The following is a 72,089-nucleotide window of genomic DNA, read 5'->3' on the forward strand; positions in this document are numbered from 1 at the left end:
AAATGACAGCTTTTGTGTAGCAACCACGTTATAATTATAATTAGGCACAAGCCTGTTGACAGACGCATAGCTTACTCTTATACTTATTTAGGCAAATACAAAACAGTAGCGTACTTACTTTTGACTGTGATAATAATCCGATGCACAAGTTTTCTTTCCGGTGAGAAGTTTTGCTACAATTTCATCATATTTCGGCCTAGGCCATACAACACTCTTGATATTTTTCTCTACGGTTTTACATAAATTAATTGTAAACTTTTGTTCATTAGACATGCCAATCTGTGCCTGTGCCATTTTGTCTAACACTGAACATGTCAGAATGAGAAACTACAGTATAATTTATTATTTAACAGTAAATGTGATTTTACATTATGCACATGTAAGGAGAAATCTGCCCTGAAAACATCTCACTCAATGACCAGCAGGTAAAGGTCATTGAGGGAGGATTTAGATCTTATAATCGATATGAAAAGGGTCATACATACTACCGATACCAATTAATAAGCCTTACTGTAATGACAGTCAATCTTACAAAATTTAACAAATTGCCGGAGTATTATCAGGCAATATCTTAAATTGGCCATTGATTTTCTAGGCATTATACAAAATACCTTAATGCTTAGGCAATTTACATAATGACAAACAACTTTAGTCATTTTGTAAAATGCCTTAAATTTTAGACACTATACAAAATGCCTGTAACATAATTACATCAATTAAAGATACAACTAGGTAAAGTTTATACAAACCTTAATCGCCTTTATGATGATAAAAATGTAGTTTTTTTGTGACATTACAACGTATGTTTCGACAAAGCCTTGACTGCAGAAAAATGTATCAAAATTAAACGATTGTCGCTTTAGCTATTACATTGATAATATGTGTCACAGTAATCTAGAGACATTTCTGCATCACAGTGTCATGTATATCATCAAAACCTGACTTTAATGGGTTTGTTATTAACAAACTTCCCTTCGTCTGTTACATGTGTGATTTGCTACCGTCGAGAGGAAGAGAATGAGGAAAACAAGAGACAAATAGGTAAACTATATGTCAAGTATACATAAATAAAAAGCATAAGAAGATGCCCATAGAAAGCAACCGAGGAAAGTAATAGCAAACTAGATACAAATAACCAACAACTTGTATAACGGAACGCGATGGATTTTCAAGATTGCCATACAGCACATAGTTGTGACAGTAAATAAAAAATTATACCAGGAACCTTTTGGAGCCAAACATGCCGGTAACATACACGTTATGACTACGTCTGTAAAAAGTAGTAATGGAATATGCAGCAAACTAGCATCGGCTTCACCATTGCTTCCTACCAGAGATACAGATATGCAGCTGTAGGTATCGCTTTGTCTCTACTTTGCTATCATCTACAATTATAGAAGTTGATGAAGCTGCTCATGTATTTTCATTCATATTGATACTTTATATAGATTTTTTTTTCGATCTCATTCAAGTACTTTTAGCTGTTTTAATTGTTTAGTGTTATAACTTCAACATGTAATACATGGCCTTAGTATCAATAGATAATAGGTATTTTCTAATACAATTTATTATAAATTACGTATGTGACGAATATAAATGTTCTATATTGTTGAAATATTAACATCCCGTTCTTTCTATAAATATTTTTACGTTTCAAAACTGAACTGTATGACGTTACACAGCCTTTATGATCCCTCATTATATTAAGTTTATACAGCCACATGTAACTAGAAATATCATAGACATTCCATAGTGTTAGTCAGTCTTACTGCCGTTGTATTTCAAATCTTCGGACAAGCCATTAGTTTTGTTATTATACAAGAGTGATTACTTTTTGAAAATATCGCTTTATCTGTTAACCGTCAGTCGGTATTACTTAGTGAATTCAGTAAACGGTTAATCGCATTTTATGGCCTCTTTATAAATGGCGGTAAAAAATATATTCAGATACATATAGTTTGTGGAAAATAGAAACTTACTACATTGTGAATATTTAAAGTGACATTTCATACTTTGAACTTTGTAAAAATTAATAACTATTCGTACAACATACAAGCTATTAATAGAATGTTACTGGAAATGTTTTCATATTGACTAAAACGATGCTTTTTTGGCATTTCCAAACCAAAATGGAAATACCCAAAGGCCAGAATTCACACTGGTCAGGTTTCCGAATGTTAACACATACAAAACGCCATCACATGGAAGTGTATTTGAACTACCAGTTACTTTGTCGCGTATTATCAATACTTTAAAAAATGTATATATTTTAAGTTTTCATTTAAGTTTTGCTGCATTTGTTTTATCGTCTTGCTCTTTTCATTATAGTCGAGCGTGATATAAACACAAATGAACATCACGTATAAGTCGTATTAGATATAATCAAGTATTTTTCTAAAAAGAAAATGATAGATAGTAGTAGATGTATTTAACTTTGAACTTTAGTTTAGTTCTTTTTCAAATAATTCAATGACTTACAAGTTTGATATATGAAAAGGAATTAGTTTTAGTTTATTTCGTACACATTTATATAACATTTATTCGAACAATACAGTTTGATTGTTCGGGTGTTCGTCTGAAGAGTCTGATATGTCCCTTTAATACTAGAGACTGTTATCTCGCTACAATATGCTCTACGTTTTGATTATAATATATCTTAATTTCCCTGGAACAGACGATAAATAACATAAAGTGACTGCAAATGTCAACCAATTTGTATCTTCCCGCAATGTCTGATATCTAATGCATTAAATTGATACAGAACCAAATAATTGGCAAGTACAGACAATATAGAGGTAGTGATTATTTTATTTGCATGGATTCCTGTAGTGCAATTAAATTGTGTCTGGTTTCTGAATGTGTTAACCTGGTACATGGAAACGTTCTCCGTAATCAACGTATTACCTTTCATGTACAAAAAAAAAAATCTGCTTTTAAATTATAACTTAGTATATAACTGAATTTTGGAATACAGTATGACATCGTAGACTTAACTATGCATACTTTCCTATATCAATTAAATTTCTTTTACCCGAATCGCTTAAAGAATATGTAAACAACCGTCCGAACTGTTTCCTGTTTTAATTTGATATTTTCAACATAATGTAACCTGTATATCAGTTTAGAAACTTATAAAACATTCCATGCATTTTGTTAAGACTTAACGCTGGGGTATCTGTAAAAACTATGCATTGTATACAAATGAAACTAACAGCTATAGATAGTTTTCGTTGACAAAAAGTAATACTATATAAACCGCATTATTTAACATCCCCTGGCAATTCCAACAGGGCTGAAGATGGACAACGGAGAAAAAAGGCAGAAAGGTATCTGAACAACTTCACATGATTCTCTTGATTTACTTACTCATGTAATAGTTTCTTTCATTATTTTCAGTATGTGTTTATTCATTGTCTATTCCGAGTAAATAAAAACTTCACCGAAACGATATGACGCTACCAAAAAGAAATAAACTTTCATTTGCACGTGTATTGCATTGATGGAAAACGTAATTGCTTGTAAATATCTGTATTAATATATACAAAAAAACATTATTATAGTACAGTTGAACTTCAATGGCTCGAACTCGGATCTTTCGTACAACCGGGATCGCTCGAACTCTTCGCCCGGTCCCGAATTTATTCCTTCTTTATTCTATATAGTTCTACCTCGGATCGCTCGAACTTCGAAAATTCGAAGTCTCGAACTCATTTGGTGGTCCCCTCGGCTTAACTACAGTAATAATTACACCTATTCAGTCGAACAGACAATTTTTCGCCGGAATGGCTTGTGTTTACGAAGTATTTCACATCTCTGCCTGACATTCGCCAAGCTTCCCTTTTAACCGGCACATGCGTAATTTTCACACGCTTATGTAATAATCGTCGGTATACGACAAACAAATTAAACAAAGTGACTTTCGATCACTGTAATGCTTTAATGGGCTTTGATTTATACGAATAAAATTATTTAAAATAATTGAGCAATGTCTGTCTTTACTTTTTCTGCATAAAAACGGGAGATCCGATGCCAACTTTCATACTGCTTTAGTACGGTTGAACAACTTATGGTAGTCAAGGACCTGGAAACGGGGGGATAGCTCAGTCGGCTACTGGAAATCAATATATTTGATAATATTTGTACTGGACTATGATTCATAAAGGTTTGCTATTCATGTCTTTCTATTTGAAGCTGTCTTCATCAAATTCTTATAATTATATTAGTGTTTTGTCTGTGTTTCTTTTTCGTATCTATGTCATGTTTGAAAATAAATCATAAAGCACATTTCAGCGTTCGTTTTTTTTATCATCGTATCATAAACACATTTAGGTACAATATGACAATGTATTACGATGTAAGGTTTGTAACACATCATGCCATCAAATTCCCAAATTCAAAATGACCGCCATTTGAATGGCTCGAACAACGGAAAACTCGAACTAATTTCCACGGGACTCTCGAGTTCGAGCCATCGAAGTTCGACTGTAGTTATATTGCAAATTATGCATTCCTGAAAATAGAGTTGACTTAGGCATAAAACCTTCGTACAATTAGTTATGTGGTCTTATTAAATCGAACCATCTTATAACTTGCTTCATTTCATTGTAGAATATATTTTGCGGGGCAGTAAATTCCATAAATCATGAAAATAAAATCTTGATTTACAATATCTATGTCGTTTCTCAGCGCAAAGTCTATTTCCTTGTGACAATTCAGACACTTTATTTTATACATGTCTACACACAAGACTTTATTGCGTACATAATGTGAAAGTGCCAAAAACAATTTTAAAAAGGCATAATGTAAACATGTGTCAATATGATAATCATAACAGATTTATGTCTATATATGTTGTCTTTAGAAACTGAACTATACTATAATTGTATAATCGATACTACAATAACATGAGATGCGCCCATGTCAATAAAAGATTTCTTCAGGGAAAACATCTCTTTTAATTGCATTATAAAGTTCAGATACAAAATTTACAAAGTATATTGTCACGGATGGCATTTGGCTGGCATTTGGCAGGCATTTACTAATATCAAATAAAAATAAAAACTTGATTCTTGTTCTATCAAATACCGGTACTTATCATATACTAGTCACTCTTAAACATCCACACTATATGTTGTCATGATTGAAGTTAGATAAAATGAATGTAACTATCCATTTCAGTACGCCTTTGGAATCTCTTAATAAGCTTTATCGTTTTCTCGGAGATATCACGATACCATTTGCACAAATTTAATTTCAATAAACATGACTTCATGACTTAAGTAGAATCGTAAATGTTTTATCCGCAATATACCTAATACATTGATGTGGGTGGTGCGTTATCAGAATCGATGTTGCTTTCTCTATTTAATATGTATCCTTGTTACGATCCTTATTGTTTGGCATATTATATCTAATTAAAACGAAGGTTTTCCTTTCTGCTATCCCCAAAAATACATTGCTTTCATATGCATCCCATTAGGTCTGGTGCAAGAACAGATGTCGTTCCGATATCTAGCTTTCTTTTAACAATAACCTAACCATTCGACAGACATGTTATTATTTTCCATTGCACCTATCATTTATGTATCTTAAAGGTCAAACATGAATACAAAAATTGAATATAATAGCCAAGATTTCATTTTCTTTTCTATAAAGTAACTGCAGTATTGCATGTCACCATCTTGTTATTATACCATTATTAGTGTCAGAGGAAAGACTTAATCTAAATAAGTGAGACAGTTTTGACATTTGTCCACATCTAAATTTATCACCCGCAAGAATTTCATTTATTTTTGTTGGCCAATCTGTCTGCACTTTGTCACGGGAAAATTCTGATCAATGAACGAATACAGCCAACATTTTAAACTTTGCTGTTGTTATCACTTACTAGTTTAACATTTTTTTCCCCAAAAATGTAGTAAATAAAAAACAATTTTCACAGAAAACATATTATGTCATTTGTTGAAGATATTGTTGCAAGTGCCCCACTGTGTTTCTTTGTTTGCTTGTTTTGTCTTCTTTGTCTTTATAAATGACCTTTTCTGCGTAGTTTCACATAATTATATTGCATTGACGTATGATTCCATAGGCAGATGGTTGCATTGTTCGAACACAACTGCACCTATTGCTCATTTATCATCGTTTTGTTTAAATATTATACCATAATTGGTAACTTCGCCGACGACTGGAAATAAATTAATTAATTTGCCAAGTAATGTGTTTATTTGTCCATTATAAAAACGATATTACTTATTGTAAGCCAACGATATAGCTCGAAATTATTACAAACGTATCTATGAAAATGTTCAGACTGAGAAAATTGAAATACCTGTTTTTACGCCACTTAAATATTAACTGGGGAGCGTAATATGTCAGTTGTTGTTTGTACAGCAACCAAATAGAGAATTAATGTGCAAACACTGTTCTTTATCTGATGTATTGGCCCGTTGTGCAGCTCTTACACAAGTATGAAACATGAATATAAAAGCTTTGTGCCATGAAAAATAAATGTTAAAATTGTATATAAAATCAATCATTTACAAGAATCTTTGTTGATTTGTTTGATTTGATACAAATTCAAGATAACAGATGACTCAATGATTTTGTGGTAACGCGCTTGTCTGTCTGCGATAAAAACGAAACATTTTGACTGGTCTCAGTTCCATACAAACATTAGAAAAGATGACGAATACGTTCGTATTGTAACAAAATAATCGTTTTGCTTGTGTTGTGTATAGCTCCGTTTTATCTGATATCAATTATGTAACAGTTATCCTAACCAGTGTTCCTGGACTCTGTACAAGATCAATTAGAGGCGGGGGCGAAATGACTTCAAACACAATATATTTTATTATATCGTCACGGAGAATATACTAATACGCCTCGACCCGCCCGCTTAGCTCAGTAAGTAGAGCGTCGGTCTACGGATCGCGGGGTCGTGAGTTCGATCCTCGGGCTGGGCGTATGTTCTCCGTGACTATTTGATAAACGACATTGTTTCTGAAATCATTAGTCCTCCACCTCTGATTCATGTGGGGAAGTTGGCAGTTACTTGCGGAACACAGGTTTATACTGGTACAGAATCCAGGAACACTGATTAGGTTAATTGCCCGCCGTTACATGACTGAAATACTGTTGAAAAACGGCGTTAAACCCAAAACAAAAAAACAAACAAACAAACAAACTAGTACGCCTCGCCCGGGGATCGAATTCATGACACGTGGTGGACACATCTTTTTACGCATTTGTAAAAACAAGGATGAATATTCACGTAAAGCCATGCTCCAAAAACGCAGCCCTCCCAAAAGCACAACTGGTGAACAAGACTAACATACATAGACAAGTACTCGAACAGGAAAAAATACAAACAGCAAACACACGAAGGCATAGCAAACAAATGAAGGGTCACAGTGGGGCACCGCATTGGAACGGTCAGTAAGCTTAAACCGGTCTATAGTGCACACCTAATCTCACTCTAACCTCCATCATGTTCCAAAGTAACAGGAGAGTGTAAATAAAAGTAATTCCCTCCAGGTGAATCCCTAACACACACGCAACAGAGGGGTTGACAGGTAAAACACAAAAATGTTCTAGTAAATTTATATAAAAAGCATACCATAAGTGTCTAAAACGCATGTACTAAATGCCTTTGCAGAAGACAGAGCATCAAAAGAAACATCCTTAAGGGCCGACCTGAACAGGCCAGAAGACAGATATGAAAACAGCTCAGTCCCGGTGGGATTTAAAAACGGCGTATCATTGAGTCCTCTGGCTCATCCGTCGGACATAATCAAAAAGGAAAATGTAGCTTTCATCTGTGGAAGTGTTGAATAATAAAAAAAGCCAAGCCCCGGCGCTAATCATAGATTTAAAATCAATATATATGTTTGAAAGTACATAGTAAATATAACAACCCTTTGATGTCATACCTTCCAATCAAAATGAATTCAGAATAGTTTCAAGAATGCATATGTGAAAATTGTCATTTTGTAACAATTACTTTATGATACATCGTAATATACGGTTTAATGGACTATTCATGACATCAGGAACATTAGGAAACTCATATTACAAGCTTCATTTCTGGTCACTTAAATCTAACGACAAACCTGTGGTAAAACAACTGTCTTTCTCACAGATGTCGTTGTATTCATTTCCTACAAAAATTTGATTTGAAACTTCAGATGAAGTTAGTTTAAACAGAAGCGTCTGAACTAGGAGGAATGTTAAAAAATACTATGAGAGGTTATCTCATTTCTTCGCATATTGTCAGAAATCATTGAAATATAATATAATGGAGATAACGGAATACTTAATTGAATTTTCAAAATTATTTTTCTTTAGAGAATTAGTGAGTAAAATATAGTCCGAATGGCAACACAATGTGGCCAAATTTTGCTTCTTTTCCTATCTAATATATGCTCAGACATTACTAACACCTACTCATTTTTCAAAAAAGACATTTTTCCAAATTGGATTAATATCTATATAAAATGTTAGCGTTTAGGCGATAACGTAAAATTAAAATGTGACATAACTGATATTTTATATTGGTCATTGCTTGGAAATCAGTGTTGAACTGAGATAAGCGATGGCATATTGTATTTTGAATCGAAAATCAACAAAAATAACAATTGCTGTACTGTATAAGGTTAAAGGGACAATGTCCTGGAGAAAACCAACATTTTGTCACTTGAATGGGGGTTTAAAAGAAGCCAGAAGAGTTAAACACTCTCATTTTGAAAATTAAAGAGCTCCAATATATGCCGTCGGTGCATATAGTTAAATCTCCTGTGTCATAAGTTTTATGAGAATAGTTTATGGACAGTTTTGTATATTCATATGAAGGTGTAGAAATTGCATTTAGTGGTGAGAAACATTGAACCAATTGTAATCACGAAATGTAATGATTAATTTTGTTTGATACGACAGCGACATAAGGACACAGGCCGTTTGAATGACAGTAACGTTGCCTGTAAACGACGAAAAATAATGTTCATGTTTTGATACTTGTAATTTTAGTATTCACATTCAGTATTCTATAATCAATTGTATTTTTTAAACTTTAGCAAAATAGGACCAGACATACATAATTCAGAGCACTTTTCCGAGTATGTTGTGAACGCCCATCGTACATGCAGATACAAATATCTAGTGCTTGCACACAAGAAACCTTAATACTGATCAACATTTCAACATAAATCATAATATACGTATAGGAAACTCAGTGCATTGCGTCCTTCCAATATATTATAGTGCATGTAATAGTAAGCCGTTAAATATAATTTATTTCGTAAAGCTTATGGTTGCTGGGGAGAAACACACTGAGCAGCTTTATAAGACTGACAAATTTACCAAAGCTACAATACACACTAGGCCCCTTTCAAAGTGAATGTAATTTGTATTTTCGTGAAAAACTAGTGCTAAATATAAACAATAAAAGAATTGGGGATCATATAAAATGAGCAATACTTTGGTCAAACCAATATAATGTGAAATCAGTTGCAAACTGAAGCTTACATGGCATACAAATGACGTAAAATGAAGTAAAATTGCACAAATAGTACAATGTATTTAAATATTATTGTAATAACAAACTTACATTTGATGATTTTGCATATTATTTGTTGTCTTTACAAATAAGACTATATTTGTGGAATATCCTATAACAAGGTGTATTATTATGTCAACAAAAATATTTCGCACAGGATACATCTCTATGCATTATAAATGTTTGACCCGATATAAGTCAGCTCTTAATCTTGTCATAATTATAAGATTTTATCTAGTATTTAGAGAATTGCTGCTCTGTGGCATTCACCAATATCAAATACAATTTCAAGTCAGACTCACAAGGTTTACTCAACAATCCCTTTAAGCTAAAAAAAAAAACGATTTAATGATTTTGTTTTGACATATTTTGCAGACATTTAATTTAAAAGATTCAGAATGCAGCCTTCTCTTATTATTTGTATAAACTTTACACTAGAAACTGGAAAATATGGATATAATTTATATAATTTTCCACTTTGTAAAGATTTTATACACTTGATATATTATACGCCACAGTTATGCGACGGCCAATACTTAATATTAAAATGTCGCATAAACTCTCAAGAGATGTCCCAAATATATATTATTTGAGAAAGTCGTGCTCGAATTCCAATTGAATAAATTTACCAAACGTGGCTTAATAAATCTTATTATAGAGACAACTTCTACTAACTAGCACAGATAAATGCTTCTGCATATGCAAATGGCTTTTATAATTGGACATAATACCATTCGACATCGAGAAAGTGTACACTGTGTATTAATTTTCCGACGTAATGATCCTAGATGATTTTATCGGGAACGTTTTATAAACCAACGTCAAATAAATACAAACATCGACTAATATGAATGTTTTTCCTTCTCAATACTCGATTTATTATATAAGTCAATTAGTTTCCGAGTGAGCAACATCACTGAATAATATTCAGAATGTGAATTGGTTTACCTAGTGTTATCGTTTTTTTTTTGTTTCTTGATGATGTTCCAAATATCCCTTCCCCACAGACACCCGGTTACTCATGCCACAGCTAAAAGTAAAAAAAAATGTTTTTGCCTTGTGTGCAAGTACCAGATAACCGTAATGTGACAGAAAATGGGGGCGCAAGACTGATAGTCATGTTGACACACATCTACTTCATACCTAAAATAAACTTCAAGTCGCTGTCTGACATTTTTATTGGTCGCGCCAACATGTGTTTGATATTGATTTATAAAGTTGTTTAATTGAAAGAGAACACAGTTTCGATCTATGACTATGTTCCATTTACAAATGAGTGTTTAACAAAAGAACCTGTTCTTATACCTTATACACTTTGCAAAAATTACATAAGGCAATGCAAGACATCATATCTCGAAAAGTTATCTTGGAAGGGTTACAAAGCCTAATTTTGTAAGCAGATGAACGGTTTCATTGCAATACAAAGCACATAAGATTACAGAAGAATGCTCAGTCCAAACAGTATAATGCTACAAGGCCAGATAAAAACTTTTTCAATAAAACATATGTGAGATTATGAAGGGTAAACGTACGCACGATATTAGCCAAATGTAATGTGAATGTTATTTCAAGCGATTCCTCGTTGTATGCACATAGGTCTTATGCATATTTCAGCCGTTATGATATCGAATGCGTAAGTAATACATTTTACAGGGAATATATATATATAACTAGGAAAAAATATAACAGATGTTTTATAAACCATTCGTAATGTCATGAAATGTCTGTAAACCGAAAACGTGCAGTTGATGACAATTAGATGTGAAACCTGATATAACAAGTACTATTTGGTTTCAGTTGTATCGTTGTGAAAAGGTTGGGAAGCTCCTTTGCATGGTTTATCTTCATTTTGTAGCAAACTGCGTGTACTCTCCCATTGCTAAATTGACCAGACAGTCAACAAGTGCTAGGTGTCTATCATTTTTATGTTCCACGCGAAAAGATATCTGACATAGTACTGCATAAACAGAGAAACTCTAAAACAATTTCCATGAAAATATTAACGCTCACAGATTCTGTATAACCGAGTGCTTTTTACAAAAGATATGTACTTCTATACGTGTTAAATGAAAGCTGCATATAGAATAACAGGTAGTCTATAAGAAGGTCACATTGAAGCATAGATGTAACGAAGCAGGCTCGGTTTGATAATCTATTTGTAAATAGAAATGACGATTACTGTGCAACACGCCCTACTCGGCTTAGCAGCGAATTAAGCGGAAATAGTCATTAAATGCACTCCATGATGAATGTCAAATTTAATAGGTATGTTTTATTTCTGCAGGCTTAAAAATATTCATCTATCAGGGCACGACGTGGTAGCATTTTACAGTTACTGACACGTAAGGCTTTATTATCATGGATAGAATACAAAACTGCATGTTCTCCTTTCAGACATTCTTAATTTCATCTTTTTAATACAATTTTGAATGAATTTTAATGGTTTCCGCATGCTTTGAAAATATCAATAACGAATTTTTTCTTTAGACAACTACTTACGTAATCATAATGTTGCCGTCTAAAAAGTACTTCTTTACTTGCATTATATACGTTAAAATTTATACGAAACCTTAATTTAGTTTTTAAAACAGGTCAAACAAGTATCAAAGACGTCAATGAACTAAGCACTTAACAACACTGTATGTTTAATATTTTACATGCATATATAGAAAAAAAAACTGTTATAACATCTCACTTTCTTGTCTAGGCCACATTATTGTGTGCCGTCATATTGTTATACAGGAATATTTTATTAGTTTGTGCATGACGAAGAAATTGCAATAAAAGACATTGATGTTGACAACAGCAGGCTTAATTTATTTTTGTATAGTAACCGTTGTTTATACCATACACAGTGTATTTCTCTTCAACTGAAGAATACCTCACACACAAACTATAAACGTTATAAAGCAATGACATTAAAACAATCTTACATTTCTTGAAGATTAATGTTATTTGACTGTGTTGAAATGCAAAACACTTTGATCAAATATATTTAATACCTAACCTATCAATTGTAACAGTTATGCAGCTACTAACGTACAGTGGTAAATTTCCTAGCTTAACAGTATGTTATTTATACTGACGAGATATGAAAACGCAACAAACATATGCCTGAATATATTTTTCACTACAAAAAGCACCACCTTAATATGTTCAGCACAGACATCTCGATACTCTATACCCATTGTGTTCAAATTTAAAATCATCACAACAGACCGTAAAATTATCATATCTCGTCAGTGTACACACTAGTGTTTTACCTTACATGTAACATAAGACTATGTCATACAACGACTTGTTAGCTGGTATAAATGTGCCATTTTTACGTTATTGCTAACTTAAACAAATGCCATGAAATTGTAAATGATAGGTATTTTCCTAGTTCTTATTTATGTCAAGACATGCCTTGAAAAGTATAGTTTTTGCCCTTTGTATTTGCTGGTGTACAATATGTAACTTGGAAAAATTGTGCAAGCTAGTATACTGCACATCTTCATGCTTACTTCTACGCTAAAATCAAATGTTTCTTTCCTTTAGTCATTCAAATGCTCAAGCTCTATGAAAATGTACAGTATCGCATTTTGTTGAAAGTTATTTTAGCAGGATACATTATAATGCCTTTATTACTTCTGATATGACGAATGAAATGTATATCGTCATTTCAACCAATGGAGGGCATAAAAATATCAATAAAAAGACAAAATACTTTCTTTCCACGCAAATTTTCGTTTACCCCATTAAAGGAAGTATTATTTGGAATATTTATGAAGATAATTACTGCTTCTGTGGGTTTCTAAAATCAAGCGCAAGATATTAATACATTTTCATCCAAATGGAATCTTCAGTAAAAAGCAGAAACCAAACTAGAATTATAGAATTTTGTAAGAGAGACAGGATCGACAGTATATGGCTATCCAATAAATGCAGGTTTGCTGTCACTTGCCAGAGAGTATCTACTACTAATAGTTGGTGTCTTTTTCGGATGTAAGGTAAAACTAGACGTATACAATCGTTTTATTAAACATTTGGATAGCAGTTTTTATAGTAAGTAATCATAATATTTTGACATACATTTTGTATACAATTTTATCGATAATAAAAACTTATCATACACTACATTGATTTGAAAATCTATTTCAATAATTTCAATAATAGAACTCTGCCATTATTTTTATAGTTTTGCAAGCGAAGATTTTCTTAATTTCTTAATTTTCCATTATTTACTAATGAGACAATGTTAATAATGTTTTTGCACCATTTTAAAGACTTTCCGGGTGATAAAAGGAACTAAATGTAAATATCTATGATAACGGGAGTAGTTTAAAATTTGTCGTAAAAGTACAGATTTTGCTGAGGCATTCTATTGTAAATTTTAGAAACATATTTGAGACTTCAATTATTATTTTATATGTGAATGAATTGTTATAAATCCTTCCGGAATGATACTTAATTAAACAACAACAGTTCTATTACAATGTTTGAAAATTTGAAAGAAATGTATTTTTTCATTTAGATTGTGATTTGTCCTATTTTTCATATGGGGAAATTCATTTCTGGCCATAAAATTAGCATTGTTGCATCTTTCTTAAAAATTTAAAGACCCTTCTGCTAACATCGGAGACGATAAAAATGATATATATTACTGTTTATATCAGAATGTTCCTTTATAAAGCCACAATTCAGGAAACCCATGTAAAGGATATGGTAAATCAAACAATAGATCAAATATCAAGGAAGACATAAAACTGTTCAAAATTCCGTATTAAAGATACGGACCTCAGGATTTTCGATAAAAACGATCTGTCTTTAAAATTTAAGTTTGGTCACATTATGAACATTAGAACGTGATATTTGTGTGTCTAATCTGTCTTAAAAGACAAAAAAACATGACCGAGTTGCATCTTTCTTAAAAATTTAAAGACCCTTCTGCTAACATCGGAGACGATAAAAATGATATATATTACTGTTTATATCAGAATGTTCCTTTATAAAGCCACAATTCAGGAAACCCATGTAAAGGATATGGTAAATCAAACAATAGATCAAATATCAAGGAAGACATAAAACTGTTCAAAATTCCGTATTAAAGATACGGACCTCAGGATTTTCGATAAAAACGATCTGTCTTTAAAATTTAAGTTTGGTCACATTATGAACATTAGAACGTGATATTTGTGTGTCTAATCTGTCTTAAAAGACAAAAAAACATGACCGAGTCGGGAATCGAAAATAGGCCGCCACGGCAATAAAACTTGTGCTGCATTCTTGATCAAAACATCACGAAAGAATACGTAATCAACGCTCGTCAAATATAAACCTTTGTAATTTGGCAGTTTATCTCCAGTGTCCAGTTACAAACGCTTTTCAATTTTGATTGAAAATGGTAAAAAATACTCATTCTTATTATGCTTTTCCATAACATATATTCTGTCAGTAAGTTTTTAAGTCTTTGTATGAAATATAGCAATAATTTTCTGATTTTTTATGTTGTCGCATGATCATGAGGTCAGTGCCTTTACAAATATTCGATTGACAAAGTAATACAAATTTAGTTTAAGAAAACAAGTATGATTTTATCTAGTAATTTTTATTTCATTGTCTTTTTTGTTTTGTTTTGTTTTGTTTTGTTGTTCAGCCTTTTTATAAAAGACATTTTCATATAACATGATCATACATAGTGAACATGGCAGTATTCTTTCCAGTTAACAATTAAATGTAAACAGATATCCTAACTAAAGTATAAGAATATAATCATAAAAAATGTACATTAAACTTAATTCTGCATATTGTTGACTCTAAGACAAATTATATAGAGTAAGAGTTAACTGTAATTTGCAACCTTACTGGATAAAGCTCTTATTTCAAAGTACTTATTCACCAGCCAAGTTAAAGACGCATACAATAATTTAATAACTCATCACTACTTATATTAAATAATTCTTAATTATAGAAAAAATTATGTACATAAACACTCTATAAATATCTTTTTATTTTCGCGAAAAGAAACTAGAACTCTATCGGAAAACATGCTCACACTAGACGTTCTTAAAATGTATTACTTGAATGATATTGTCGTTAATTTAAAACGAATGGGTAAAGCTAAGTGATGGCTTATATGAAGTGGGAATTACCTCAATATTTTTCAAATTAATATAATGTTAATTTTTTTAAGCATGAACCTACACGGAATTGAAGACTAGTGGTATGTATTTATTGGATGTATTTCAAGTGACAAACTGATTAGGAACATTTTTAAAATAATTTATTTGTATTTTAACAATTGCAAATATATATATAGTAATGACAGTGACCATTTAAAACATGCAAAATGATAAACTTAGTATTTTAATTGTATACTAGACCCGTATTTCATAACTGGAAATATTAGCGGAAACCGCATTTACTTTGTCAACGTAAATTAAGTTATAATTTTTGTGTATAAGAAGTACTGTGCATTCGGTTTATATAAATAATTACATAGTATAAATATGTAAAAACTCTAAAACAGGAACTTTTGTAACAAACCACTGTTATTTATAACATATATTTATGAGTACAGCTCTAAAGACACAAGTAATTTATATATTACATAGTAATGTTAACTATATCTTAGAATTTTCTACATTGGAAGTAATTTAAAATATGTAATGATAAAATATTTTGAAGAAAGAATGGATTTGGATAACTTTAAGAAAAAGCTGAATATTCTTGACCAACATATTTAAATCTATTTCAGAAAAAATGTATTTCATCATTGACAGCAAAAGAATCTAAAATTCAAGTTATTAGCTTTTGTTAGGCAACGCTTAAAGAACAAACTCAATGTGGCACCTTACATCCCGAAGGCTAAATAAACATCGATTAAAACTTTTCTGCAGAAATATTTACGGTCTGTTTCATCTTCTAAAACTTAAGCTCTTCAGGCGGGTAATGATTTGCTTGGAAAGTGGATTGATGGTGTGCTTGCATTAATTGTACTCAGATGCATTGATTTTCCGTTGTTAGATCATTCCACACATAAATCACTCTAATAGAATCTATAGAGACATCAACAATTTGAGAATATATTAATTAAATTAACCACGTTCTATCTCTAACAGATCTGGTTAATGGACTCTTTGTTGCGTTATGATATGAAGACGATTCTTATCATCAAATATCATAGAATATAGTTGGTTCGTGTGTTCTCCCGGTACTAGCATTCAATGATATTTTACATGGACTCAATGTTGTAATTTTTTGGCCGTTTGGAATCATGCAGTAATTTATAACAAAACGAGGGTATGTGAGGTGTGTTCCATGTATTAGAATATCTCATGATGAAACTCAATCAAACCTAGTCGATGCTTTTTATTCTTCCAAAGTAGCTTCTCATCTATATAATTCAGATTGCTTTTTAATTCCGAAACCATTCGTGCATTCGTGCAAAATGAAGCAGTTAATGCAACAAAATACGCTGTCTAATACGAAAGTTACTGAGGCAAACATCAGTTAGTTGTCTGGCAGTTTATTTCAAAGATTCAGAATAGGTGATTGCTAATTCTGAATGTTTTTTAACCTTGAATAAAAGTTTTATGCATCTCTTTGAGAAAGGTTAACCTGGACACACTCATTGGGACAACCACAGACAATCCAAGTCAAGTATCAATTTGATAGGTTTCACTGTATGCCTCTAAACGACTTTTCATACGAATTTATTCAGAGTTTTAATTTATCTGAACAAGATTGTCCAACTTTTACAATATACGCCCGTTTTGACTTTTTAAATACTATATTTATTGAGCAGAATAGTTGTCAATTCTGTCATTCAAATTCAACTAATTCAAGGGCCCTAACTCATGAGCAGCAAAGACTTTCCATCTGGTTATCGAAATTGTCCGAGATATAAACCTGAAAAAAACTCACGTCCCTAGCATCTCATTAAAATTCGTCGAAGGAAAATGGAAAAGCAATATCATTGCTGAAATATTTAGAAAATGTTCGAATTTCCATAATATTACATGATTTAGTGACTAAGTGCAGATAAATAGCCAGGAGAATAATTTATTATTGTCGTTTTCTTTAAAACTGACACCTTGCATTTGCTCAAATATAATTAACAATCTCCTAGGTTGAAATTTATAATGGGAAGCATTTAAAATACAGTTGCAAACTCATAAGTCATTCATATTTTATTGCCAACTTTCTCTTGAATGGCACAATGTCAATACATGTATAAGTTCACAAGTTCTTAGGAAGCGGTTCAAATGCAGGAACAATATGACATTTTAACAGATAATCCTTTTTACAGTTAATAGGGGCTCAATTTCTCCTCAGTCTGTGTTTGTAGATGACAAAATAAATACTTATATTGGTAGACTGTCTCAGGAAATCGTACGCTCTTTCACTACTTGAGATCATAAAGCTTCTTGAGGATATAATGAATGGAAGAGACGAAAAAAAAAAATAGCAGCATAGGACGTCGACATTTTTTACAGATTGATAGATCTTCTGTTAGTTTTACGCGACTTAGACATGTTGTTGACAAACAGGTTGTCACTAAAGTGTATTATTTTTTACGCATAATTTTTTTTCAAACATAATTAAATCTCCAAACTATCTGAAAGTTAACTGTTGGCCCGCATCTAAACGTAAATTTCCATCTCAATTGAGTAAATAAGCCATATGTTCTATTTGAATCTAGGTGTTCAATTAAGAAGAGCAATTATTCTCACTTTTTGCTTTTTTATTTTAAATAATATTTTTTTTTTTTTTTTATTTTCAACTTTAAGACGGATTATTTTACTCTAATACTGGCAGTCGCCTGTAATACTGATATGTTAGTTTTCGTCCTTTCCTTAACACAATGAAATAAAATTATAACCCATTGAACAAAATAAAACTTGGTATTTGATTATCCTGTTAACATTCTTAAAATATATAAAAAAAAATTAAATGATGTTTGAAATCAAAAAATAGTATGTAGTATAGTACTAACAACTGCAAAATCCAACACGTAATACATGTGTCCATCAAAACTTAGACGATATTCTATATACTGAGTAGGCAAGGCAGTCCAAAATTCTTTCAAACCAATATCATTTGACCATACATTCATGTCATCTAAACGTGGTTGCATCAATGTATTTTGCTTTTATATCATCAGTTTGAACAATATGTATCATCAAAATCATTGAGATATTTTGCACATACATTTTACTTTTTTTTTTTTCTGACTTGTGTGAAAATAAACAACATATGCCAATATGCTATATCCACAATGAAAACAATTAAGGTAGTTTGCAAGGTCAGTATGTTGAAGCATTTAATTGAATTTGATCCAGGACTGACTTCTTTTTATTTCAGTTATAAGAAATTTCAAAACATCAGCATGAAAAGGGTGTGTTTTTGACTTTTACACGCGTTTTCAAGCGAAATAGAATATGTTGCCTAATAACCCAGATTAAAGAAGCCACAAAATGCTGTGTGGAGCAGTGACAATAGCAATTGTAATTTTCGTAACTGTTTTGTCTCCTGGAAGTGCATATACAAAATCAGCAAGACACAAATTAACAGACGAGCTTCATTATAATATAACCACGAGGGCTACAGAAATAATAATTCATTACGAAGGTATGACACAAGTTTTAGACAAGGAACCTGGAGGTAATGTAACAGACAATATGTCTGGAAAAGAAACAAAAGATCGGACTGCCAGGACAGATGATTCTGACAAGCTTAATGTTACAACTACTGAATCGCTATTTCACAGTGACGGAAACAGTGACCCTTATCTCTATGGAAACATGTTGCAGCTTTCTGACATGCATCAGAACAATAACTCAAGTCAGGAAAATATGACAACCTCAAATATCAACGATACATTTACAAACGAAACATTAACTACGCAAGAGACAAATACACATGAAAGTGAAACTTTGTTTCCTGGAAAGGTGCAGAATCAAAGTAAACACAGTATTCCATATCACACAAGTAATGGTGACGATCTAGTTCGGACGTTGATGTTAGAACGGAAGAAGATACACTTACAGCATCATTTGCAATTAGGTAATATTTCAGATGCCTAGTAAGTCATGCATCACTGCTTATGAAAAGTTAAAACCAATTGATTTTGTTTTAAACACTGTCGTGATAACACCAAAACTGATATTCCTGTCATTTTGATTTAGAATAATCAGCAGGTATTTAAGCCTTCCACATTCTACTGTATGATTATCTTGAATTTAATAAACAAAGACATAATTTGGCAGTCTTTATTAGCAAGGGACATGCAGCGATTTTATTGTGACATACCTTTGTGTAATTTTCTCGCTTAGAATAACCACATGAAACACGTATATAAATGCATTAAGTGTGATTTCAATTGTCTTCATAATAGTTTTCAAATACGGTATTTCTTAGTTTAGCAATGTTTTATTTACATTTCACCATGTTTATTTTGATACGGAATACCTAAATTTTAATTGTGGTTATTTTCAGTGACAATGGAGGACAAACCTTTGGACGCAATGTTGATAAAGGTATAATTTAGATATTTTACAACAATTTCGATGTTTTAGAATATTATGGTAAACTTTCAAAGCATAGGACATAAAAGATGGAGTATACAGTTCGTAAAATGCCGTTGACGTCCTAATGTAATAGTAGAAGTGCCGCCTGCAGCCCCAGCCTGGTATAATGATTTAGGAAACGTTTAAGACAAGCACACAAGCACTTGCGGATCTTTCTGTGATATTTGATCAAAATTTCAATTAAACCATTAAATAAATAAATATAAAGAAGACTTGCACATTTTGCAATTTTTTCCATCAGAACATCCCAACAAGTTTCACTTTTATAGTATTGTCTGTCGTGACACGTATGATATAAACTGTGAATTTTATTTTATATTTCAAAGAATATTGACATAAAAATAATTGCTGCCGTTCCCTTTATGTATCTATGAACAATATATCTGTCAGATAATATCAGCATTTTGATACTTATGGCTTTTTACGACATATCTTAAGCTATGGAAGCGGCACAAGTTGCAGTATTTTTCCATAATAATTTAATAATGACTTATTCCGGCCGCAGGCCAGTATTGAATTCGCCGTTTGACTAAAACAACTAAGTCTATTCTTACTTTGCTATTAGTTCCGTTCTTTGTTTCTAAAGGATCTTAAATGAAACAAACGCCATCGTTTTCTTAATAGATTTTTAGCTGAGATGTGGCTAGTATGATTCTAGTGTTTTGCATATATGATAAAATACTGTATTTGAAATTATTTTGTGCTCAGACCTTTAATAGTAACTATTACCTAATTTAGAAGACTGCAACATATCTCGAACAGAAAAGCTCTTCTAATTAAAACAGGTATGACACTTGTGTTCTAATGGATTGGAAAATCTATAGTAATACAAGTATTTAATAGTATGAATTGTAGAGTAAACCGAAATTATGTCAGATGTTTCTCCCAATAGAACTGCAATAATAAAGATATAATGATGTACATTGCACTAAATCACTACTTCTTTAAATAATTCAAAGAATTGTTCAAAACTTTTACATCCATGTTATATTTAGAAACAAAAGCACTATTGAAAAGGAGAGTTTTTTTTTGTTTTCCAATCATTTTCTCGCCAACAGTCATTTCCCAAAGGACATGTTACGTGAATAATTAGTAAATCCAAGAAAGATTACATTTGTTCCTGACCAGCAAAGTCGATTAAAATTTATTCATATCTCAGAATTTTCTGTGAAATAGGATGGCTGATTTCTGCCCTTTCGTTATTTCGTTCTGTCTCAACGACAACGACCAACGTCTTTAGGGAGACCCGCCGAACGACGCCTCGTCGAACGTCGCCTTGGCCAAACATTATAATTTTATATGATTTATATCAATAATATTTTTGTTTAAGTACAAGAATTCTGACAGACATTCATATCTGACTTTTAAAAGAAAACATGTTACGTAAATGTTGATTGTGTTATGTATTTTGAGGTTATGAAACGATTTTAATAGATTATAATGTATCATTTAATCATGTATGCATTGTGTCGTGTAAAGGTTCTGTTAAACATCATTCTTCCGTTGACATTGAAATTATTTAGAGTATATATCAACAAACGCAGACGGGTATTTTTACATTATGCATAACCAATGTAAAGTAGATACTAAAATGGAAAATAGGTTACAGCAGTGGTTGGAAGTTTGCCATTTTTAAACAAAATTGTAATTTGCCCTTAATTAAAGAATTATATCAAGCTAAATGTATTTATTTATTGCCGTATGGAAAAATAATATTTACGTGCACTTGTAGATTTTTTTACATATTTCATTTATTCATTCATTCTAAATATCTTTTAAACAGGGGTCGGCTTACGTTCCGTTAAATATTTTTATTGTGACAAACCAACTTCAAGTATAAGTTACAGTTAGAAAGAAAGATAAAGAGGGAAACCACAAGTTGGTATAAATGCAATTAAACAAAATTTATAAGGTTCCGGGTAATAACTGATTCATTTTACTCATCAGCCTGGGGCTTTAAGGCAGCATTAACCGTCATCAATTACTGACCTTTAAATCATGACCAAACACCGTTAAGTTACATGTATCATCAAGGCAATGATGCTTTAGTGTTTAGTTTAGTGTTTCTTCTTCATGTTTCTTTATGCCCCCACCCCACCCCCTTCAAAGAAGGACGGGGTATATTGTTTATGCAGATGTCGGTCCGTCCGTCCGTCCGTCCGTAAACCAATGCGGCGGCATTTCGTGTTCTACTAGCTCTTTCTAAAACACATGTCAATGACTTTTGATGAACATAAATAGAAGGAATAAATAAAAGCGATTAGATATGTAATTTATAGGTTATCAATATATTTATTCATTTTTCTAACAACTATTTGCCTGCGAAGAAAAATACACAAAAATAAAGCAACATGACAAAGTGCAAAAGTTTTAAAGAAAATTTATTTATACTGGAGTTATTTGACGAGCAACTGTTTATAAATACTACCTTTATCCGATTCAAAATTTACTATTTTTTGTAAAATCACTTAGCAAATTCCTTAGCATAATCATGTTTTATCAATGGTTTTAGAATCACTTATATTACACTTTATGAGACGTAGCACACTTGAATATGAAAATATTTCAGTAACAAATATGTGTTATCAGTGTTCGTGTACATATCGGTACATGTATTCCTTTACAGCTATATTTGTTTATATGAACCATCAATAATTGGTTTAGGTATGGTTGGTGCAGCTTTATATGCAAATGAAACTACAAATAATTGATACATTTTAAAAGCAACAACATATAATAAATGCCTTAATTCCTATCCGTGTAGGTATGATTGGTGCAGCCATATTAGTGTACTAAGTATATATATGATGTATTTTGATCTTTCGATAATTATTGTCCTTACACCTGTCGATGTATGTTTTTTGATGCAGCTGTATTTGTATACACTGTTCATGTCACCTTTTCGTGTATATATAGTTGGTTCAACATTATTTGTATACGATATTACTAGCAGTTAATTTCGTTTTAGAATCAACGATATATAATAAGTGTCCTGATACCTATAGGTGTAGGTATGATAGGCGCAGCTATGATTGTGTGTACTGTGTTGACCCTGCGAAAGGTTGCTAGGAAACGAGCTGTTACCTCTCCACTAGATGATGGCGCCGAAGTTGAAAGACCTATTACGCCATGTATTTCTAGCGTAAGCTAAATATAGTATATATATTTTTTAACTTTGATAGGAACTACTTTCTTCGATAGGAACTTCTTTCTTATTATTCCAGTGTTGTGCAATATTACAAGAAACGTTTTTTTATGTTTTGCGATGAGTTTCGATTTTCAAACTCATACATCAATATATTATAGAATCAGGTCATTAAACAAAACCGGAGTTTAAAACAAATAAGAAATAATTGAACTTGTCCGAAGTGGTGTCAATCTTAAATATCACTTATGCATATATAGAACAGTAGAGTATTCAAGTTGTTTACATATATTTGTATTTCAGATAAGTACTGAGACGACAGACAAAGTGTTTCTATTACTTGGAGACGACGATATTTGAAAACTAAACTGTTTGGGTGGATCATAGCCTGATGCATATGTGAACAGACACAAGTACATCATGACGACTGTAATACTTTACATGACGCACAGAAATATTTGTCAGTAATTTAATAGTTGGACAAAATTGCATATATTGCTTTTAAATGCACGATATTGCAATAATGCACTATTTATATTTGGTATACAAAAGTTGTTTAAAGACGTTTATATTTATACAGACTTCATGTTACCAGCTGAGGTTAAAAGTGTTTAGCCTCGCGTTTGTAATTCTTATGTACACGCACAGATTTTATATTTCATATATATACGCATGGTAGAAAAAAGTGAAAGCCACAGGCCGCCTAACATGTCATGAATAAAAATGTTGTAGGCTCAGTTTGATTAAGCCGGTTCATGGATGGTAGAGAGATTGCAATCTACCGCCCATGCCATGTAGCCCCGGGTTGAGCAGAACACAAGATTTACACCTGTTATAAGTAGCAAAATATAAGTTACACCCGCATATCTATTCATACGGCGGTGTACATTGAACCTTCAATGATACACAAGGTGCAGTTCCGTGAAAAAGCGGCATATGGTTCCGAGTAAAATTAATTGGCTTAGGGAATTTTATTTACATGGTGTTGTCTAACTTGTTGAAGATGGGGTAAGTGCGAGGTTGGCATGCCCTAAACGCGTTTAAACCCCCAGTTTCCTTTATATAGGTTACTGACCGTTCCAAGGCGGTGCCCCTGTTTTCAACTGGTTGTTTTGTCTGTCTTGTATTGTCTGTTACGTATATTTTCTTGTATGTTGTGAGTGTTTTTCCTCCTTGTCACTCCTCCTATTGCCCCTCTTTTCCCTTGCATTTTCGCTTCTTTTTGCATCCCCTCCCCCTTTACTTTGAGTAAGCTTTCGTGGCTCCACTTTGTTTTGGCAGCCGGAATCCTAAGACGGTACACGATTGTTTTTTCTTCTTGTGTGGGTGCGTTTGTATGCTTCTGAGTCTATAACGGTGCCCTACTGTTTTCTTATGTGTTGCTTGTACGTTTTTCTATGTTATTCAATTAGTCGTAGTTGTATATTTGTCTTTGGTACACGAGTGTCTGCGCTATTGTGGTTTACGTTGTAGTGTGACTGTTATTAAGGATTGTGACATTCCCTTTGTATATTCGGCCTTGTTCAACTTCCCCTTCGGGTTCCTCAACCCCGCACCCCACCCCTCCCCACCCCCCGCCGCCGGGCCCAATTTTGCCCCTTACCATTTCCTTCTCCTCCATCTGTATTTAGCATAAATAGATATGTACTTGTTGGATGTTTGAAGCAACCCGTCTGAAATATTTTTCCATTACAGCTTCTTTTTGGTGTGGGCCTACTATGCAAATGCGTGGCTCTGTGGCTATGTTTTAATGCTCTGTGCTTCCGACAATTCTACCCTTACCCATTATCTTTTGGTATCAGTAGAATTTATATTTCTATGTATACGCACGATTTCGAGGCATCCAGTTGGTTGTTATTAGTAGAAATAAACTTTGTTATCAGTAAAAGAAAATTTCCAACAGTCACAAGACTGCCATAAATTTCTTTTTTATAAGTGGAATTAAGCGCCATGCATTTCTTTGTTATCAGTAGGGTAGATATTTTGTATCTACAGACTGCCAACAATTTCTCTGTTATTAGTATACTGTAGGATAAATACTTCGTAATATACGCAAGACTGTCATGCATTGTGTTGTTGTTGTTGTTGTAAGTAGGATATATAATTGCTATTTATACCCATGACATATATTTCATTGTTTTAGTAGAAATTAGGTGCAATTTAATACCCGAAAATGACAGAATATTCGACGATCGAAATTTTAAATATCTTTTGAATTCCTCTCCGTTAGCCAATTCGAAACTGAGATAAATCTTTTTTGGTTTTCTGTACTAAAATTGTTCATTCAATAAATGATACATTATTGTAAAATGCGCTGATGGAATGGCTTAATGGTCAACAGTTAAAACTATTTGCCAAGATCCTTAGGTAACATTCATTTGTAACTGATTTAAAGCCGTAGAATGTATTGTATTACTAAATGTATTTATTTTTGAAAATTAGCATCTAATCCGCAGTTTTACATGTTTCTATATTTATTATACCTTAAAACATTTTACACTCATTTTTCTAATGATCTGTTTTCTCGATATGTGACTGAGCATGATTTATAAACGGTCAGGACTGGAAATTGTTTGGATTATACAAGGAGGAAAGGGTTTGTAGAATATCATTAAAATTTTGTACAGTTATACTTATTTTACATAACTTATAAAGTCTTATTTTGAAATGTTATGGTTATTATAATTATAATGACTTAATACATGTTCAATAAATACCATGTTTTTATTTATACCAGCGTGCTGTTTTCAAATATGTTTATAAGATTGAAATACTACTCTTGGGAATTTGTAGGAAATTGACAATTCATTGTAAAAGATGAGATAGGTTTTAATAAAAAACCTTTGGGTTCCGTGTTACCATTTAAACTAGGAAAGCAGAAGTTACGATTATTAAGAAAAAAGTTGTTAAAGGCCTAGATTTTGGCAGTGGGCCAAGGGATTCCTGTCCTTATCAGTACAGTTGGGGGCTAATGACTATCACAGTATGGTTCCAATAAACAAGGGTCATTGTTTATTGGACAGTCAGTCTACCTTACAAGTGTATCTGTTAGTGAGAAGGGGAAACTGTGTATTTTCTTTAATAAATATGTGATCACTTTGAAAGTTATACCTAACTTGTGGCATTTTTTGTAAACGAAATAATAACAACATAATAAGAATATCATTTTAGGAAAATAACAAGATTTTTATTTTTCAAGTTCTGTTTGGAGATTTGTGATATTTTAGAAAAATATGACTTTCTCTCATCTAAAAGTTTTGTTTTAATGCTTGCAGAATATTGTAAATAACATTTGTCTAAGATTGAAAACGGAATGTGCATTTCACACTTAAGGAAACTTATTATTGAAATTGAAAATTCAGTATAGATGGAACACAATAATTTGATTTTACCCAGTAATATTCTATTCCAATAATGGTGATTGCATGTATATGAGAAAATCAATAGCCCATTCTTTTCGCAAGTATTCTATATAAATATAATGGAAGGATCACCTTCATCAATATGACCTTTTTCATAATAATTATGATGTTGGAAAATATTGTTTGTCAACACAAATAACTCGTTGAGTTTTCACCAAAACCCATGTTTTATTATCATTAGTATTTTTGATATGATATCTTTTATTATTTTATTTGTAATATTATGTAATAATTATAATAATTATTATTATTATCATTATCTATATAACATTAGAATACATGTAATAATAATATTAATCATAATAATATTTTTATTATCATTATTATTCAACATTCATGGAAGGAAAATTAATTTCTTTCAACTCCACTGCACACATCTCCATGGTCTAGTTGGGAACCCTGCCCTGCTGTGCTTATTGCCCTCTAATCAGCTACTGTTACATAATTACTGATAAAGCAGCAGATAAGATGCGAGTTGTTTATTGGATTGTGGGGAGGGGGCGGGAGTACAATTATATAGTAGTGGATCTATGCCTATAAAACGTGATTCGCCAACTTACAACGGACACTTGAAAGGCACTAAATATTTTGTATAATGAAGCAACTCATGCAATTACTAAATCATACGTAGTTTTCACAGAAAAGCATGATCTAAAAGCTTTCTACTCTTCAAGCTAACATAGATATCGAAACATCCGATATTCTTTTGAATAAAGTAGTTATGATAAGGACATCTAAAAGTAATATTTATTATCCAGGGTTATGATCAAAGAAATTTGTTTCTTCTAATGTTACTACGTAATTTAACACATCCATTAGTTTATTACTCAGCTGACATATAAACTTTTTTTCCTGAGAAGTCCTCACTGTACCCAGGGTATCCGGAAATACTCTAATATTTCCTTGGTATGAGTTAATCATTTCAATGGACAGCAATTCTCTACTGATTTTACTTTAATATAAGAATGAACAGATTATCAATAAACGACACACACGACTGTTTACAAGGACATGTTTTTAGGATTTATCAATTTAAACACATTAACATCAAACACAGTTTTCACATGTATTGTTTAACCAGTATGAATTAGTGATTAAAACGCACAAATTTGGCAGCATTTTTTAATGGTAAGCATCGGTCGGGTAATGTGAAATCTCATAAAAAAGGAGAAATATCAAACAGGGAATGCCATGTTCCAGAAACGCAGCCTCCCCAAAACGAAACCCACAGCACGCAGATGTGCACATTATAAATACACACACACGCATACAAAGCAAACACACGAGGACAAAACGAACAAATAACAGAACACAGTGGGGCACTGTTACTGTCATAAGTTACTATTAAATTGATAAATAACAACATTTACCGTAATGTATGCTTCAATAGGTAACTAGAAGTAACACACATAAAAAGATTACCGAAAATACGTAAGTACTACGTTACTACAATAATATCAAAAATTTGAGTAAGAGACGCAAAATAAAAACACTTTCTAAAGCTGAAAGACGGGTTCTTAGATGTCAACTTTATGTCTGACTAGTGCAATTCATATTTCTGACATCAAAACATCTTCATTTTATATGTGCAAAATTACCTGATTCAAGGGATATGGTATTACTTTATTACAATGTTAAAATTTTTTAAAAAATATTACAATAATCACGCAAAGTCCCAGCAAGAAATTCAATCAGTTTTATACAAATAAAACTTTCAAATTGCACTTCAAAGGATGCAAAATGACATGACGCGAATATGTTAATCCTGCTATTTGTTTTTATTATTCTGACATGAGGCGAGAAATATCCGGGAACAAACAGTGTTTCCTATTAGAAATGCAATCTTTACGTGCCGCATGTCAATTTAATTGAAACGCAGCGCTGATGGAATACAGAAAATCCTGTAATCTTAAACCTTTACAAAAGGGATTATTTCATTTGGCTGATTATGTATTAAAGCCATCTAGACGGACATACATCGTATTAGCAAGCAACTGAAATTACAGGAAATATGGGGAAGCATATGAAAGGATGAAAAATTTTTTTGTGTTTCTGATCGAAAGCCAGTTCATAACCTGTATAAATGAGCTTTGCTCATCAGAGATACAATCAAAATACAGTTCGTTGTGCATTTATGGCTTCTGTTAGTCAACAAAAGTTAATATGGTGCTATAAACCAAAATAAAATATGATTGCAGAATTCCGGTCTACACTGTAAGTAGCTACTTAAATTTACAAAATTTGCTGATTATAGCATTACCCATCAGTTTAATAGTATTTGCCCTGTGTTATTTTATGACCAATTTTCCGTTCGACTGTCTTTTACGATTTATTCAGCAAATATTGAAGTTTAGAGTTGTAGGCAAGATAGCGTTTTGTTAGTAGTAATGTCCAAATTCAGAAAATTAATAAGTTAAAGGTAGTCGGCTCTCGCCTGATACGGATTTCCTAGACAGCGAGTATCCCGTATGCTGTCACCAACAAGCAATGTAGATAATAATTTTACCATATAATAATGATTTCTAACAGTGTACGTCAAAATTGCTTCGGTTCGGAATCCATATCTATACAAATAGGATAGCGACTGTTTATAATCGCGGAATAATATAGGTAGTGTAAAAAGAGGGAATATATAAAAACAGTAAGGAGGAAAACAATAGTGACTATTTACAAACAGTTTTACGTTGTAAGTGGATATGGTGTAGAAATTGTTGTGTACTTACGGTGGATTCTGAAAACAATTGCTGGATGAGGTGTCAGAAGATAATTGAGGAAACGTGTGTACTTTCATCTGTGCATAAGGGAATTGAAACTGTGTGGTTTGGAAAATTGGTAGAAGATGTCTGGGATACTAAGAACACTACAACGGTACATGACCAAACGCAGAATGACGTTCAAAAGCTTGTGCGTGGGCGTGTTCTCCAGTGCTTTTGACCTTTTAAACCCTAAAGCAAAATCAGTAATTTTCAAACAGAAGTAATCATTTAAAGTGAATAATACATGTATAAGATATAGAAAGTAAGAAATTACATTGTCACATATTAAAATGTGATCAACACAATTACGGTAGCTGGACCCCAGGGACTTTGACCTTTAGGGCTGAAGTTCGTATAACCTAAAGATTCTTGCTCCTACTAAAGTAAAACCACAGCTGAAATTTGGTGACAATAGGGGCAGTACCGTAGAATTATAGCTATATTGAGAGCCTTAATCTGTTGCAAGGTCCGATTGTGGCGATGACGACAGAGCCGGTGCTTGTTATTCAAATATTCGAGATAAAATGGTAAAACAATGCCCATCTCATCTCCGAGTTTCGATTTACTATCATGATTTTTAAATACAGAGTATGTACTGACTCGAACTATATATAATTATGAGGAAAATTAGTTGCACTAGCAGTTTTCGTTTATAAACTCCCCAAGCATTATTACGTCGACATGTTATTAAATTGAGTCTTTTAATGTTTATGTAACATCACGCCAGAAATAACAATAATGAGAGTATTGTACTAAACAAAAATTTAATTGGAATGGTAGCATGACAGAGATCTTTAGTATGTTTACAGAGAACTTTGAAAGACAACAAAGATCATCAGGTAAACAAACCTTCACTTACAGAAGAGTCATAAACGGCGTTTGACTGAATAAGACAAATCTGACAGTGTAGCTGTAATGTTATCACGTTTAGCTTGGATAGTGTTGTCAGCGGTCCGTCTTTTCATAATGCTACTGTTCAATATAACCGAGACTGAAAGTATGTGAATATGACTTAATTTTGAAAACTGTCTCGTCCACTTTCAAAGACAGGGAACTGATACAAATAGGTAGTCTTTCTAGGCCACTTTTAAAATAATTATATCCATTTTGGACAGATAATTTTCTTCCTCTAGCGTCTTTCCGATCTTATTGATAGATCTAGTCTGTTACATTTCAGTGACCAATGTCGAAACACAAAGAATAATACATACACCGTGGAATTTCATTGCGAGATTGTATTCAACTTTCATTTAGAAAGAGCTTCTTAGGCCAAACTGCGATAGTTTAGCTGGTTACTACTTGCCAATTGCTTTTTGTACAGAAAACAAAAGTAAAAAATCCTCCATGATATTCAAAACTTCGGTATTTTTTGTTATAACTTTCAAAGCAAAATCCTATCGCGATTTCGACCCGTCAGGAAGGGCTGGGATTATTGTCTAACAACATTTCGTTTACATTTGCCTCTTGACACACATTTCCTGAAAAATAGAAGTAATGTTAAAACCAACGTATTCGTTGCTGCTTTAAGCTGATCTTGTCGTCCATTGACATAAATTTAATTTGGTATTCAACATGTCCTACGATAATTTTAGAGTTGACTGGAATAGAATATGATTTATATTGTCTATATATACTGAATACACTTTCTTGTGACTCAATAGGTGCATTTATATCTTCTCAAATATGAGTTCTTTCTTACCATTTTATCACCGTCATTCTCCACAATTGTGTCCACGTTTTCTCTACCCCCGGGACTTCTAATACGTACGGTGAAACCTGTCTATTAACAGCTTGGACATATTGTGGCAGCAGAATAACAGTTTATCTTAATTTCCCTAGAACAGAATATAAATAACGTAAAATGTCTGCTGATGACAACCAATTTGTCTATAATTTATCAAACGTTCAAATCGATAAAGAATCCCACAATCGGCCAATACATATTGTATACATCATACTTATTCCATTTGTACCCCAACAATGCGGAGTGGTTTCTTAGCATATATTTGATTTATTCAGACGGTGTGTGAAACCGTTTAATATGAATAACAATACGTATATGCACCAAACCAAACTGAACAGTATGGCTGTTGAACGTCAGACGGTAAAGAAATAATCGCATTATGGAAGAACGAGTGTTAGTTAATAGTTTTAATATTGATTGATTTAGTATTGATTTAGTAAAACGAAATATCGGAGTATGAGCAAAACATACATTAGAAAATTGTTGACAGACACATACTACTACGGTTGTCGTTAATGTTTAAACTGCTACATGTTTTCGGCTAAAAATGTTGATCTGAAATTGGTCTCTGACAGCCAGACAAACTATGGTAATAATAATTTTCTTTTCATAATTATCTTTTCCTACTCAATACATGAATGTTCAGTTTTGACAAAAACTACACTTCAGTGATACTAACTATACAATTGATGAAAATCATGTGAAGAGATCTGATATAGTTCTGCAATATTAGAATAAACTGTTTCTTACAGCCAACATATCAATCTTCAAAACTGATGCAGTAATATTTCTCCCAGGGACATAGCGATCAACAACTTAATATATAGGACTTCCAACTTTTGTATCAGCAAAATGTCCAAATCAATCCGATTTGAGAGACAGGTACAGAAGTTGAAGTACTGGATCATATTCGTGATGTTTCTATTTAAGTCCATTTTTAAGAAAAGAGGGAAATGTGAATTCAAAAATGTTCCAATACATTGAACATACATGAACTATTTGTGATACTATTATAAATCAATATCAAGTTGAAAATGTAATAACATTGATTAATACCAGTTAAATGTTTTCTTGCACAAGATATTCACAGAATACAATTTAGTTACACCAGTTGCGCAATGAACAACACCGATGTGATACGGCTGTTATTTGCTATACAACTTAGAATACTAGAAGTGAATGTGTAAAATGAATTTTTGTTTTGGAAAAAGATGCTTCATTTCAGGAAAAACGTTATTTTTTATATATATCATATTATATATTTTATTACTAAATCCCGAACCTCTGTATAAATGCTAAAGCGTACTGCCATCATAATTGCAAAATGGACACCACTTAGCGCAGTTTAAGGTCATAAATAAAGAGCACATTGGCCATATCTGCTGAGTACAAACCGACTTTTAGTTCCCAAGAGATTCATTATGTTTGAGAACGAGAGTTCGGTATTACAATGGCGTGATACAGCAGATGCCAGATTTATATGATTTTTATACGCCCGTTTGAAAAACGGGACGTATTATAAGAACGCCCCTGGCGGCCGGACGGGCGGCGTCCACAGACTTTGTCCGGAGCATATCTTCTTCATGCATGGAGGGAGATTGATGAAACTTGGCACAATTGTTTACCATCATAAGACGAATTGTCATGCACAAAAACCAGGTCCCTAGGTCTAAGGTCAATGTCACACTTAGAGGTCAAATGTCAAATTCAAGAATGACTTTGTCTTGAGCATATCTTCTCCATGCATGGAGGGATTTTGATGTAACTTGGCACAATTGTTCACCATCATAAGATACAGTGTAAGAACCAGGTCATTAGATCTAAGGTCAAGGTCACACTTAGAGGTCAAAGGATACAAAAATGAAATGTTTTTCCGGAGCATTTCTTCTTCATGCATGGAGGGGTCTTGATATAACTTGGCGCAAATGTTCACCACCAAGAGACGGAGTGTCATGCAGAAAAACCAGGTCCTTATGTCTAAGGTCAAGGTCACACTTAGAGGTCAAAGGTAAGATACAAGAATGACTTTGTCCGGAGCATTTATTCTTCATGCATGGAGGGAATTTGATGTAACTTGGCACAATTGTACACTATCATGAGACGGAGTGTCATGCACAGGTCCCTTCTTTAGAACTACTTCCCTTTGTTGTTACTATAAATAGCTTATATTGTAACTTTTTCAAGACCACTTTTCTGTAGTACAACATGCATGTTACATCCAATTTAGAGGGTATATTTTAACCTGTCTCTACCTGGTAAGGATTTTTGTATGGACTTAGAATGGTTTTTTTTAAGATTATCTCCCTTAATTGTTACTACAAATAACTTATATTGTAACTTTTCTATAATTGACCGTAGGGAAAAACCAAGACTACTTTCCTGCGGTACAACATAGATGTTACTTTCAAATTTTAGGTATATTTCAAGGTATCTCTACTTGTTTTTTTTGTGGATTTATAAAAACGAAAGAATTACAATAATTACTACTCAACCACAGCATTAAAATTCCATTTGCAAATACAAGTGCTAGTGTAAAGAAATTTGAGATGACGGACGTATATTCTGACATTCTGGCAGTTTTGTTTAATACTGCCTTTCTCTTCCCAAATATTTAAAATCGACGCAAAGAAATAAATGACGTTAGTCTTAGTATATCGGTCGATTTCATACGTAGTAAATCGATATTATTGAATGGTATGTCACTCAAACACTTACTAATTATTCTGCAATTCTTCATGCAAAAGTTGCTTGTTCATGGTATGATAATCTTTCACATGCTTTCCAGAACCCAAAGGAAATAATACAGTACTTGCTCTGGTAATTACAATTCTTGGTTACGGAGACATGTTACATCCTTTGGGATCATGGAGTCCATTCAATAGATGTGTAATAGAGTTTCGCTTAAGCCGATGCCAGGGGGTGTGAGAGGTGTTGCACATTTTATAACCTCTCATGAACAGACTCAATCAAACCGAGTCTGCTATTATTCTCGTTTGGTTGCATTCTATGCTTCCGATGGATCTTTTTAGAGATTTTGTTTATCAATAACGACAATTAACGACAAATAACGACTTTACGTTTAACTAATTTTATTTTAATTAGGTCAATACAAAGTAAATTAGATTGTTACACAAACAAAAAGCACAGATTTTAAGAAATTCAAATTAAAATAGAAATGAATATACGAGTAATCAAATATAAACAGATTATAAAATAATCAAACTCCTATAGAGTTGGGAAAATATTCAAATGTATATACAGGTATACCAACATGCCTTTTCAATATCGATTTCAAAATCATTAACATAACTGGAGACGATTTGGAAAGATGGCATTTCTACAATAATACTTAGTCTATCAAACATTTTGTGAATGTTCCTTAAGCAAATATAAGTGTAGTATATTTAAAACTTTTTAGACCTCACATCTCGAAAACAAAATTAGGAAGATGACAATTGTTACATTTGAAAGGTTGGCTAAAGTACATACATTTAGGGTTCTAATGCTTCATTAGCCCGCCCGCTTAGCTCAGAATCGCGGGGTCGCGAGTTCGAGCCCTGGGCGAGGTGTAATTTTTTCATGGATCTATAACTCAATACTATTACAGCAAACAAAATATGTACGTATTAGCGAACGTTTAAATTAAAAATATGATGTTTAAAGGAATTTTGTAAGAACTTTTAACTTGAAAAACGCTAGATACTCTCTTTTTATCGTGCAGGTAAATGGGGCGACAACAATTAAAAAAACGTATTCATGAAGAAAAAAACACATTTTCGCAAAACAAATCGTATCTCTTTGATAATAATACAAACATGAATGCTAAACCATATCACATGTGTCTTTAAATTGGCGCCAACATTTTCGTATTGATTGTCTCAAAATTTGACTATTGATCGTAATTACGAGATAACACTGACGTGACTTGGCGCATAATCACTCGCTTATCCCTCCGCCCACCGCAACGAAGATTGTCAATTCGGTATCCATAGCAGAGCTGTATGACACGTGCAGGTAACCATTAATACAAAAAAAATCTAAAATTTAACATCCACGAATTTATGTTGCCAAGAAAAAGCTATTGAGGCCTAAAAAACGACAATTTACGAATTGAATGATTTCACAACATTGACTTTTTTCTAACTCTAACGGTTGATCTTATTTTAAGACATTTCAAATATTTCGGTATAAGTAGTGTATAAATTCCACCTGTTTATATAAATATGATTAACCAAAAAACCTGAAATTATAAGCAGAAATATAACAGCTGTTGCATCAAACACAAATTTTATCACACACTTACAAACTGCAACAAACGACAAATCAGTCGAACCGAAGTATAAAAGAGAAGTGATGATCACAGCACATAACAGAATCTTAACCAATAACAGCATACCATAAGGCACAGTAAATGCCCAAAGAAGCATAGCAAAAATCAGTAACAGCTTTTGTATTCGATTGAGAACTTGACAAAAACGTGTTTCTGTCGCTGTTTTTACATCTGATTCAGCTGTTACTGGAGAAATAAAATGTTTCTGACCGTCTATCTTTATAAAACCGAATTGTCCATTCGGTGTTACATCACGCGGTTCATAGCTGTATTCAGTAATACCAATACAGCCCTTCATGTCAGCTATTTTAAGTCTCAACGGTTTCATTACCTGCTTCGATTTTTTTGTCTCCATGAAAAGCTTGTAGCCATGAGTGGCCTTTCTCAATGTTGTTTTCACAGACATTATATTCGATTCAATCAAAGAAACGTCCCTCAACTGCGCCTGAATCTTATTTTCGTTGTCTTTTTCCAGTTTATCCACACACCTATTAATATCTGTTTTGAAAATGTCAAATGATGCAATAAGCTTATCTTTCTGCTCAACAAGGGACGTTTCCAAATTTTGTTTACTCTCTGCACAACTGATAGCATTAGCTTCTAATCTTCTCCTTAAATTGGCTGCATCTTTTTCTGCTTCATTCAGCTGTTCATTCAAGAGTTTAAACTCTTCGCTTGTTTCAAACTCGCTAGATAGACGATACGACGGCTGAACAGCGTGACGAATATGCATCTTGACATTGCAACTTGAACAAGCAAAAACGTCGCATGAATCGCAGTAAAATTTTATCGGTTCGTTTGGATGTAGTTCACAATGTTCATAGCAAATTTCCTGGGGCATATTGCTTTTGTTATGTAGAACATGATCCGCTAAATGTTTCTTATGATACCTTATGCACGTTGCACATAAGTATTCTACACAGTTCACACAGAATCCATCAGCACAAGAGCCTTTAAGTTCATCTCTGTAGCACGATTCGCAGTATATTTCTTTAAGTTCGTCAGAATCCTTAATATCCATCTTCTAGCGTTACATGTAGATTTAACTTTTTAACATTCAATTACTAGAACAGCGAATACGTTGTTGCTGTATTTAAATTGTCATATAAAGTGTCGCATAAGCGTTTATCTAAGCGATACATGACCTTGCTGTAAAAGATAGCAAAAATAACTTATCAGCCGATATGGATTAGACTTTTAGTTGGGTTTAACGTCACATCGACACACTTAAATGCGGTTAGGCAGATTGTGGTCAACTTGTGGATTGTTTTTGAAACTTTGCCAACTGATCATTTACATTTATTTGTGTTCATCGAGTTCTAAATACACGTCAGATTTTCACAGGAAGTATATTTAAACTTTGATTTTCCTATCTTGTTTGTCCAACCAAGATAGCGTAATATTAGCATAAGTATAAATTTAATAAACATATTTTGCCCAAGGAGTGTTATGAATATAAGCACTACTGTATTAGAGTTGTCAAAGATTTGCATTGACATGAACATATTTTGCCATAATTCATTCGAAATGCAAGTTTATAGAATTATTATTACCTCGCTTTGTCTATCTTGGTTGTGCAATCATGATAGATTAACAATAAATTGATTCTGAAGCCACACGTTGTTTTAAAACTTGCGTGTGGCTTTAGAATCAATTTATTGTTAATCTATCATGATTGCGCAACCAAGATAGACAAAGGGAGGTTATAATAATTCTATAAACTTGCATTGCGAATGAATTATCCAATATATATCAAATGCAAATGGAAAACTAGACATTATGTTGAAATTAAAATAAATAATCCACTTTTTAAACACTTTTGTATTAAAGGGAGATAATTACAAATTTCGTAAAAAGTAATAAATCATACATTTCCAAAAGGGATCTAACTCAATGTAATGGAACTTTTTTGTTCCTTAAATAAATCTAACAAAATATATGAAACCTAAATATTTTAGAAGATGTCGCTCAAATGTGATTGACGACCTTTAAAGTTTATAAGGCGACTTTTCAGCTTTTAAAGGTGGAGGAAGGCACAATATGCCCCTCTCTGCATAAGCATGCACCTGTGTAAAATCACTGATGTTCCGCGATCCGAATAGCTTCCGAACAGCTCAAGGTAAGAACAAACTAGTCACTGACAGGCCATTAGCAACGACATGAAAACTCTTTTGAGAGAGTTATAAGTCAGAGCATGAGTACAGTGTATACTGTTTAGTTAATATTAATCTTAACAGTAGGGATCACAACGCATTTCTTTCAACTTGTCGGAATCTTTGAGTTCCATTTTTTGTTCTATGGAATATGTAGATGTCAAAGTATAAAACTGATTTAATGTCAATAAAATACTAAATACTGCAAAAACATGAAGAGGTTGTCAACTTGAAATCTTGCTGAATATGAATAATCATATCTGCCACTTATTACACGAAGGTCCAAATGTAGTAGATATCACGCTATGTTTAACATGAAACTTGTGATCAACTGATAAACATATTAACCAATACAATTTTGAATATAATCATCTTGTACAGGTATTGATATGATTGCAAAAGGACAGTCAGTTTTATGTGAGAGGTGAAATGTGATCTTTATATATTAGGTACATCACACCCGTTTGCAACTGTCAAAGTAAATACATGGAGGTTAAATATCTTTATAGCTCACTAAGTGGATGAGATATGATAATACATGTATATATTCAAGCGAAGATAAAGTTACATTCTTAAATTTACAACGACATATTAACATCTGATAACACATTAATGGTACATGGAAATAAAGTCAGATTCCTGGATTTAAATCTCGATGAAAGCGGAATTTTACAGTAATCATTTAAATTTCTTTCCAACTACGAGTACTGATATGGAATTTAGAAAGTAGTCAGCGAGCGTGCTTTACGTAAGTTGTGAGAACTTTTTCTAAGACCAAAATAGAAACTGGATATAAACATGATTATATTCTTGTTTTGATAAAATCTGTGGAAAGGTCTTTTGGAAGCATATCACGCAACCGATCAATATAAAAGCAGAGTCGGTTTGATTGAGTCTGTTCTTGACAGGTAATGAAATGTGCTACACCCCTCGCGCCCCCTAGAACAGGCTAATGCGGAATTCTATTATTATAGTAAAACTGAATATACTCCATGATCCCAAAGAACCCGAAAATATGATAAGATAAACCTCAAATGCAAGGGCTGTGAAGAAATCAGCATAACTTGAAACTGACAGAAACTAATACGTGTAGGATATCCTCATGTTATCAAACATTATTTAGAAGGCTGAAAGCCAACTTCAACAGCATCAACAAAGATTTAACAAAAAACACAGCTGAGTTAAAATACCATAACAGGAACTAAACTAGAAGAATCATCGCGTAGGTTGAAATTTTAGAGCCCTTTTATACATATAGAAATAAAAACAGATAGCTGAAATAGAAATTTTGGTGGCTTAAGTAATGAAAAAAGAGCTTCTGACAGTTCTGAGCTGACGGTGGTATACATTGCCCATTTCTTTGTTTTTTTCGTCCTCGGTTTCTGCATAAGCACACATAAGTATGTACCTACCTATTTCGCAATTTCTGCTTCATGATTTCACGATTTCCACTTCATGAATTCACGATTTCTGCTTCCTGATTTCCACTTCATGAATTCACGAATTCACGATTTCTGCTTCCTGATTTCACGATTTCCACTTCATGAATTCACGAATTCACGATTTCATGATAAAACATCACGATTTCACGATTTCACGATTTCCACTTCACGAATTCACGATTTCTCAATTTCATAATTTCCACTTCATGAATTCACGATTTCACCATTAAACTTCACGATTTCACGATTTCTTGATTTCACGATTTCACGAATTCACGATTTCACCATTAAATTTCACGATTTCACGAATTCACGATTTCCACTTCAAGAATTCACGATTTCTCGATTTCACGATTTCACGATTTCATAATTATAGTACAATTTCAACTTTTCGCGATTTTATTAGTCACATGACTAATGTATGACGTAGAAAACCGCGGGTGATATTCGCTACATGTAAGATGGCGTGTTATATATTTGTACAACCCGGTTTAGGTACTGAAAGTGAAAACTGGCCGAAAATGCCTCAACTGACGAGGAAAAAGACTTAAAAAACAATACTTTTAGAATGCATTATTGCTTTAAATGTGAAATTGTTCCAGTCCCGTTTTTTCGGTTTTAGTAATCTCCCCATCTTTGTTCTATTGAATGAAAAGCGATGCATCTTTATCACATGTAAGCTATTGCCACCTGCTGTGTAAATGTTATGCAAACTGAGTTGATCAAGAGTACGGCCTTACCACGAGGGCCATTTAAAACGTAAAAAAGCGGCTTAGACGTTTTACTACGTTATAGGCGTGGAAAATATATACAAAATATAAAATCAATCTATGCAAGCGTTAAATGAACAGAAACCAATGTGTCCATGGACGGAAATACGGATTCCAAAATAACGGAATGACGAACGGACAACTGCAAGGCTTAATGCTCCGTCACCATAAATGACGGGGGCATGATAAACATACAATGTACTTATATATTTTGGAATTGTCTGAAACAGTAAAGCTACTTGGGCATCTTATTTTGTTCATACATGTTTTATTGTTGAAAGTACCCAATACTGTGTTGTACAGGCACCAATATCCCTCCCCAACCTCCACACAGACGTATGCAGGAGTATAAACTCATCCTCTGTAACCCAGACCATTCATTACGTTAACACTTCATTGATTGGAGAGTAACGGAATGGATTGGCCAAATGGAAAAAGTGAAATGAAGAAATCATGAAATCGTGAGTTTTTAATGGTGAAATCGTGAAATCGTGAATTCATGAAGTGGAAATAGTGAAATCAAGAAATCGTGAAATCGTGAAGTTTAATCATGAAATCGTGAATTCGTTAAATCGTGAAGTTTTTTTCGTGAAACCGTGAATTCGTGAAATCTTGAATTCGTGAAGTGGAAATCGTGAAATCCGGAAGCAGAAATCGTGAATTCGTGAATTCATGAAGTGGAAATCGTGAAAAAGTGAAGTTTAATCATAAAATCGTGAAATCGAGAAATCGTGAAATCGTGAATTCATGAAATCGTGATTTTTTCCGTGAATTCGTGAATTTGTGAAGTGGAAATCGTGAAATCGGGAAGCAGAAATCGTGAATTCGTGAATTCATGAAGTGGAAATCGTGAAATCAAGAAATCGTGAATTCGTGAAGTTTTTTTCGTGAAATCGTGAATTCTTGAATTGGAAATCGTGAGATCAGGAAGCAGAAATCGTGAGTTCGTGAATTCATGAAGTGGAAATTGTGAAATCATGAAGCAGAAATCGTGAAATAATGAAGTTGAAATGTCACCACGGGTCTTTCGTACCTACCTACCAACCAACCTGTCTTCATACCTACTTTCTTTTCACGTACATACATTAATGTGGGTGGTGCGTTATAAGAATTGATGTTGCTTTCTCTATTTGATATTTATCCTGTTATTATCCTTGCTGTTTCGCATATTATATCCAATTAAAAATGTAGATTTTCCTTTCTGGTCTCCCCAAAAGTATAATGTTTACATTTAATATTCTGTTCGGTCTTACGCAAGAACACATGTCTTTGTGACATGACCAGATACTCTTTTCCATTTCATCCCCTTGTATTTAAAATAGAAATATGGAGAGACGTGTGCATCTACTTAAAGCAATCGTTAGCTTGCTTTTAACAATGACCAAACCATTCGACAGTCAGACATGTTATTATTTTCAACACCAAAGGTCTAACGTGAATTGATATAATTGATAAATAATAGCCAGTAACGTTACATTTTCTTTTCTATAATGCAATATTGCCTGTCACCGTCTTGTTATTATATCATTATTTGTTTTGGAGGAAATCTAAATAAGTGAGACAGTTTTGACATTTGGCCACTTCTAAACTTATAACCCGCAATAATTTCATTTATTTTTGTTGGCCAATCTGCACTTTTTCACTTTGCTGTTGTTACCGCTTATAACGAATATTTCTAAAAATGGAATGAATAACACAGAAAAAAATGTTGAAGATATTATTCATTGAATTAATACACACATAATATAAATAATGATTGCAATGCCGTTAAAAGGAGCTGAAGATACTTATTTAAACTAGACACAATCGACCACTAAAATAACCCAATACCTGGTCATGTGGGATAATCAATTGCTTTTTATCAACAATGCTACACTCGTTTAAAATTTCACTTCCATTTGATTATTGTTGGATATCTGCTATAAAGATCAACTACGGGAACCATGTGTTGGTGTACTGAAATATTAAACATTAACAAGTTGTGTAGTTCCGATATTTATATCATGACTGGCATATAGTGAAGGTACAAAAGAGGCTACCTGCGTAGTTTCGTGTCTATTGCACTGTTGTATGATTCCATAGGCAAATGGTTGTTGGAACACGACTGCACCTTTTTCACATTTTGTTTTGTTTAAATGTTACACATACTTGGTAGCTATGCAGTCGATTTTAAGTAAATCTCATATGTTAAATTGCAAATTAATATTTTTATGTGTCTATTATAAAAATGATATTACTTGTTGTTATTCGAAACGTATCTATGAAAATGCCCAGACAGAGCAAACTTAAATTATAGCTTTGTGCGCCACTTAAATGTTAACTGAGGAGCTTTTGTCAATTGTTGTTTGTAAAGGAACCAATCTTATTTAAATTCCATACTGAATTAATGTGCAAACAATGTTCTTTTCATCCGTTCTATTAAGCCATTGTGCAGCTTTAGGAATGCACAAGTATAAAACATGAATATAAAAAGTTTTTTGCCATTAAAAATTATTAAAATTGTATATAAATCAATCACTTACAAGAATACTAATATAATGATACATGTAATAATCTTTTAATGAAACATTCGAGATATACTAAAACAATTTATCTCTATACCCATATAATAGTAAAACTTTGCACTATGGTCATTTATATAATCTGATGAATTCACAGTTAGAAAAACTTAAACCATACTATGTAGACCATCGAAAGGCGGACGGAGTACAACTGTATTACAAATTACAACACACGAATAGCAGATTTAATAATCCGATATCTTAAAGACTTTATTTGAAATTACATTTTTACATTCGATTGGTGCAGTGTGGTCATATTCAAATTGAGTTTTGTTTGTTACTCATAAGCTCCTTGGACACAGTTTCACATTACAACATTCTAAGAAGACCTTAAACTGAGAAGGATAGGGGTCGGGAATTCATCTGCTGACTCTGTGAAGCAAGTTTAGTTCAAACTTGAAAGGTTACGAGCCTTTCTCTCAGAGGCTGCCTTCCAAAACATGTAGGTGGATTTCTGCCATTTAATAGATAGATTAGGACGTCTTATCATCTCAAAAAGTAAAAACTTTGTCTCTGTGAACCCATATTATGCAAACATACAGGTAATCAGTTAATAAAATTAAAAAAAAAACTGCGACTGTAAAAACACATATTTCTGGCACAAACTTTGTTAAGAACATGTGTTGTAAAATCAATAATTTTTTAACTTATCAGTAAACAGAAAATGAAACCAAACACTATTTCAGTGTTCCAAGAGCAAAGATAATATATAATATTACCATATATTCTGTAAAATATTTGCAGTTTGACTTGTCCTTTTAAAGACAGAAACTCGAATTATGTCTTTTATTTGAGGTGATCAAAAAGAAACATTTTGACTGGTCTCAGTTCTGTACAAATATTCGAAAATATTATGAATACGTTTGTATTGTAATTATCGTTTTGTTTGTGTTGTGTTGTGTTTAAATCCGTTTTCACAGTATTTCAATTGCGTAACAGTTATCCTAACAAGTGTTCCTAGACCCTGTACCAATACTAACTCGTTCGCAAATAACTGCAGATTTATCATCATCATCAATCAAAGGCGGAAGTGGAATAACTTCAAACACGACTGATATCTTTTATTAAATCGTTACGTAGAACTTACGCTTCGCCCGGGAATCATACTCATGAGCATGTGATCTGTCTCGGAGAACATACACCTCACCCAGGGATCGAACCCATCACTTCGCGATCCGTAGATCAGCCTTTTTCTCTGCTGTGCGGACCTGTTATTCCAGTAGCCATTTACTTTCTAGCAGCTGTGGAGTTATCGGTCTTAGAAAAAGGCAATGGTTTGCAATTTATATCGAATTATTACATTAATACGAACGTTTGTTAATAAGTTAACACAGTCAAATACAGTAGTTTTCATAGCCATGATAAATACAGTATCAGCAAAAGAAAATTGTAGAATGAGTTCTCGTTGTATAATAAATTTTAGAAGTATCTCCATGAACACATATTGTAACGTATCTATAAACAACAAGGATGAATATCCACGTAAAGCCACGTTCCTAAAATGAAGCCCTCCCAAAGCACGATGACGTGCACATGACTAGACAAACACAAGAACAGACAAAACGAAGCAAACACATGAGGACAAATCGGACAAATGAAGTGACACCGTGAGGCATCGCATTGGAACGGTCAGTGGCAAAACTAACACTTGGGAGCTTAAACAGGTCTAAGACCTAACCCCACTCTTGTCCCCAACATGTTCCGAAGTTACAGGACAGTGTAAATAAAAGTAACTTTCTCCAGGTGAATCTCTAACACACGCAATGGCAACAGAAGGCATGACAGGTAAAACACAAAAATACTCTTCTCAATTTATATATAAAAGCAAACCATCAGAGTCTAAAACGAATGAACTCAATGCCTTTGAAGACGACAGAGCATCAAAAGAAACATCCTTTAGGGCCGAATAAAACCGACCAGAAGATACATATCAAAATAGCTCAGTTCGCGTAGGATTTAAAAATGCCTATCATAGAGTCCTCTGCCTGACCGTCGAACACAATCAAAGCGGGAAGCGTAGCTTCCTTTTGTGACAGGGTGACAGTGAACACTAAAGATACGGCGAGTCTCAAAACATGCCACGGTTCTATACATTGATTTAAAGTCAAAATATATGTCTGAAAGTATATGAGAGCCGTTTGATGTAAAATCGTCTAGGTAAAATGAATGCAGAACAGTTTGTGGAATACATATTTGACAATTGTCGTTTGCAACAATAAGGTTATAATACATTGTTACATGCGGTTTTGATGGACTATTCATGATATCAGGAACATTAGGAAACTCAAATTACAAGCTTCATTTCTAGTCAATTAAAGGTCAAATCTAATGACAAGCATGCAGCAATATAACTGTCACAGATGTCATTGTATTCATTTCCTTGAAACGTGTGTTTTGAAACAGAAGCGTCTAAGGTATGAGGAATGTTCAAAATACCATGAGAAGTGATCTCATGTCTTCACATATCGTCATAAATCATTGAAATATAATATAATAGAGAAAATCAAAGTTTTAAGTTGATATTTCATTATTAATATTTCTTTAGAAGAATAGTGAGTACACAATACCCACGTGGCAATACACATGACCTTAACTGGATAAATTTTGTTTATGTTAAAAACAACATTTTTCAAAATTGGATAAATATTTATATGAAATGTAAGCGTGAAGCCGATAACGTCAAATTAAAATGTGGCATCATTAAATATTGACAGACATTTTATATTGGTCATTGCTTAAAAATCAGTGTTGAACGGGGATAAGCGATGGCATGTTGTGTTTAGAATAAAAAATCAATTAAAGGATCAAATGCTGTTTTGAATACGGTTAAAGGGACAATGTCCCGGAGAAAACATCCTTTTTTCACTGAAATTGTGGGTTAAAAAGGAACCAGAAGATTAGAGTATTTTTAACGACTCGCGGTTCAGACATTTAAAGACAAAAACGTCCACTCTCGTTTAGAAAATTAAAGAGCTTCAAGATATTCCGTCCTTGAATCCTGGTTAAATGTCCAATGTCACAAGTTATATAAAAATAGTTTATGAATAATTTTGTATGTTCGTACAAAGGAGTATAAACTGCATTAAATGGTGAGGATTATTGATCCAATGGTAACCACGAATTGTAAACAATAATTTTGTTTGATACGACAGTGTCACAAGGGCGTGGACCGTTAAGTGGTAGTGCCGTTGCTTCAGAAACGATAAACAATTAATGTTCATGTTTCAATACTTAAACAACTTTTAGTATTCAAATTCAAATTCAGCATTCGCTAATCTGTCATTGTTTTACACTTAAGTAAAATAGGACGGCAAATACATATCTCAGAAGATTTTTCCAGGCATGTTTTGTTTTAACAAGTATTTAACGTTTGCAAAACGTTATTACCAGTCAATACATACAAAAAAAAGTATAGATAAATCAGTCTATTGCGGTCATTTCAAGATATTATAGTATAAGTAAGTTTGTGGTCGCTTGTAAGAAAACACTGAGCAGCTTGATTAAAATGACAAATTTGCCAGGGCTTCATTACACATTAGGAGCCTTTTCATATGACAGTTATTTATATTGTTTTGAAAAACTTTGCTAACGCTAAAATAGACAAAAAATAATTTGGCGATCATGTCGCATGGACAATATTTAGGATAAACAAATGTGAAATCAGTTGAAAACTGAAACCTGCATGTCATAAAAATGACATAAAATGAAATAAAATTGCACAAAAAGTGTTTACCTGTTATAATGATAATAAAACTTAAATGTTATAATTTTGCATAATATTTGTTCTCTTTATGAATAACTATTATATATAAATATATGTGGAATATTGTATTAAAAGATGTGTTACTATGTCAACAAAATATTTCGGACACATCTACACGTATTCTTAATGTTTGACCCGATATAAGTCAGAAGATTTTATCTTGTTACAATTATATATGTTCTGAGAATTGCACCCCAGGCATTCACCAATACCAAATGCAAAACAGTCAAAAATCAAGTCAGATTCATATTGTTTTATCCAACAATTCCTCTCAGCTAACAATACAATTTAATAATAGTTGAAATTCAGTCTAGAAGATGAAGATTTAAGAAACAGACATACTTTGCAGACATTTCATTTAAAAGATTCAACATGTAGCTTTCTCTGATTATCTGTGTACACATTAGACTTGATAATGCAAAGGTCTTAAAGACTTGATACTTTAAACGCCACAATTATGCGATGGCTAATACTTAATATTAAAATGCCGCAAAACCTTCAAGAGATGTCCTTAATACATCTTGAGAAAGCCGTGCCCGAATTCTAATTGAATAAATTTACCAAATGGGTCGTAATAAATCTTATTATAGAGACAAGTTCTACTAACTAGCGCAGATAAATGCTTCTGCATATGCAAATGGCTTTTATAATTGGACATAATACCATTCGACATTGAGAAAGTGTATTAATTTTCCGACGTGATGATCCTAGATGATTTTATCAGGAACGTTTTGTTATTATATATAATATCTGGAAATTCGTTATAAACCAACGTCAAGCTAAATACGAATCAGCATCGACTAATATGAATGTTTTTCATTCTCAGTACTGTACTTATAATACAAGTCAATTATTTGCGCAGCGAGCAATAACCTTGTATAATATTCAGCATATGAATCGGTGTACCTTGGGTTTTGTTTGTTCAGTCCACAAGAAAAGAGATATAGCCTAAAATATGTGTCACATATATTTTATTTTAGTTTCTTTTATCTTTTGTTTCTTGGTGATGTTTTGCAGTATTCGTACCCAATAACTACTTCCAACACACAAACATCTGATGACCCACTCCACAGTCCATGGTAATATGGTGGTTTACTTGTATTTGCATTGTGTGCAAGCATCATACAACTGTTATGTCACAGGAAAAAAGGGGCACCAGATCTAGTGTCATATTGACGCTAGTTCATAACTAAAATTATGACTTACGAGAGCTGCCCGAGTACAAAATTTACGACATTTCTATTTGCACCTCCAGTATGAGTTTATTATTGAATTATAAAGTTGTTTAATTAAAAAAGAAAACGATTTCGATCTAGAACTTTGTTCTCTTTGAAACGAGTGTCTTACAAAGAAACCTATTATTATACTACCTTTTACACTTTATGCAAATTACATATGGCATTGCAAGACATAACGTCACGAAAATTAATCTCGGAAGGGTCACATCATTTGTCACAATAACAAAGCCTGATTTCGTAAGTAGATTAACGGTTTTATTGCTATACTTAGTCTATACGATTACACAAGAGTAATAGCCCAAATGATACAACATTAGAGGACCAGCTAAAAGTTATATGAATAAGATACATGTTATGTTAGATTATATAATAAATATGTTTAGTGGTATACGTACACACGATATTAGCCAAACGTATTTTGAAGTGATTCCGCGTTAGATATTAAATATATACTCCCTCGGCATAGTTGTCTTACGCATAAGTAAAGAATTACAAATTATGATTACGAAAGAAGTTGCCCATAGAAAAATAGAAAATTTATAGAAGGGTATTGGTTGTTTTCATGACATATGTTGAGCAAAATAGAAAAGAAATGCCCGCTATTCACTAGGTTATGGTTATGGGATATTTTGAGAGCAACAAAAACAATAAAAATGCATTCAAATTTGTATTAACGCAGACGAAATTTAGTATGTCTGTAAAGAGAACATGCAGTTTGTCTTGCCATATTTTATTTTATCCAAAGCCTAACGTATTAGTACCTGTAAAATGTCACTACGTTGAGCTCCTTATAGATGGATTCTTTTGAGTTTACGTTTCTAAAGCATAATGGTAAATTTCTTAACCTTTACGCTATTTATATTCTAGTGCTTTAGCTTATTTGTAACCTTATGCTTAATTCTACGTTAAAATTAAATGTGTCTTTCCTCTAGTCATGCAACTCCTAGTACTATGAAAAAGAGCAGTTTCACGTTTTGGTCATAGAATCATGATACATTATAATAGCTTTATTATTTCTGAGATGCCGAATGGAATATATATAGTATTTCAACTAATGGAAGACTAAATAAAAAATATCAAAAAAGGAAAACAGCAATTTCTTTCCAAACGAAATTATATGAGCAATTTTCCATTTAACAATTAAAGAAAGTATTGTATAGAATATTTATGGAGATGATAACTGCTTCTTCGTGTTTCTAAAATCAAGCACAACATACATTGTAATACATTTTCATTTAACTGGAATCTTCAGTTAAAGGCAGAAACCGAACTGGAATCATAGAATTTTGTAGAGAGACAGATATAGTCATATTATGAAAAACTTGGATAGCAGTAAAGGTCGAGGTTTTGTAGTAAACTTTTTGCCATATACAATTATTGATAATAAAAACGTATCAAACTCTACGTTGATCTGAAAACCTATTACAATAAAAGAATGATTTTAACGATGTCAATTTTGTTTCCACTACTATAAATACTTCGCAATATTTTTACAATACTCCTGTTCGATCCATTACTACTATAGCGAAGTTTTTCCTTCATTTCTCGTTATTTATAATTGAGACAAAATAGAGAAAAGTGGAAATTCACAGGTCGCTCAACACGACAAAAACAAAAATGTTGCAGGCTCGGTTTGATTGAGCCTGTTCATGAACGGTAGTGGAAATGCATGCTACCGTCCACGCCCTCTAGCCCCAGGTTGAGCAGAACTCAACATTTACACATGCTAAAAGTAAAAAAAGCACTCTTCTGCTACTCTGGGAGACGATAAAAATGACATATACTATAAGATCATTCTAGAATGCTGCTTTTTAGTTTATAAAGACACGATTCACGAAAATCCTGTTACGGACATGATCAATCAAACAGTAGATCTGAACAGATATCAAGGAAAACATAAAACTGAATTAAATTGCATTATTTAAAACATTCTTTTGACAAAAAAATGTAAATAGAAGTTTTAAGAAAATAGATATGATATTTTATTTTTTATTTTCTGCTTATTTGTTTGTTGTTATTATTTTGTTTATTTGTTTGGTTTGATTCAATATTTTTATGTTTATATATGTTCGTTTTTATATCCTGAAACGTACATGTAAGGAATTAATGTCTAGTCTCATGTATGTAATGGATATATAATTTCAAGTATGAGAATTTAAACTGATTAGCAACATTTTTTAAATAATTTATGCATATTTAAACAGTTGCAAATATATATAGTGACAGTGGCCATTATAAGTGTGCGAAATGTTTAACACAGTATTCAAAATATATACTTGACCCGAATTTCATAACTGGAAATATAAACAGAAACCGCATGTACTTTATATATTCATTTTATATTTGCATTCGGTTTAAAATAGTGCACTTATTATAAATGTATATAACCACTAAAACTGGCCGTTTTGTAACAAACCACTGTTATGTATAACTTCGGTTTAAAATAGTGCACTTATTATAAATGTATATAACCACTAAAACCGGACGTTTTGTAACAAACCACTGTTATGTATAACACTTATCTATAAATAAAGCTCTTAAGACACAAGTAATTTATATACCTAGTTATCTAAAGTAAATTACATCTATTGAGAATTTTCTACATTTGAAATAATCTAAAATATATAAGAATAAAATATGTTTAAGAAAAACTGGAATTGGATAACTTAATGATATAAACCTAAAAATTCTTTCCCGACATATTTCAATCTCTTTCAGAAACTGACTGCAAAAGAATCTAAAATACCATTTATCATCTTTTGTTAGAAAATGCTTAAGGAATAAAAACAATGCGGAAAAGAAGGAGAAGCACCTTACATCCCGAAGGCTTGACAAAATAAACATCGATTAAATCTTTTCTGCGAAAATATTAACGGTCTTTTTCATCTTCTAAAACTAAAGCTCTTCGGGCGAGTGATGATTTGCTTGGAAAGTTTATTGATGATGTACTTGCATTAACTGTACTCAGATTCATTGATCTTTCGATTGCTAGGTCCTTCCACACATAAATAATTCTAATAGATTTTATAGAGACATCAACAATTTGAGAATGTATTAATTAAATTAACCACGTTCTATCTGTTACAGATCTGGTTAATGGATTCTTTCTTGCGTTATGACACGAGGACGAATCTTATCATCAAAGATCATGGGAAAATAATAGGTTCGTGTGTTCTCCCGGAGCTAGTATTCAGTGTGTGTTTTTTTTCTGGTCAATCGTGATCACGGAATTCATACTTTGACTCAATGTTGTAATTTTCTGGCCCTTTAGATTCATGAAGTCAAGTGTTATAAAACTATGGGGAGTGAGGTGTGTTCCATATTTAATTTCCTCTCATGATGAAACTCTGTCAAATCTAGTCGATGCTTTTTATGCTTCCAAAGAATCTTCTTAGAAATTCATGAGGCAGCTGGTGTTTTAATTCCGAAATCATTCGAGCACTTATGCAAAACTAAACCGTTAATGCAAAAAACAAAATACGTTGCCTAGTAAGGAACTTACTGAAACAAACATCAACTAGAAATTGCTTTTGTAAAAAAGCACATGTCTCCCCCAATGCAAAGTCCTATAGGCAAGAAGTCAATAGGGGTCAGGAGCGAAAGTCAAAGAGACACTGATGGTTGGCTGTAATAGGGATCATCTACTTCGCATGTCCAGTCATCCCGCTAAATTTCAACACTATTGGCCTAGTGGTTCTCAAGTCACTGTTCAGGCCCCTGTGACCTTGACCTTTGATCAAGTGACCTCAAAATAAATAGGGGTCATCTACTCTGCATGTCCAATCATCCTATTAAGTTTCAACATTCTAGGTCAAGTGGTTCCCAAGTTATTTTTCCAGAAATGATTTTACATGACCAGGCCCCAGTGACCTTGACCTTTAATAGACTGATTTCATAATCAATAGGAGTCATCTACTCTGCATGTTCAATCATCCTATGAAGTTTCAACATTCTGGGTCAAGTGGTTCTCAAGTTATTGATCGGAAATTGTTTTCCATGTTCAGGCTCCTGTGACCTTGACCTTTAACAGAGTGACCCCAAAATCGATAGGTGTCATCTACTCTGCATGTTTAATCATCCTATGAAGTTTCAACATTCTGGATCAAGAGGTTCTGTAGTTATTGATCGGAAATGGTTATCAATGTTCAGGCCCCTGTGACCTTGACCTTTAACGGAGTGACCCCAAAAACAATAGGGGTCATTTTTTCTGCATAAACAATCATCCTATGAAGTTTCAACATTCTGGGTCAAGTGGTTCTCAAGTTACTGACCGGAAATGGTTTTCAATGTTCAGGCCCCTGTGACCTTGACCTTTGATGGAGTGACCCAAAAATAAATAGGGGTCATTTACTCATCATGACCAATCATTGTATCAAGTTTCAATATTCTGGGTCAAGTGGTTCTCTAGTTATTGATCGGAAATGGTTTTCAATGTTCAGGCCTCTGTGACCTTGACCTTTGACAGAGTGACACCAAAATCAATAGGGATCATCTACTCTTCATAACCAATCATTCTATCAAGTTTCAATATTCTGGGTCAAGTGGTTCTCTAGTTATTGATCGGAAATGGTTTTCAATGTTCAGGCCCCTGTGACCTTGACCTTTGACGGAGTGACCCCAAAAACAATACGGATCATTTACTCTTCATGACCAATCATCTTATGAAGTTTCAACATTCTGGGTCAAGTGGTTCTCTAGTTATTAATCGGAAATTGTTTTCAATGTTCAGGCCCCTGTGACCTTGACCTTTGACGAAGTGACCCCAAAATCAATAGGGGTCATTTACTCTGCATGACCAATCATCCTATTATGTTTCAACATTCTGGGTCAAGTGGTTCTCTAGTTATTGATCGGAAATGGTTTTCAATGTTCAGGCCCCTGTGACCTTGACCTTTGACAGAGTGACTCCAAAATCAATAGGGGTCATTTTCTCTTCATGACCAATCATGCTATTAAGTTTCAACATTCTGGGTCAAGTGGTTCTCTAATTATTGATCGGAAATGGTTTTCAATGTTCAGGCCCCTGTGACCTTGACCTTTGAAGAGTGACCCCAAAAACAATAGGGGTCGTCTACTCCAGCAGCCCTACAACCCTATGAAGTTTGAAGGTTCTAGGTCAAATGGTTCTCCAGTTATTGCTCGGAAATGAAGTGTGACGGACGGACGGACGGACGGACGACCGGACGCACGGACGGACGGAAGGACGGACGGACAGGGCAAAAACAATATGTCTCCCCCAAAGGGGGGGGGGGAGACATAATTAATTGTTTGGCAGTTTATTTCAAAGATTCAGAATAAGCGATTGTCATTTGTAAATGCTGTTTTATCCTTGATAGAAAGTTTTATGCTTCTATTTCAGAAACTTCGTTTAGACACATCTTTTTAACAGATAAAATCAAAACGAGTAAGGCATCACTTTTAATGGTTTCATGTTTGCCTTTAAAAGATATTGTCGTAGAATATATTCAGAATTTTAATATATCTGAACAAGAGTGGCAAACTGTTACAATTTTCGCCCGTTCTACTGGTTTGACATCTAAAATGGTGAGCATTTCAAAATACATTTGCAAACTTTCAAGTCATTCATGTTTTTTTTTTTGCTAACTTTCTCTTGAATGGCTTAATGTCAATGTCATTTTTAAGTTTACAAGTTCTTAGGAAACGGTTAAAATACAGAAACAGTATGACAATTTTAGAGATAATCCTTTCAAAAGTCAATAGGGTTTCAGTTTCTCATCAGTCTGTGTTTGTAGATGACAAAATAAATACTTACATCGGTAGACTGTCTCAGGAAATCGTATGCTAGTGCACTACTTGAGATCATAAATGGATGGAAGATTAGTTAGACTTATTTCGCAGATTGTAAGATCTTCTGTTAGTTTCAACTCAACTTCAGAATTATTTTGGCAGACAGGTTGTTACCAAAGTATATTTTCTCTATAATGTTATTGTTTAGCATAACTCTTTTATCGAAGTTAAATTTCAGGACTATCTGAAAGTAGACTATTGACCCTCATCTCTTTCAAAGACTAGCGTTGTTGGACTTCTTGGGTCTATGTGGACTCCACAGTTGTTTTTCTTGACATATCGAAATTACGTGGTAACTTGAATAGTAATTCAACTTTTAATAGATAGATCGTAATGTTATACCACTTCAGTCATTAAAATGATTTATTGTATCCTTGATTATAAAAGCAAGAGGCCACACATTTGCGTAAAATTGCTATCAATTGTGAATCTGTTTAAGGCGAAAAGGTAACTGCTCAACATTTATGTTCAATAATTTATTATTTTCATGTTCTTTATTCTAAATATTACATTTTAAAATTGATTTAAAGATATTTCAATACTCAATTAAGTCAAAATATCCACTGAAGAGGTAAAATTGGAGCCCTGTCTACCATGAAAACTGGAAACATTTAAGTGTACCAAAACATTGTTTAAAATTGTATACAAATGATATGAACAGTAAATTTCAAACAATCTGAAATGAATCAAAATACCATATATCCTATTTAAATCATAGACGTCCAATTTAATAGAGCAGTTATAAACAAAAACAGATTTTCAAGCACCAATTGTATGTATGTCATTATTCACTATTTGCTTTCTTATCTTAAATAATACGTTATCTGGATGTGTAGCACAGGCATTCCCCGTCTAGTATTGATATAATATTCTTCGTCCTTTTCTTGGGGCCTCCATGGCCGAGTGGTTAAGGTCGCTGACTTCAGATCACTTGCCCCTCATCGATGCGGGTTCGAGCCTTACTCGGGGCGTTGAATTCATTTGAGGAAGCCATCCAGCTTGCTTACGGAAGTTCGGTGGTTCTACCCAGGTGCCCGCTCGTGATGAAACAATGCACGGATGGGCACCTGGGGTCTTCCTCCACCATCAAAGCTGGAAAGTCGCCATATGCCTATATAATTGTGTCGGTGCGACGTTAAACCCAACAAAATAAATAAAATCGTCCTTTTCTTAACACAATGTAATAAAATTATAATACATTGAACAAAATAAACCCTTTTATCTGTGTATCTTGACAACATTCTAACAATATAGAAAAATGTATGATGTTTAAACTGATAATTCTTATTATGTAGAATAGTACTAACAAATGTAAAATCCAATATATAATATATGTGACCATCTAAACTTCGACGTTTTATTCGGACATATGGAATACGGAGGGCACTATTCTATTTCCATAATTCTTTCATACCAATACCATTCAGCCATATAAACAAGTCATCCAAGTGCGTTTGCATAAATATATTTTGCATTTATATCATGAATTCAAGCAATATACAGCGATATCTGGCACATATATTTTACTTTCCCTTTTCCTCTTTACAAATATATCATGTCCACCCTGAAGGCATTAAAGTCAGTATTCTTAAATACTAAGTCGTTTTTTATCCAGGGGTGGCTTCTTTTCATTTCAGGTATAAGCACAGCAGATACGAAAAGATGGTGTTTTTGATTTTTAGAACCAATTTAAGGTGGAACAGAAAATATTGCATAATCACCCAAATTAAAGAAGCCACAAAATGCTGTTTGGAACATTGACAAAAGCAGTTCTAATTTCCGTGAGTGTTTTGTTTCCTTGAAGTGCATATACAAAATCAGAAAGACACAAAATATCAGACGAGCATATTAATTATAATATTACCACGAGGACTACAGAAATAATCATTCATTACGAAGATGTGACACAAGTTTTAGACAAGGAACCTGGAGGTAACAATGTAACAGACAATATGCTAGAAAAAGAAACAAATGATCGGTCTGCCAGGTCAGACAATACTGACAAGCTAAATGCTATAACTACTGAATCGCTTATTCACAGTGACGGGTACAGTGACCCTTATCTCAATGGAAACATGTTGCAGCTTTCAGAGGGTCATCACAATAACCCAAGCCAAGAAAATATGACAACTTCAAATAACAACGATACTTTTATATCCGAAACATTAACAACGCAAGATACAAATACACGTAAAAGTGACTTTGTTTTCTGAAAAGGTGTCGAATCAAAGTAAACATAATATTCAATATCACATAAGAAATGATGATGGTCCAGTCAGGACGTCGATGTTACGCATGTTTTCAATAAATTGATTAAAATAGCAACTGCAGACTGCGGACTTGTGAAACTAGGAATTACGCTACGTAGTAATGGGCAAAACCTAGTTCACACTGTAAACTGACCTATCCGTTAACCGACATAGCGGTAACACACTTTAAATCGACACAGCTGTTAACACACTATAACCGACCTAGCGGTTAACACACTTTAACCGACCTAGCGGTTAACACACTTAAAACGGACCTAGCGGTTAACACACTTTAAACCGACCTAGCGGTTAACACACTTTAACCGACCTAGCGGTTAACACACTTTAACCGACCTAGCGGTTAACACAATTTAACTGACCTAGCGGTTAACACACTAAAGTGTCAACAGAGCTAGCTGTTAGTATCACTTTAACAACAGACAAGCAACCAATGGTTCGATATACTGTCAACCGACCTAGCAGAATACATCACAACAACAACATACAACCACCAAAAGATTGTAACATTAAATCTGACCTATATTCTACAAGAGCATGCGCCTGCCTGCTCGCCCAGTCATAGAATTTTCCGCCACAATAAATTTGAAAAATTTATTCCCCCAAAATTCTAATGACTTACTACAAACCTAATCAAAGTTGTCTTAGAAACTTGCAGCCTTTGACAACTTCTGTTTATTTCAAAATTAATGATGATGACTATGACATCTTTTATCCTGCTTTATCAGGCTCTTGCCTTCAGGACAAAGTCAGCTATGTTGCCCAATTACTTGATTCTGTACTAACTGTATTCATACTTATGGATGTTCTAACCGACATAATGACAAAATATAAATTGTCTAATGCACAAATTAGGCGTTGAATGATATTTCGTGCGCTCTATTTCTGATGTAAATTTTGTGTTATTGTTTCTTTTTCATACAGTTAAATTTTTCATACAAACAGTTAAAATTAAAGTAAAGCAATGATTCAATAATTTCTTTTAATTAAAGCCATTTAATCACATCTAATTTATATATTTACCATTAATGGTGAAACAGTTTCTGTTTCAATTGTAATACGATAATGAGGAATTCAAGGTCCGACCTGTTACCACTACAAAATTTATATTACAATCATCGCCCTATTTATTTTTATTTTTTAATTTATTTTTTAACCCAACTGAATCATGGAAGATTTTTGTTGCTGTTGTTGCTGTTATTGTTTTCTTTTTGTTGTTTATAAATTATAGACTCATCGCATAAAAGACAAATTGAAAATATCAAAAACAGACAGTTTGTCATGCAAATTCGCAAGATTGTCACACTTAAAACATTCACATAACGAACCTTACTCTTAGAATAATACTTTTGTTTAGTTACTAACATTTCTTATTATTGTACGCTAGATTATTTGTGACTGCCAACCTAAATATGTTTGTATATTAAATGCTAAAATTGTTTTTAATTGCTTAACTATAATCTGTTTTGGGATTTTATATGTTTGCAACATTGGACTAATGAATTTACGGTTTCCTCCATATCCCTTAAATTTACCTGTTTCAAAACATTATATATTATTTAAGCTGCGATCATGAGACCACAGGCACAGGGACCAATTCTTTGCCCAATCATCCCCATTAAATGTGAATCAGGCTTAAAAGTTTGCACATGAAACACATGGATTTTGCCTGTAATAGTACCATTGTCTTGCAATATAAAACTTGGTGTTGGTACCATATTAAATACAGAAATTTGTAATAATAAGTTAGAAGTTGAGCATTTTCGCACTGTAATAAAAATTGAACAGACTTTTTACAATATGTGGTTATGCAGAGTGTATTTCCTTAATAAGCAAATTTGTTATTATTCAGTTATCCTGCTTATATAGAGTGTAGAAGTGCAGATATACTAAAGCTAATTTGTAACATGACAAAGTAAATAGAAACTGAACTGGGTGACTGCATGATTAAACCATGCCATCCAATTTAGCAGACATAATATTATATGCTAGATGTAAAAGTATCTACAAAAGAAACATTAGAACCAAGTGATCATGCTAAATATTTATTAATTAAGAGAATTAGCTTAATAACTGCCGACAAAATTACTGCCTGTACGAAATTACAATCCCTTCCTCCTATGAAGACCGATTGAAACGACTGAAGTGTACAAATACTGACCTCAAATAAAATTTATCTATATATTCAATTAACATACACAAAATTAAATTATTCAGCCATAAATTACATGGATTACTTTCAAGGCAAGTACTTATCTGCCAGATTATTGTCGTGGATAATCCAGATTATTGTAGTGGATAATCGTGTCGGAATGCTATGCTCATTTATAAGTTAACAAAATTGTGTAATTGATAATAATGTTGTTATATCCGATATAGTCTTTGTAACTTTCCCCATGTGAAATTATATTTGTATAAGCAGCTAAATTCTCCCCCAAAATTCTCTATCACTAATTTTACTCAAAGAGCTGTATTTTATACTTCTTTGTTTTACTAAAGGCCTAGGACATGCTAGTCCCAGTAATTGTACTCAGGCCTTGAATATTGTTATATATATATTATTATTATTATTTTTTGACTGGTAAATATTCAACGTAAAATATCAGAATGTAAAATCGACCTACCCGAGGTCTCATTATTTAGACTAATAAGGACATGCAGGATGTCTATTAAATTAAAATGCAAGGCAGTAAACAAATGGTAAATTAAAAACTTCAATAATGACATTCACTTCAGATCGTTGTGCCTTAATTCTGACCATAGACAGAGTACTGTGATAGGCGGCATTAATATCAATGATCACAAGTGTTTTGTTTCTTTATACAATGTGCAGTATTTCCATACAAACATTCTTTCAGACTCTACGAGTATAAAAGTAACAATTACTTAAATGAAATTAAATCCATATATTTTCCTGGCAATTACCCTATTACGTAAGTGTATTAAACCAGGTTTTTTAATACTTCTATCCTGGCCTAAACATGAGTATTGAAAACCGTACGTCGTGTGCGAGAGTTATCTTTCCTATGTAGTAAACAACAACAGTTTCCGAGTACAAACAATTTGTAATCCATACAACATTTAATTTAGATAGACAATAGCCCGACCTGATAGGAAAACATGCCTATCTAATGATATAATCCATACCTATCCCACATAATAACAATAATCTATATTTTTCTAACAGGCATTTACCAACGAGACTTCGCGTGTTTATCTGACTAGCAAATTTTCGGATAGACATAATCGGACAGCACGACTAAAACGACAACTTAGCGCATTTCCTCGGACACGTACATTTACATTTAAGAGAATACATTTTGTCTAAGTAGTTGGTTGCACGTAGAATGATTCTAATGAATGACGTGTGTCACCAAATTTAATTAATTTTATTACGAGTATACGACCACCGAGAAATTATTGGTTCCCGAGAAAATACGAAACAACATTCATTATTTCTACTAGGTTACAAGTGGCACCAAACTTTTACTTCAAATGTATGTTTAATACAGCTGCAATATTCTTAACAATGTTAATGCTAGATGCCATGCCATTTTCATAAACTCAATTGTGATTTCACGAGTGCGAACAAACAAAAATTTCGAGGATAAAAATTACCTTTGAAATCCTGGTTTTCGCCGCCAATATCCATTTTTACGATAATTGACAGCATTTTGTACCAATGCCAGACCAAGCTAAGCATTCTACTTGAAGCAAAATAACGATGTTGACAGATATATTTTGAAACCATTTCATTTTCTGTTGGTTGTACACATGCCGACTATTGACTGACCAGTGGTCACACTCTAATGATTACTGGATACGGAAAATGCCGAGTGTATCCAAATACCAAATTTAATTTGGTAACCTTGGATACACACCAAGCTTGATGCGCCAAAATAAATGTTATTATTTAATATTAATAAAATAATAAGTCATATTGAACCCTTTCATATTTTATTGTATGATTAACTTGAAATTAATAAACATACAAAGAATTAGCCAGTCGTTATGAGCAGGGTACATGCAATCTTAAATTGTAAGAACTATGCATAATTTTCTCGCTTAGAATACCGATATGAAACACGGAAGTAAATGTCATTAATATGATTTCAATAATTTTCATATGCGTATTTAAACGCCTTAGCAAATATGGTATTTCTTGATTTAGTAATTTTCTTTTTACATTTCACCACGTTTGTTTTAATTCGGAATACTTAAACACGTTTTTTTTTTTTAATCTAAGTGTGCCTATTTTCAGTGCCAATGGAGGACAAACCTTTGAATGCAATGATGATAAAGGTATGGTTTAGAGATTTCACAATAATTTCAATATTTCTGAATGTTTTGTTACACACGACATGAAGCATACAGTTCGTAAGTGATACTAAACATTCTAATGCAACAGAAAAAGTACCACCGACCTCAGCCTAGTATAATATCTCAAGAATCGTTTAAGACAAGCACATGCGAACTGACGCAAATGTTCTCTTATATTTGAATAAGATGTCCTGCCAGTAAATAATTAAATGTAAGAAACATATGTATCTTCATAAATTTCACTTATTAAAGTATTATTTGTCATGACACACATGATATAAACTGTGAGTTTTATTTCATATTCCAAAGTATAATGACAAAAATAATTCCACTTATGTATGTATGAACAATATATCGGATCATATCGGATAATATCAGCATTTTAAAATTCATGCCTTTTACAACATATTTAAAGCAATGAAAACGGCGCCACTTACTTTATATTTCCACAATAATTTAGATGTGACGTTATGTTCGCGTGAAGAGAAACAAAGCTGAACAAAATGTTTATGGACGATAATGCAGTGAACGTATAGATAATGAATACTTTCTGTGGCCCGTGAAATTCATTCGACACTTTGAAAATAAATTGAACTTTTTTGCTTCATTTATTTCTCATACAACACGCCTCCATACTTATGATGGCAATATCTTCGCTTCAAAATCTGCAGAAATGTACTGTTTGGGAACCATTTTCCGGACAGGACCAGTTTCGGGACACATGTAATATCCGCTTGATTTCGTTGTTATTCGTGTAATTGTTCATCTAGATCATTTAGATGTTTGTTCTTCATGTCTACAGTAAACCACTATATTATAAGGCTGTATAATGTTTGGGTTTTTGATGATAACTCACCTGCGTTTACAAAACAACTTTCTGTCTTAACGGGGCATGAAGAAAGCATTGCGCATGCGCAGTAGTTCACACTTGCCGAGGTATCAAGTGCGAAAGAAATAATTCAACTACATAATGATTGTCTGCTGATACATTGTTCTACTTTTAATTTCACGGTAAAAGTTACATTAGCTGCAGGGTTGTCGATTTTTGCACTAATTTTATTCTATATCTATTGGAATTATCAAGAATTCGTGTTAGACGAAATTCGAGTTTTTTATAGTCACCCTTTGTTTGCTTTCGTAGCTGCTATTGAAGGTCAGGTTATGTTTCATGTGTATTTTTGATGAGATGAATGATGAAGAAATGTGTAGAAATAGTTTAATTACTTATTTTGATATCAAATTAACAGCAAAACACCGTCAAAATACTTGTCCGGCTACTGGTTTACCTGACGGGGAAAACAACTTCTTTTAGTGACCCCATTTGAGGCCCCATGGAACCCAAATTTAACGTCACAACGCGATGCTGATTACAACATCAGATGCGGAAGGAGCTGAAGTTTGTGCAGTGTGGGCTTCATTTATGTCAAGTATTTTTTTAGGGAATAATGGAGCCGAAATATGAAAATGTGTCCGGAAAATGGTTCCCAACCAGTAGACCAGTTTAGTTTGCACATTGCAAAAAGTATTTCCCTGCTATATATGCATGAAAGTAAAGAACAGTGAAATCTCTTTACAGTGAGCATCACTGGAAAGACAAAAATATATGTGTTGTTAAATGGTAATCGTTCTGGGAAGGTTAAGTTACTATCTAATGGAAAGGAAAATATCTGTCTTTAAAGAGGGGTGTTTGCCTTTTAGAGGCGCCGTAATACCCCAGTCACACATACGGTGCGGATAGCTACGTCTAGGCACGGATAGAAACGTAGTAATCCGTATCGATCCGTACCTGAGCCGTACGGATTGATACTTTATTGTACGGCTCACGTACGGACCGATACGGATTACTACGTTTCTGTCCATGGCTAGACGTAGCTATCCGCGCCGTATGTGTGACTGTGGTATTAAAGAAAGGTTATACTGCCGATGTTGTTAGAAATATCGTTTATACTATCCTCGTGATAAATTAAATTAAAAGTTTAAAAATACTTTTCCCAGTGTCAACTTATACTACCCAAAGACTTCTTTTGAAAAGGTCAAATCTGAGCGCAAATATCGCATTACTTTATTGCAGCACGTCCTTCGGGAACAGTGTGAGAATATGAATCAGGTTCTGATTCAAAATACGTGTATCTTAGATATTTGTTAATTTGCTGGTAAGTTCAAGTTATTCAATATGACTCATATGTTTATAGCGATATACATTTTGGTCTATTCGCTTGAATATATGAAAACGAAATATTCCATGTGCTAGGGGGCACTCTTAGTGGTTCACTACTACTCATAAACAGACTTAATGAAACTTAGTGTGCTATTATTTTGCTTTGTTCCGTTACTTGCCTCTAAAGGATCTTTCATGTAACAAACGTCATCATTATTTCTTAAAAGATTTTGAATTAAGATGTGGACCTTATTATATAAAAAGAATTCTAGTTTTGCACTGGAAGTAATATAATAATATACTGTTTTGGAAATTATTTTGTGCTCACTCTTTCAATAATGATTTTTTCCTTGTTTTGAAGACTTAAACATATTTATATTAATCAAGTCTTCAAATTAAAACAGGTCAATATGTATCCTCGCCTAACATATACACCTGTATTGTTATTATTTGGTACATACCACAGTAGTACCAAAATTTAATTGTGTTTATTGAAATTATATCAAAAGTGTTTCTCCAAATGAAACTGCAATGACAAAGACATCTTAAATGATATAAATTGTACGAAATGACTGCTTCTTTTATTAATTCAGAGAATTGTTCAAAACGAACACATCCATGTTATATTTAGAAACAAAAAAAAACACTATTGAAAATGAGCGTTTTTCGTTTTCCAACCACTTTCTCGCAAAGTCATTTCCCAATGGACACGCTACGTGTGTCATTAGTTATTTCAAGAAAGATTAGACCGAAAAGTCGATTAAAATACACTTACACCGCTACATGTTCTGTAAAGTATGGTGGCTGATTTCTGCCATTTCGTTCTGACGCAGCCCCACTACGGCAAACATCGTTATGGCGCCCCAACAAACACCCCTCCGAATGTCATACCGTCGAACTTCGCCCCGATGAACGTTACCCCGCCAAACGGTGTATTTTCGCCTTCGGGGATAGCATATTATAACTTAATTTGGAGATATAAGGCAGTAAGGATTGAATAGTTATGAATCAGATATATTTGTTAGTCCCTTAAGTGTTTCCAGAGGAAATTGCTCACTCGTTATCAACCCCTCCCCTCTCCCCTCCGACACCCCTCACCCTAAAACATATATCTTCAATAATTCAATCTATAAATGAGTCCATCAGTGACAAGATGTGTAACCTAAAAATTAGAAGTCTTTCGTGAAATATATATAGACAGATGGCAATATGCGTGCGTGCCTGATTGCTACAAGAAAAAGAGCAGAAGTTGTAAAGGAGATCTATTTCTACCGGTGTCAACAAGTGTATGCAAATATTTTTAAAGTTCTTCATGCACCCGATTCAAGATTTATTATTTTAGGTTAAAACCTCGTAGCAATTATCTCAACAAAAGACATGATATACCAATGTTTTTGAAATCAATTATATTACATTTTTGAGCAGTGGCACACTTCTATAAGCAAATGTGTCGGACGTAACTATATGTAAATAGTGTTCATGTACTGCAGCTATATTTGTTTATGTGCTGTATTTTGAACCATCGGTATTCAGTGTTCTGATACCGATTGGTTTAGGTTTGGTTGGCGCAGCAATATCTGTAAACGATATTACATGTGTTTGGTGCATGTTAGAAGCAACGACATATGATAAGTGTCCTGATACATATCGGAGTAGGTATGATTTGTGCAGCAATAGTAGTGTATAAAGTGTATATACATATGTATTTCGAACCATTAATATAAAATAAATGTGCTCATAACTTTTCGCATATATATAGATGGTGCAACGTAATTTGAATATGATATTACAGGCTTTAACTTTGTTTTAGACCCAACGATATATTATAAGTGTCCTGATACCTATATGTGAAGGTATGAGTGTGTGTACTGTGTGACCCTGCGAAAGGTTGCTAGAAAACGAGCTGTTACCTACCCACTGGATGATGATCCCGAAGTGGAAAGGCCAAATTCCCCTTGTATTTTAGCGTAACTTTAATACAGTTAATCGTTTTTTAAATTTGATAGAACTACTTTCTTATTATGATTTCCAGATGTCAGCTTTATGTGTGACATTAAACATCCCAATTGATTAAGTGCAAAACTACATGATTCAAGGCGTGTGTACAAAAATAAGGAGGAACACAATAGTGACCATATACAAACAGTTTTACATAGCTAGTGGATATGGTGTGGAAGTGGTATGTACATACGGTGGATACTAAGAACGGTTATTGGGTGTCATAAAATATTGGACGGAACGTGTGAAAAAATTGTACTTCCGTGTTTACCTGAGGTGAATGGAACTGTATGGCGATTGGTAGTAAATGCCTGTATGAGGGATACTAAGTAACACTGTAACGGAACAAGACCAAAGGTAATCTTGCGTGTGGATGAATTTTCCAGTGCTTTTGGCCTTTTAAACCCTAAATCAAAAACAGCCTTCTCTTTTATCAGGTAGCAGTCCTCATTTAAAGTTAATAATATAAATATAAAAAGTAAGAAATTACATTAAATTGTGAACAACACAACTACAGTAACTGACCCTAGGGACTGACTTTTAGGGTTGAATTTCTCTAAACCTCAACATGCTTGTAAAACCAGAACTGAAATTTGGTGACAAGAGGGGCAGTACTGCAGAAATTATAGTGATATTAAAAGCCTTAACCTGATGCAAGGCCAATGGGGACTCCGACGTCACGATGAGTGCAGTTGACGTATATGTTATTTAAATAATCGAATAAAATGGGGAAAAAACAGTGTGGATAAAAAGAAACCGTCCGACAGTTTTAAAATACTGTAATACAACTGTCGTGTCGTGTCTTTTAATGTTTATAACATCAAAACTAGAAAATAATAAAAAAATAAAATAATAATAATAGTACTGTACCATACTAAACTGTAATTGAAATGGTAGAATGGCAGAGATCTGTACTAAGCTTACCGGGAACTTTGAAAGAAACCAGTTAAACAAACCTTTACTTTCAGAAGAGTACTAAGCGGTGTTTGACTGAATGTGACAAATCTGACGTTATCAAGATTAGCTTTTGTATAATATAGTCTTTCTACGCCACATTTATAACATGTATACCCATATACGTCACAGTAATCTTGGTTTTGATTAAGACAATTTTTTCCAACAAGCGTCAGTTATATATTTTTCACAGCTTTTTTGATAATCCATGTCGGAATACAAAAAAAAAATGTACATACACAGCGACATAACATTGAAAACTTTCATTCAATTTTCATTTAGAATGAATCCCTTTGAGCTAAATGCGATAGATTACCTGGCTGCTATTTTGCCGATTGATAATTGTATAGAAAGCAGTTAAACAATTCGGTCTTTTTTGATATTTTCAAACAAAACACATCGTAATTTCAATCGGTCAAGACGGCCAATTGCTTCTGGGCACACACATCCTGAAAAATACAAGTAATGTTAAAACTGACGTATTCATTGCTGTTTTAAGCCGATCTTATAGTCCATTGACATAAATCTAATCTGGTATTCAACATTGCGTTCTATATTGACCCGAGTTATCTGGAAGAGAATATGACATTATATCGTCTACTTACCCAATATTCTTTCTGTTGATTCAATAGTTACATTCTTATCTTCTCAAAATGAAGTTGTTTTTGTACCATATTAGCATCGTCATTCTCCACAATTCTGTGCACGTTTTTCTCTACATTCGGGACTTCTAATACGAGCGAAAAAAACCTGTCTAATAACAGCTAGGGCATATTGTGGCAGAATAACAGTTTATTTCAATTCCCAAGAGCAGAATATAAATAACGTAAATGTCTGCTGATGAGAACCAATTTGTATATAATATATCAAACGTTCAAATCGATAAAGAGACCCAAAATTGGCCAAAACAGATTGTATACATCACACTTATTCCATTTGCATACAATAACCGCGGTGTTGTTTCTGAAGATATTTTTGAGTTTTTTGTAAAATATTGTTTATAGTGTGTGAAACCGTTTTATACGAATAAGAAAACGTATAGGAACCAAACCAAATTAAACAATACACAATAGTATGGCTGTTAAACGACAGAAAATAGCATAAATGCAAATGAATGGGATTGGGGGCAAGGTACCGATATCCGGAGCGTAAGAGGGGTAAGCAAACCTGCACATCATTGGAGTAAGGTTTTTAATTTTCGTGTGAATTAAACAGTTTTGGTCATGACTGAATTAATGCCGATTACGTAAAAATACATATATGAGTATGAGCGACATATAAATCATGAAACTATAATTGACGAATGTATTAATACGACTGTTATCAATGGTTAACCTACCGCATGCTTTCGGATCTGAAAGTGGTCTATAACAGTCAAACAAACTATGTTTTTTTTTCATAATTATTGTCTCTTCTGCTTATTTTAAGAATGTTTAAGTTTGCCAAAAAATGACACTTTATTGACACTAATTAAAACAATTGATGAAAGCTATGTGAAGAAATATTTGTTCTGCAATATTAGAATAAACTGTTCCATACTGACAACTTAACAATCTTCATATCTAAAGCAGATTTATTTTTCCCGGGTACAAATAACTATATATATACGACTGCCAACACTTTGTATTACTTTGTATTACTTTGTATTATTAAAAGAGTCCTGATCAATCTGATCTGTTTGAAAAGTACAGAAATTAAACAGTGGGCTTAGAGTTAAGTGTAAGTTTGGTCTACTTTCAATACTTTGAAACAGCATTTACTTAACTTTCTTTTGTCTTTTGATAAAGTCAAAATCCGATAAAAGCCAAGAGTCTAAAACGCATGAAAAAAACTCTAAGTGAAAGAGAATGACATGCCCTTTATTATAGGCTTATCAAAACCATACCAAAGATTGATCTGAAAGAAGATTTATAATATAAACAAAGCCCTACAACATTTTCCCATCAATATTTTTCACCCATGAATGCACTTAATTCAGGCGATAATTGTTTATAACTGTAAATGAGAGGCCCAGCAATTTATTTTTCAAGTTGTGTAAACACTTAAAGTTGTAAATTAATGCTAATATCTGAAGTTTCCCGCTTACCTTGTTAACAACAATAAATTAAACACCTTATAGTTTTTACGCGTAATCCCCATATGCTTTTCCATGGAAAGCAATGATCGTGTTAAGCTATAGTTACATCTAGAGAATATCGAATTGCTACCAAATGCATATTTACACGGAAAGTGCAGAGAGTCATTACTATCCACTACCTTAATATATTGTAACTACATTTGATGACAGTGACTTTTGTGTTATATTATTCGCAGCAAAGTACTCCTGAACAGTCAGTGAAATGCTTCAAAATGAGTAAAGCATAAGAAACACTTTCAAAATAATTAATTGAAATGATGAATATAACAATAGTCTACCTGTTGTTATACATATGAGATACCAATTTAACTTTTTTTTGTAATTTCTCATATACATTTTACATTTTAATATATCAATGTTTTTGTAAACCGAGGAATCATCATTGAGAACAAAAAGCCAAAACTTAATATCTGAGGTAACGTTTCTTAATAAAAAAATCTCTGAAGGAATTTATGCATCATTTTACTTTATTTGGATGCACTATTAATCTCTCCAGCATGGCCTCAGCACAGCATATAAAATAATTGTAAGTGAAATCCATGAGAAAATTGTGCATATTGTATATCGAATACAAAGAGTTTTAAACTAATGTAGATCATATTTTGTCTGCCTGATCTGTTGTTTGGAAAAAGACTTATTTAGTTTTTCTTTCACTTTTTATCAATGTTTTATGTTATCTTCAGTTTATTGGTCAATTTAGGGTTGTTCCCCTTGGATTTTTTTTGGGTAGATTCCATCTATAGTAGACTTGGAAGTTTGCTTGATGATTCTATTTAAGCTCGTATTAACGAAAATAGCGGAACGCGAAATCAAAATACGCGTGACTATTAACGAAAATAGCGGAACGCGAAATCAAAATACTCGTGACTATTAATAAAATTAGCGGAACACGAATTCAAAATACCCATGACCATATAGCAGCATTATCATAAATAGTATAACCAGTTAGTAATCGGGAATTCTTAACAACTGTTAGTAATCGGGAATTCTCAATAACGCGAATATGTCTTTCTATCAGCGTAATATTGGTGACGCAGCAATACCTGATCTACCGTATAATAACATACTAGTAAATACAGTCATGTGTAACATGTTCAAATAAATTAAGCATATATGTTTTTATCGTAGACTACTTGTGATGCTATTAAAGATCATTCCTAAGTTGAAAAAATGAAATACCGTCGATTAATATTCATGTTTTTGCTCAGCATGTGCAGAATACAATTTTATTACTTATACCTTTTATTACTTAGCACACTAGAAGCAAAGGTGTAAAATTAATACCTTTGCAAGCGATCATGATACAGACAAACTGTACTAAATTTCTGAATAAACGCTACAACGTTTTGCCGCCACGATTGCAAAAATGGAAGCCATTACGCGCACTGCCAGTTTGATCTCATCATTTAAAAGGTTTTGTTCCAGTTGTTTCCAGTTTATTTCGTTTATAAATTTCTGCAATGATTATTGTTAGTGTCTGTTCTGGCATTTTAACCTGAATCATGTTTGAACGAGAAGACAAAAATACAATGTTGTGATTCAAAAAGTGATTAATTATGGTAACATTAACACGATTAATTTATGCAGATACTTGTAATAATTATTCTCAGTTATAAGAAAGACGATTGGAGACATTATCTACTGAACCCTATATTTTATGAAAGATCAAAGCATTGTGCTACAATAGACGATGTACCATACGTCGGAGATTATCACACAAATGCTCTTAATTAATAATAATGGTCTTATTTCACTATCTTTGTAGGAAATATAAAAAGTTACCACCTACGTGAAAATTTGCAGATTCCATAGTAACTTTAAGAGTGACATATGATTCTATAATATTAATTTACTGCGTATGGAATCTTCCGTCATATCAAGACTAACGTCATTTATGTCTTTGTATCGAATTTATATATTTGGTAGGAAAAATTTATAATTATAGATGGAAATAATGCAATACTTGTTCTGTGATTAAAATTTTGATTGTTTTCTTATTTCAGTGTAAATGATGCATGCAGATTTAGGAGACATGTTATCAATAACAAAAAATACGGCTAAACTTTTAACTAATGTTAACGTAATCAAGTCAGTGCGAAAACTTGCCCATCATTCCATTTGAGCAGTACCACTTATTACTCGAAGGGGTGTTCACCGAAAATTTACAGACCGAATAGCAAAAAGCGCAGACGATGATCAGTCTGCAGGCTGATCTTGGTCTGCACTGGCCGCAAAGGCAGAATCACTTGCCACCAGCAGGCTAAAGGATAAAAAACACAGAAATGTATATATGAGCCACGTCATGAGAAAACCAACATAGTGGGTTTGCGACAAGCATGGGTCCAGACCAGCCTGCGCATCCATGCTGTTCGCTAACGGTTTCTATAATTGCAATAGGCTTTGAAAGCGAACAGCATGGATCCTGACCAGACTGCGCGGATGCGCAGGCTGGTCTGGATTCATGGTGGTCGCAAAGTCACTATGTTGGTTTTCTCATGGCACGGCTCATATTTAGATATAAACTTTAGAATATCGGTTGCCATGGGGACACAAATAACATTTATTTGTAAAATATGGTAGAATTTGTTTTGCCTTCGTTTCCTGAATTAAAATCTATTAGTTCTTAGATTCTGCATGAGGAAAAAAAAAGAATATTTCCACTATTTTAACAAAATTATAATGCAATAGTTATATCGTGCTACTAAAACAGATTTTTTTATGGAATGGCCCAAATATTTTGAGGATTATTCACGATATGAACACTATGAGTTAAACACACTGTAAATGTGAATGCGCATTGTACATCAAATATGCAAAGTATCTCTGTCGACAATGTTTTCTTGGGCACTTTTAAGCCATTGTGCAAATTAAAATGCAGTTTACAAGACATATATCTTAGACTGCATAGTGGACACAATGATCAAAACATGCTTAATGTAAAGTAAATAAAAACGCGTGTAAGACAATTGTTCGTAGTTATTTTACTGATCAAAACTGTGAAAAATTAAAATAGCGTCGTTTGAAGAATTCATCAGTGTTTTTAACCATTATAGTCCAGGAAATTCGTGAAATAATTGTGCACTTTGTGTGAAAAGTATGAAACTTGGCATTATTGTAGATGTATGTATTGTATTTCATTTTTGACTGGGAAGCAGATTGTAGATATTCAAAATGGCCGCCAAAATTCAAGATGGCCGCCAAAATACACATGTTTTTGTAAAAACTGCTATAGCCTTGTACACATGGCAAACAAAAAAATGTTTAAAACATGTAGCAGAAAGTAATTTTTAGCTAAGAATTAGCTCTATATGCTTACAGAAATAAGTCCAATATGGCGTCTTAATCCAAGATGGCCGCCATAAAATCATTTTTTCCATGAAATTCGTTCTTCAAATGGACGAAAATGTGCGAAAAGGATGAAATGTTGCATGGTACATGTACCATGCGGTATATATTTGCAATGTAAACTCCTCAAACAACCATACACTAACAGAGAATAAACAATATAGCCTACAAAATTCAAAATGGCTTCCACAATTTTTTTTCATGAAAATTGTGCATCATTTTGTCATATTGTGTGAAAATTTTGAAATGTTGCATGGTAGTATATATACTTAAATAATACGTTCTTCAAACAATCGTAAAACTGACATTGAAAACAAAATTTACTATGGCCAATAAAATTCAAGATGGCCGCCATAAAAAAATTCCAAGAAATCTTCAGTTGGGCATTTTGTGTGAACGTTGCATGATAAAATACACAGGCTCTCCAGCCGTTCCTAGTTTTTCCTAGTTTTTTTAAGTGCTCCTAGTTTTTCCTAGTTTTTCTAAAATGCTCCTAGTATTCCTAGTTTTTCATTTGCAGCATTATGTCTGAAAGTTTCAATTTTGTGTTTTAAATGTGTTTTGAAGATTTTCTTGCAGAAAACAATGTAGGAATATTCAGTAGTGGTTTGGTGTCACTGATACTTTTAGACTGTGCTTAAGTGATGCCAAACAGGAACTGCAGAAGCAAATTTACAGTCAGCTGAACACCAGGCCCTAATGCATGGCCGGGCCGAGGGGGGCCGTGCCCCACGTTGGCTGAGAAGTGACCTATACTCCTCAGAGATGCAACCTACTGTTTTGGCAAAGGAATAATTTTTTCTCAAAATTTAGACCCAGAAATGCACCAGAGGCCACCATTTCATGCCTGTATTTCAGAAATTTCCAGGGGGAGAACCCCCTGACCCCCATAAAACGAGGGCTGTACAGCCACTAATAAATGGAAGCAGAGGCCATCATTTCATACCTGCATTTCAACAAAATTCAAAAACACTCTAATATGGGCAAAGGCACCCCTCAAATACCTCGCTAGGCTTCTCGACGGTGACATCTTTGTTCTAGACTGGTGACTCCCCACCCCACCCTCACCCAGTCAAAAATTTCTGTATAGCTTATATGTATGGTAATTGGATAGAAAAACAGCAGTAAGGTAACACTTTATCTGATAATACCTCCTAGTTTCGTCTCAGTATTCCTAGATTTTCCTAGTTTTCTGCCTGAAAAATTCCTAGTTTTCTCCTATTTTTTTCAAATGTATTGCTGGAGAGCCTACAGATTTGTAAAATACGCTCATGAAAAACTTAACACTTACATTTGGTAAATAAGTCTATGAATATGGCCAAAGAAATCCAAGATGACTGCAAAAAATTACTTAGAAAGAATGGATTTACCTCAGAAATGCACACATGACCTTGTATATCTGCAACAGGTCACAGCAATTACCATTGGATTAATTCTCCATATACAGCGCCGATTGCTTATATTGGTATACTAGTATATTGTTATTCTGCCATTGACTGATCCTAGATTTAACCTGCCTTTTTAATTTAAACATATTTCATTCCATCAATTAATGAAACATTTACAAAAAAAATAATTGAGGAGACAGACAAATAACAATGCTAAGTACCTCTCTCTTGGCCTGTCGCATTGACAATGTAGACAAATCTACTAT

At 33.2% G+C, this 72,089-nt stretch overlaps 2 protein-coding genes across 3 annotated transcripts; one reads left to right on the forward strand and one right to left on the reverse strand.

The window, feature by feature from the left end:
- Nucleotides 1-13,491: 13,491 nt before the first annotated feature.
- Nucleotides 13,492-59,894, forward strand: LOC123545657 (uncharacterized). Of its 2 annotated transcripts, XM_053544814.1 has the most exons (5): nt 13,492-13,597; nt 18,899-19,600; nt 20,033-20,073; nt 23,093-23,266; nt 23,573-26,588. In XM_053544814.1, the coding sequence occupies exons 2-5, from the start codon at nt 19,012-19,014 to the stop codon at nt 23,627-23,629; spliced, it is 861 nt and encodes a 286-aa protein (XP_053400789.1). In that variant the 5' UTR covers nt 13,492-13,597; nt 18,899-19,011; the 3' UTR covers nt 23,630-26,588. The 2 variants fall into 2 exon arrangements, with proteins under 2 accessions (XP_053400789.1, XP_053400792.1); XM_053544817.1 differs by lacking the exons at nt 20,033-20,073; nt 23,093-23,266; nt 23,573-26,588 and adding an exon at nt 59,785-59,894.
- On the reverse strand, nt 34,264-36,660 carry LOC123545656 (uncharacterized). The gene has a single exon (XM_045331969.2). It carries the CDS (start codon nt 36,540-36,542, stop codon nt 35,355-35,357), a length of 1,188 nt encoding a protein of 395 aa, XP_045187904.2. The 5' UTR covers nt 36,543-36,660; the 3' UTR covers nt 34,264-35,354.
- Nucleotides 59,895-72,089: the final 12,195 nt, after the last annotated feature.

The sequence above is a fragment of the Mercenaria mercenaria genome, chromosome 1 (assembly GCF_021730395.1).
Source record: "Mercenaria mercenaria strain notata chromosome 1, MADL_Memer_1, whole genome shotgun sequence".
NCBI classification, from domain to species: Eukaryota; Metazoa; Mollusca; class Bivalvia; order Venerida; family Veneridae; genus Mercenaria; species Mercenaria mercenaria.

Coding starts and splice junctions, on each gene's coding strand:
- LOC123545657 (XM_053544814.1), top strand. CDS start 19,012: ATGCTGTGTGGAGCAGTGACAATAGCAATTGTAATTTTCGTAACTGTT. Junction 20,074..23,092: donor TGGACGCAATGTTGATAAAG/GTATAATTTAGA, acceptor ATTTCGTTTTAG/AATCAACGATATATAATAAG. Junction 23,267..23,572: donor TTACGCCATGTATTTCTAGC/GTAAGCTAAATA, acceptor TTTGTATTTCAG/ATAAGTACTGAGACGACAGA.
- LOC123545656 (XM_045331969.2), bottom strand. CDS start 36,542: ATGGATATTAAGGATTCTGACGAACTTAAAGAAATATACTGCGAATCG.